Source organism: Amblyraja radiata, chromosome 15 (genome assembly GCF_010909765.2).
Source record: "Amblyraja radiata isolate CabotCenter1 chromosome 15, sAmbRad1.1.pri, whole genome shotgun sequence".
In the NCBI taxonomy this organism is placed as follows: Eukaryota; Metazoa; Chordata; class Chondrichthyes; order Rajiformes; family Rajidae; genus Amblyraja; species Amblyraja radiata.
This window is the reverse complement of record NC_045970.1, coordinates 37,300,403-37,366,330: the sequence shown is the minus strand read 5'-3', so window position 1 is coordinate 37,366,330 and position 65,928 is coordinate 37,300,403. Positions and strand designations below refer to the sequence as shown.

General features: G+C 44.2%; 1 protein-coding gene across 1 annotated transcript; it reads right to left on the bottom strand.

The window, feature by feature from the left end:
- Positions 1-6,375: 6,375 nt before the first annotated feature.
- Positions 6,376-53,017, bottom strand: got1 (glutamic-oxaloacetic transaminase 1). The gene is made up of 10 exons (XM_033034069.1): positions 52,999-53,017; positions 52,753-52,956; positions 43,539-43,720; positions 40,490-40,613; positions 38,086-38,198; positions 37,144-37,248; positions 32,947-33,097; positions 24,782-24,947; positions 19,231-19,373; positions 6,376-8,451 (listed from the first exon to the last, which is right to left on the bottom strand). The coding sequence occupies exons 2-10, from the start codon at positions 52,871-52,873 to the stop codon at positions 8,306-8,308; spliced, it is 1,251 nt and encodes a 416-aa protein (XP_032889960.1). The 5' UTR covers positions 52,874-52,956; positions 52,999-53,017; the 3' UTR covers positions 6,376-8,305.
- Positions 53,018-65,928: the final 12,911 nt, after the last annotated feature.

Sequence of the window (65,928 nt, the reverse complement as noted above, 5' to 3'; positions counted from 1 at the left end):
GACCTCCTCTTTATTCTAAGACTGTGGCCCCTGGTTCTGGACTCGCCCAACATTGGGGACATTTTTCCTGCATCTAGCTTGTCCAGTCCTTTTATAATTTTATATGTTTCTATAAGATCCCCCCCTCATCCTTCTAAATTCCAGTGAATACAAGCCTAGTCTTTTCAATCTTTCCTCATATGACAGTCCCGCCATCCCAGGGATCAATCTCGTGAACCTAAGCTGCACTGCCTCAATCACAAGGATGCTGCCTTACAGCAGCTGAGATCTAAACTACGGGTGCTATCTGTATGAAGTTTGAACATTCTCCCTGTGACCTTGTGGGTTTTCCCCAGGTGCTCCGATTTCCTTCCACACTTCAAAGACGTGCAAATACGTACAAAGACTGTGATCGCTGCTCGGAGCGGACTCGGTGAACCAAAGGGCCTGTTTCAGTGCTGTATCTCTAAAGTCTAAAGTCTGTGCTGTACTGTTTCATGTTCTAACATGATGGAATCATGTTATAATTGATTGCCCTGTAAAAGAGCATCAGAAGTTGAGGAAAAAGATTGACGTTTTGAATGAAGGAGTAAATTAACTGGAAAAAAGGTTATTTGGACATTCAGCTGAGCATATTTTCCTAGATTGTTCAATTCTTAATGTTCACATTGTGTGATGAAGCATGAAAATAATCTCCATGCGTTTATTCATTAATCTGCACATCCATGGTCTTTATAACTGATTTAACAGTGTCTGTACAATGTACTAGAGCAATAGTCATAGCAATACACAGTTAGCAAAGTTCCCAACTCCATGTAAAGAGTTACAGACAGATTACATCCTAATCCTTTTGGCCGTTAAAAAGAGCTTCCTTGAATGTTGAAACAAGCAACTGCAGTTGCTGGTTTGCACAAAAGGATAAATTGCTGAAGTAACTCAACGGGACAAGCAGCATCTCTGGAGAACGTGGCTAGGCGAAGTTTTGAGTCTGGACCCTTCTGATGAAATGTCACCTATCCACGTTCTCCAGAGATGCTGCTTGACCCGCTGAGTTACTACAGCACTTTGTGTCCTTTCCTTGAATGTTGTCTAGGTGACTAAATGCCATGCCAGCAACAGAGATTTTGGGGGAGGTGACTGAAAGCTTATACTACAAACATTCATTTATTATTGTAGGAGGAGAGCTAAGTAGGGCCCAGAGGTATTCAGCCTGAATGAAAAATTAAAGATGACAGTAAATATTTTCACATGAGCTGATGCATGCCCGCAACTATAAACAGTCGTGTATTTGATCCCTCACTGTACCACGACAAACTAAAGTTCTAATCCTACTAAGCAAGATTATGAAAATGAAGCCTTTTTGAGCTGTTACATGCTTTTACTTACAGATTTATTGTATATACACAATTATGCACAATAAATATTTTATAAACCCTTTATGCTTGCATGGAATTAATTTCATATCTGAGACAAAACTAACAGAAGGGTTACGTTAATTTGACGTCTATGTGGGGTTGGATATAACGTCTGAATTGAATCAGGGACGATAATTTCATATTTTAGTTTAACTTTCATAAAAGCATTGCAATCTGTGCCAGCTAATCTTTGGTGGTAATCAACAGCCTTGACTGGGGTTGTCTTGGCAGGGATTCCCAGCGGAGCTTTGTAAACAAGAACAATGATGGACTAATTGCCATTTGAAATGGCAAGGAAGAGATAAATCGTTATTTTCCCTTCCATCACAGTGAGGAGGTGCCTGGAGGAGAGACATTGTGATGGATGTTTATGTTAAATTTATGTCATTGTGTGTTTTGTTTGCTTTTTATTATTATGACTACATGGTAACGGCATTTTGCTCAAATTTTTTGAATGACAAATAAATTCAATTCAATTCTTAAGACTGACAGCTGCCTCTAAATCCCACCAGTTTCCCACCTGGAGATGCGGAACCGTAAATGCTAGCAGGATGGTATCGTTTTCACCTTCTTATTTTAAGCACATTGAAGAGTTGTGTGTGTGTGAGTGTGCACGGGTGCGGCTGGTAGAACTGCTACCTCAGAGTGCCAGAGACTCTGGTTCAATCCTGACCTCTGTGTGGAGTTTGCATGTTCTTCTTGTAACCATGTAGGTTTCCTCCAGGTGCCCCGGTTTCTTCTCACATCCCAAAGACGTGTAGGTTTGTAGGTTAATTAGCCTCTGTACATTGCCCCTAGTGTGAAGGGAGTGGATGGGGAAGTGGAATGATGACGTGTGTACGGGTGATCGATGGTCAGTGTGGAGAAGGTGGACCAAAGGGCCTGTTTCCCTGCTGGACCTCTAAACTAAACTAAAGTTTGCAATGCTAGTTGAGGGTGACTCTTTAAACTATCTTGAACTCCTTTGGTGGCTTTGGGGACCAGTGGAAAGGAAAAGTGATCCATTGTCTGAGAGTTGTAATAATTATGAATTCTTTGTAAACTATACAAGAACCATGTATTCAGTTTCATTATTTATAATGCACAGCTTTATGTATGTTTCAAGACCAAAAAAGTATGTTTCTGTTGATAGCTCTGAAAAGCATGGCCACTTCAGTGATCCAGATACCTTTCCTCTCCCAAAGTGCATGCATTGTCGAAGTTATTGAAAATTCACGCAGGGAATTAAAAAGATTGAAATGAGGAGTCATATTTCAAATAGTGCCAATCAAGAATGACCTTCATACTAACATTTTATAGTTTCTCAATGCTAAACAAAAGGTAATTTAATAATAAACTATGACCCACTTAATTGAATTAACAAGTCAGGAGAAATATTCATCCAACTGCCCTCTCGATCTTATACCACACAAGTTTAACGTCACGAAATACAATGACGTTATTAAGTCCTGCTATAACATAACAAAGTAGTTGAAGTCCTCTGGTGCTGATTTACAAAGCAAATAAAGTAACATTTGAATAAATTCAAGGGAATAAATCCCCTTAGGGGCGGCATGGTGGCGCAGCGGTTGAGTTGCTGCCTTGCAGCGCTTGAGACCTGGGTTCGATCCTGATGATGGGTGCTGTCTGTGCAGAGTTTGTATGCTCTCCCTGTGACCACGTGGGTCTTAGAAGAGACATAAAAGAGTCAGGAGACAGCAAGCGCTTGTAAATTATGATAGACACAAAGTACTGGAGGAACTCAGCAGGTCAGGCAGCCTCTCTGGAGAAAAAGGATGGTGACATTTCAGGTCGGAACCTTTCGTCACACTCTGAAGAAGTCCAAAGAAGGGTTCCGACCTGAAACGTCTATCTTCAGTATAAACCAGAATCTACAGTTCATTCTTACACACTTGTAGATTATGGTTATGGCTAGGATCAATGAGGGCTCTATATTGTATGCATATCATGTCTAATCAGTACAAGAGTGGGGGTACTCAGATGGACTAGAGCAAGAGAAGGCATGGAGATACAAGAGTAAAAATATGATTTACGCTGGGGAAAGCTTGCATTCAAGAGTGGGTACGGTACTTAATTTTAAAAAAAAATAGAGAGACAGCCCATGATATCAGCTTCGTGGAGACTGAAGGCTTGGGACTAGCGGTGTGCTGCAGGGATCAGTGATGGGCCCATTGTTGCTCCTCCTTTATGACAATACACAAAGCATGGTTAATACATTTCCAAATGCCACCAAAATAGGTGGTATTGTAGACAGTGAAGAAGGTTATCACCAGTTATAGTGGGATCTTGATCAGCTGGGTAACTGGGCCAAGGAGTGGTAGATGGCTTTCAATTCACATGGTGTGAGGCGTTGTGTTTTGGGAAGTCAAATGGGGAAGGTTCATAGGGACAAGCTTAGATAGACATCTTAGCTGGCATAGGCAAGTTTAGTTTAGTTTAATTTGTAGTTACTGCATCGACAGGGGCCCTTTGGCCAACCGAGTCCACGCCGACCAGCCAGCAACCACCTGTACTCTAGTTCTATCGTTAACACGAGAAGCCAATTAACCTACAAACCTGCAGAACATCCGGAGAAAACCTACTCAGTCACAGGGAGAATGTTCAAACTCCATACAGACAGCACACCTGGCCCAGATCAAACCCGGGTCTCTGGCGCTCTGTGCCGCTGCAAATTTGGACCAAAATTTGAGTTTGTTTACTCTGACTCACTGATAACTTTTGACTTGTGTAAAACACATCAGCCTGTGCTTTACTGGGTGCCCAAGCCATTAATGCCACAGTCCCCATCACCAGACCAAGTCAGAATTATCCGATGAGTTTCTTGAGGTTTTCTGAGTCCACTGAAACGTATTTCAGGCGTGGAGTGGATGGCTGATCGCAGGTCTGGCATCTTGACTGGATAGTTCCCAGATCCTGGTTGAAACCCTGGCTACAAGTGCAGGCAACTTGCTCAATCTTCTGGAGCAAAGAATGCCTTGATTTTTACAACAGCAGCTTTGAATTCGATATTAGGCTCGGCATCAAAGAAATGTGCATATCGCTCAAGAGAACTAGGCTTGCTTCCAGGTTGACAACAAAGGCTTAGTTGGAAGCATAAAGAGGAAGAATGTTTTAATTGACTGTTCATTTTATCAAGGCTTGAATTTCTCTACTCAATGAAGAACAGGTACACGATGGATGTAAGGACTGAATGTAACCCAAATGAGGGTTGAAGGAATTAGTGGAAAGGCAGGAGCTACGAATTACTCAGTGATTGAGAGACATAATCTAAAACAATTTTGTCTCAAAATCAGTAAGAAAGATGAATGTACGGTTTAACTTGAGAAATTGTTCCAAAAGCTGACTGGAAGGAGGAAAATAATTGTTGGCGTCACAGAGCAGACCATGACCAGATGGAAAACCAAGAGGTGAAATGGTGTATGGTAAAGAGGTGAGAGGGGCAAAGTTGAAATGAGATTTACGGGGCAATTTTGTTTTGTGGGTGCCTGAAACACGCTGCCGTGGGTGGTGGTGGAGGCAGGTACGATAGTAGCGTTCGGATAGGCACATGGATATTTGTAATTTGTCGGCACCAAAACATAGCGACACTTGTACTGCCTCGATGGTCTGCTACATGAATTTACCGGGTTGTCTGCAAAACAAACATTTCACTGAATCTAGGTACATGTGACAATAAAGTATCGGTGATATGGAGGGAATGGAGGAGTATGGGTTATGAACAGGCAGATAAGAGTTGGTCTTGACATCATGTTCAGCACGGATACTATGGTATCTGTCTGTTCACATGTTGTATGTTCTATGTAGTCCTCCCTTGTGGCATCCCCATCCTGCAGGACATGAGCACAAATGCAGTAGGAACTCCATTACCTCGATTCCCTCCAGGCACGGGCTTTGTCAAACACCAAACTTCCTTTCACTTCATCAGGACTCTGCTTGTTCTGAAGCACTGAGGCTTTCACAAGGCACTAGAACTTCGGGGGAAATTAGAACAGTACAAAACAGGCCCTTCACCCCAGTGTCTATGCCGAATATGATGCCAAGACAAATTCTTATCTGCCTGCAAGTGATCCATGATCCCTCCATTCCCTGCATATCCATGCGCCTATGCAAAAGCCTCTTAAATGCCATTATCTGATATGCCTCTACCATCTGAAATAGTGAGTTAAAGGAGTTCGGTTATTGTGTGTGTGTTTATATATATTTCTGTGTGTGTGTGTATATGCATGTGTGTGTGTGTATGTGTGTATACATATATGTGTGTGTGTGTATACATATATGTGTGTGTGTACACATAAATATATATATAAATATATTTTGTGTGCATATATATATATAGAGTATTGTTGTGAGGCAAATAAAACTTTTACACTACTCGTAATTTACTTTAACTTTATTTAAACTTTAAGCAACTCATTTCTGTAATAACTCTGTAGCGGCTTGAAAATATCGCTGATTCCGCAGGCCTCACCGGCCCGAGACCCCACACATGCGCACACTTCAAGTATGTATATGTGTATGTATATATGTGTATGTATACACAAATGTATGCGTGTATGTATGTGAAAACATTCAAGTGCAGAATATTGCCATTTACACACAGAAATCTTGTTCAAATACCATCAGAACCTTATGTTTCAGAGGAGCCACACAGGTGGGTGTGTCATGTTAAGATCCTAAGTAACTGTTACAACTGCTGTAATGTCTGGTGCATGGACTGCCAACACACTGTGCCTGACAGACACACACCCCAGTACCAAGGATTGATGAACCATCATCTGTCATCTCCGTCACTACAGTCAGAGTGAAACAGAAAAATAAACTTGTGGGCGATCCTGCGACATGCTTCACGAATGCAGCAGATTCTGGCCTCGTACAGCAATTAATTGCGCTGAAATACCACCACCGTCTCAGTAAACGAACCCGACCGGACTTTAGACTGCACGGAAACCGCGAGAATGAATGAAAAGAATGAACCATAAACTTTTTTAAATTATTTATTTTTATTTGATGTGACCTAATACATTAGATGTAAACTCCATTTAGCCAAGATTTGTACATCCCAAATATTTTGGGGTAATTCTTAATATATTATAAGCAGTTTATAGCAAGTGCATATACTGGATCTGTGCTAATTATTTGATCGATTAATAGCAATCATTCATCAATTACGTCAACAAATATGACAAGCAAGGTGTCAGGGTGCAACTGAACAGCCAAAATTAAGAGGTAGCTGAATTCTCTTCCTTCCTTTCTCCATAATCCCGACCTCTTCCCAAAACATTTTTTTTCTTTTTCCCCCCCCCCAAATTAATTTTGAAGGAATTATTATAAATTCCACTATTGATAATATTCCCTATGGAAACTGCCATTGTAAGTGACATATTGGTATAAAGTCAACTCTAATCTGGTTACATTCATTTGCTGGTTACATTTAATAACTCTACTGTCAGTCCATTGCCTTTTATTTTCTGCTAAGTAAAATAACTAATCAGTATGGTAATTGTTTTGAAAGTGCTTTACAGGAGAGGGTTTAAGACAATTAACATTGTGAATTGTAAGTACCATTCCCAGACTAAAGCTGTCTTGTATTCTCTGTAATTAATTTGTAACGGTTCAGGATTATCCGACTCAGATGTAACGCTATCTTCAACATCTTAATGCCCTCACTACATAACGGAAACAGCTTCAATCTAAATTAAAAACAAGTTAATCATTCTCGACCCATCTTTCAGTCACAATAGTTAAAACATTAGTCAGAACTGCATCAATCTAAGCCCTCAAGATGGCTGAATAATTATGGCAACTCAATCAAACAATAACCAAATAAAACCTGGATGGAATTAATTCTCTCCCTGAGGTGTTAATCTTATTTATTAAACTTTGCTTCTATGAGAGTATAAGAAACAATTCTATAAGAAACAATTTGAAGAAATGAGCGATTAGCCCATCAGACAATTTAACATTGGATGATGATGTGCAAAATAGTCACCTCACACAGGTCCTCACACAGGTCAAGTTTGCCATCTCTAAGATTGCGGCGTGCTCACTGACAACACACTTGGTCTGAGAACACTCATTCATGATAAAAAAAGACCGACAAGATAATGGATTAGAATTAATTCTACAGTTGCATCTTAAATGATTACATGCCGTTGAATATCCTAACACACAGCACCAGACGGAACTGGAAGACTGACACTAAAACCTAACTTAAAGCAGGTCATTTGCTTAAACTAAGTTCGCAGGAACAAAGTTGTGGGCTAAAACTTCATTCTCACCGGATTATCCCATTCAAACCTCCATTTCCCCCCATCTCATCATCACTCCTGTTATAAACTTGAAAGAGCATAACTCCAATTTAAAATGTTAAGAAATTAAAAGCCCATTAAAATGGTTTTCACGCATCTAATTTTTCGAAGGGTTTCCTTTGGTTACAGGAAAGTAAAATACATTGTGTTTTAAGGATTTTTTTTACATACAGAAAGGAAGATTTAACAAAAATGTGAAGCAATCTAGAGTAACTAACTTCAAAACATGGGGGGGGAAAACCACACACATTTCCAGATATTCACAATGTTTATGAACTCGCCAGCCATCAACTACCTTTCACATTAAAATCCTCGGATAACATTTGATGCTCAGTTACAGCTTTTTTTTTTAAACAACTTTAAAAATGAATGTCACAATAATTGTGAAGACAAAATCAAACATCAAGGCTGGATGCTGAACCGGGAACTAAGTTAAATGAGCGTTTCTCATTTCTTTCTCTAAACCATAATCTCAGAACTTCTCTGTTCCAATATATAAAATTATGTATTGGGAGTGCGAGAGTTTGCAACACCAAACAAAAACCACCCGCTATCACATACACACAGTCAAGTCGACAGATCACTTTGGAGGGGAGTTCTTGTTTACTGGCACTGGCTGCCTGTTGCTGCTTCTTTGATGGATTCTGCCACGTAATCCAAGTTAGAAGTGGTCAGGCCGCACATATTGATACGACCGTTGCCCAAAAGATAGATGTGTTTCTTCTTGACCATGTATTCAACCTGAGAAGCTGTGGGGGAGAAAAGAGAGAGAAATATCACAAATGGTCAGCAAGTTTACCTTTTTCTCTTGAGAGTTTGTCTTTAGTTTGCAGTGATGGGGTCAAGGAAAGAGCGTTCACGTCGCGGCCCTGTTTCCACCAATCTTTCCACCACCACGCACAAGAAGCACAAGAAGCGACAAGACAGACACCATTGTACGTAGATGCCGAGAAGTGTATTCAGCTCTAGCTGAACACTTCTAATCTTGCGTGTGGACTCGATAAGAAGAAGAAGTGATGATCAAAATAACTTTGATCAAACTTTTAGCTTTAGGTTAGTTGAGTTTAGAGATAAGGTGTACAAACAAGCCCTTCGGCCCACTGAGCCCTCGATCACCCATACACGAGTTCTATCCGACACACTAGAGACAGTTTGCAGAAGCCAATTAATCTACAAACCCAATCGCTTTTGGGATGTGGGAGGAAACCGGAGCACCCAGAGAAAACCCACGCGCTTATATGGAGAACATGCAAACTTCATACAGATGGCACTGGTAGTCAGAATCGAACCCTGGTCTCTGGCGCTGTAGAACCGCAGCTTCACCGCTGTGTCATCATGCCGCCTCTAACTTGGACAGATAAATTACCCAATTAATCTTTGATAAAGCAATTTTAAAGCATCTTTAATGTACTAGACTGTCAGTGCTAGTAATGCCTCAGACAGCCAGACAAGAAATGATGAGAGGTTAGGAATTGTAATATATTCGCTTCTTCCCCGTTGATATCAGACTGATGACTTCTAATACGCTAAGGATTTAGTCCTGATCTCCCTATCTACCTGGTTGCGACCCGAGCACTTTTTTCATTTAATTGCACTTTGTTGTTGGAACACCACATTCTGTACTTGGTTTCCTTTCTCTTTCGCACTACCTGTTGTACTCCTGAATGATATAATTGTGCTCACCTCTGTTTTTTTCCTGGATAGTACATGCTTCCACACTGTATCTTGATACATGTGACATTAATAAATATAATATCCATTTCCAAATGATAAATGAACTAGGCAGGATGCGGATGTGGAGGGGCGTCAAGAGTTGTGATTAGTCAGAGACACATGGAATTGTAGATGCTACAAAACACTAACTACTGGAAGAATTCAACGGGTCAGGCAGCATCTAGAGTGTGATGGACACTTGGCGTTTTGGGCCGGGTCCCTTCTTCAGAACTTTGATACACTAAACAGTTCAGATATGTTCATTCTGTTAGGAAAGATATTGTTAAGCTAGAAAGGGTGCAAAGAGGATTTACGAGGATGTTGCCAGGCCAAAAGGGGAGAGGTTGAGCAGGTTAGAACTTTATTCCTTGGAGGGCAGGAGGATGCAAGGTGATCTTATAGAGGTGTATAAGATCATGAGAGGAATAGATGGGGTAAATGCACAGTATTTTGCCCAGAGTAGAGGAATCAAGAACCAGAGGGCATAGGTTTAAGTTGAGAGGCAGAAAAGATTTAATAGGAATCTGAGGAGCAACTTTTTCTTTTACACAAAGGGTGGTAGGCTGATGGAACGAGCTGCCGGAGGACATAGTTGAGGCAGATACTATAACAACGTTTAGACAATTGGACTGGCACATGGATGGGATAGGTTTAGAGGGATATGGGTCAAAATGCAGGCAGATAGGGCAAGTGATGATGGGGCATGTTGGTCGGCATTGGCAAGTTGGGCCGAAGGGCCTGTTTCCACGCTGTATGACTGTATGACAAAGGCGCCTTTGATGGAAGATAGAAATGCAGAAAAATGTGAGGTCCTCAAATTTGGTTGAAAAAAAGTACAAAGGCGAGCTATTTTATTTAAAAGTCTTGAAGGGTCAACCATGGTCTGGCATTTACTATATACTTATGGTTATAAGTATATAGTAAATGCCAGACCATTCTGTACAGAGGGGTCTTGAGGTGAAATTCCATTAACTCTCTGAAAGTGCAACACAAGTAAACAAGATTGTACAGAAGGCATATAGTATACTTGCCTTGATCGATCTGGGCATTGAGTATAAAAGTTGGTTGGTCGTGTTGCAGCTCGATAAAACTTTGAGTAAGACACATTTGGAGTATTGTGTGCAATTCTGGATGCCTCAATACAGGAAGGATGTGGAGGCTTTAGAGAGGGTGCAGAACGGGTTCACCAGGATGTTGCCTGGATTAGAAGTAATAGCTATAAGCAAAAGTTGGACAAACCTGGATTATCTTCTCTAGACGTCTGAGGCTGAGAGGCAATGTGGTAGAAATATATAAAATTATGAGAGATCGACCGAGTAGATAGTCACAGTCATTTTCTCAGGGTGGAAATGCCAAATCCAGGACTAGAGGGCATAGCTTTGAGATGAGAATGGGAATAATTAAGGGAGATTTACAAGGAAAGTTTTTAAACAAAGAGAGTTGTAGGTGCCTGGAATGCACAGCCAAGGTGCTGGAGGCAGATACGTTAGTGCCATTTTAGGCGTTTAGATAGGCACTTGATCAGGCACATAAGGGGAGCATAGTGGTGCAGCTGATAGAGCTGAAGCCTGTCCCAACTCTCCCTATAGCTCGGGTCTAGTCCTGACAACATTCCTGTAAATTTTCTCTTTTCAGTTTAACAACATCCTTCCGAAAGCAATTGAATGACCAAAACGGAACACAATGCTCCAAATGCAGCCTCACCAACATCTTGTTCAGCTATAACATAACATCCCGACTTCAAAACTCAATACCCTGACGTATGAAGGCCAATGTACCAAAGGCCTTCTTGACTACCCTGTGACGCCACTTTCTGGCAGGTTATTTGTCAACGGTTGAATAGACGTTGTACATCTACCAGCTACCCTGGCCCTTCACGCAGCTACACCAAAAGCTGGCCCAACTCAGGCACTTTCTTTTTTTAATAGATACAGAGCCCACCGAGTCCGCACCAACCAGGTATCACCCCGTACACCAACACTATCCTAGGAAATACTTACAATTTTACTAAAGCAAATTAACCTACAACCCTACATGTCTTTGGAGTGTGGGAAGGAACTGGAGCACCTGGAGAAAACCACATGGTCACAGGGAGAACATACAAACTCTGTATTAACAGCACCCAACAGCACCAGCAAGGCTGCAACTCTACCGCGACACCACTGTGTCTCTCTCTCTCTTCCTGCCTCCCTCCCTCCCTCTCTCAGCAGACGAGGGTCCTCAAGTGGATTCTTTATCTGATACCAGTGGTCATTTTGCAAATAGAAAGAGATATCTCCTGGCAGCCGTCTAAAGACCCTGGTGGTATGTTGTGTGTTCATCTAATTGACTCCTTCAGGGCACCAAAACAGACGCACCCAACAGACTCTCAAATTGCATAAGTTCTCTCTTTCACTAAGCCAAACAGTCTGCTTCCCATTAATAAAAGTATGATGCAAAGATTTTTTTCTCCTCTCCTCTTTTCTTAAAATATAAACTTCTTCAGCCCTTTGTGAATCTGCAACTATCCAAAACAAAACACACACGCAGAACAGCTGGATAGCATTACTGCTTAAAATATTGTACGATATAACGATCGGCTGGACGAGGGAAAGCTTGTCAATTAGTGCAGTTGTTTTGAATTAAAAGATCTGTAAAGAGTGAAACCAAACTAGCGGGGACTGTGGTGAAGCTGGGAACACTAACAGAGACATCTACCCATCCACCAACACCTCACATTCTAGTTTTCACTGCGGTGACATATTCCAGAATGGGTCTGTGCCTCTTATTACAGGAATAAAATGGAAAACTTCCGAAGACATTAAATCATTTTATTCGAGGATGATCCAAAGGATGATTAATGGCTTCAGGCTAGCAACGAGGGGAAAAAAGGTGCAAGCAGTGTGTTAACTTTGAAAGAAGGCTGAGCACTCGTATGGTCGATATCTCATCACTAGGAAATGTGAAAACTTTTCAGTTGTAATGAGTCACCTCTGAACTGCAGTCCTCTATATAGTCAATTTACTGCATGGTAATATGCCGAAAAACATAAAGTGAGATGAATGATGACCACAGTGAACAAGGTTTTTGGCACTTTAATTGAGGTAGGTGTGCTGGCACCTCTGCTTTCAATAATACAGCAAGACCTGCAATAATTGCCCGAGCCAAGGAAGGATAAAACAGATGGAACGTCAATTCAATGCCTTGACTGAAAAACAGACCAATTCTAAACCGAGCAGGAACAGCAAACTGAATTCCCGCGACAAGGGAGGGCAGGAAGCAACTCACAACTAACGAAAACAAGGTAAGCATTACCCATCAACTTGAAGCCTGTGGTTTAGATAAGGCCCACCAATGGTATTTTTGGAAAATAAATAATTTAATTCAATTAGATGAACACACAACATACCACCAGGGTCTATAGACGGCTGCCAGGCAAAAACCACCTGTCCTGCACTTGAATGTGTTCAAAGGGAGCACAAGTCATGGAAATGGAACGCCCAGAGAATGGAGCTTTCCATCTGAATGTGATCCATCACTTACAATATAGAAACGTAGTGTTGTTCTCCAGTGTTAATGTGGGGAAACTAAATGTTCCGACATGTGCGGAATGGACACTGGGTCAGATGTGCGGCGGGCTCATTCTATCAAGACACCGACTGAAAATGTCTTGTCTCGTGACTCTGGAAGGGTCCCGAAATTTTTTTTTAAAAAACACACTACAGATGTTGGAAATCTGAAGCATCAGCGTGGGCAAATGATGGGGACTCCCTCCAGCATGGAATTCCAATCTTGCAGCGTTAACAGAAATACGCTGAAAATAGATTGTCCCCAAAGCAAGATATAGATACAAGGAACTGCAGATCCTGGTTTACCAAAAAAAAGACATCAGACAGCATCTCTGGAGAACATGGACAGGTGGCGTTACAGGTCACGACCCTTCTTCAGTCCTTTTGCTTCTGAAGAAGAGTCCTGACCCAAAATGTCACCTGTCCATGTTCTCCAGAGATGCTGCCTGAACTGCTGAGTTACTCCCCAACCAATTGTCTCTCTGAACGGTGCATAGATTTCAAGCTGATCTGAATCTTTTCCCTTTACAGTAAATGCTTCCAAAACATGCACAGCACAATGTCTCTAACAGAAGCTGTGCAGTGAATTTGAATGTAGCTCTCCTAGAAGATGCAGGTAATGGGGTCAATTCAGCTTTCTTGCCACAGGGATTCTTCAACCTAAACTCAAGAGTTGTGATCAACAGAACCCGTAAAGACCAATCTGCAAGCTCATCCATTTGCACCAATTCCATTCGCAACTCGCAAGCATCATACAAACATTAAACCAAGAACAACCAAGGACTGAAGAAGGGTCTCAACCTAAAACATCACCTATCCATGTTCTCCAGAGATACTGCCTGACCCACTGAGGGTCCGTAGGTGATAGAAATCAGAAGGCGTGCCAGACACCTTCTGCAGCGTGCTGCACAACAAGATTCACTTCTTTCCATTTTGGCCCCATGCAGGCAGTTCTCAGAAGTTTTGCCACTGCTGTTATCCTTCTTTCATCAAATCTTTTAACGGCTGAGCACCAAGACTCAATCTGCTCCATGGCATGTTGAATTAGAGGAGACCGTTGTGCTGTGAATATAACTTCTTACCTGTTTTTACAAGGAAACATGGGGAATGGACCCAAATCACTGATAAAGATAAGGTCCAATGGTGAATCTCATCCTCAAGAATTTTCCTCGGACCGAGCCTTGCGGCAAAGAGGATGAATATTGGCAATGGCTCCAACCCATCGTGCAGAGAATTGTGGACGCGGCCCAGACCATCACACATGCTGCCTCGGCAAGGCCACCAGCATAATCAAGGAAGTGTCGCACCTCGGCACTCTCTTTCTCCCATCAGGCAAAAGGTTCAGATGAGTGAAAACGCACACCTCCAGATTCAGACAGTTTCTTCCCAGCTGTTATCAGGCAACTGAACCATCCTACCAACAAAGGTACACAAAATTGCTGGGGAAACTCAGCGGGTGCAGCAGCATCTATGGAGCGAAGGAAATAGGCGACGTTTCGGGCCGAAACCCTTCTTCAGACTGATGGGGAGGTGGGAGAAAGAAGGAAAAGGGGAGGAGGGGGAGGAGCCCGAGGGCGGGCGGGCGGATGGGAGGGTGGGAGGAGACAGCTAGAGGGTTAAGGAAGGGGAGGAGACAGCAAGGGCTAGCAAAATTGGGAGAATTCAATGTTAATGCCATACGGACGCAAGGTCCCCAGACGGAATATGAGGTGCTGTTTCTCCAATTTCCGCTGTTGCTCACTCTGGCAATGGAGGAGACCCAGGACAGAGAGGTCGGATTGGGAATGGGAGGGGGAGTTGAAGTGCTGAGCCACCGGGAGTTCAGGTAGGTTATTGCGGACTGAGCGGAGGTGTTCGGCGAAACGATCGCCCAACCTACGCTTGGTCTCCCCGATGTAAATCAGCTGACATCTAGAGCAGCGGATGCAGTAGATGAGGTTGGAGGAGATACAGGTGAACCTTTGTCGCACCTGGAACGACTGCTTGGGTCCTTGAATGGAGTCGAGGGGGGAGGTGAAGGGACAGGTGTTGCATTTCTTGCGGTTGCAACGGAACCATCCTACCAACAACTCGTCCTGACTTCCTATCTACCTCATTGGAGACCCTCAGACTATCTTTGATCGGACTTTACTGGCTTTATCTTGCACTAAATGCTATTCACGATATTCTCTTCAACATGTATCTATCTGTACACAGTGGTTGGCTCGATCGTAATCATGTATTGTCTTTCAGCTGACTGGATAGCACGCAACGCAAGCTTTTCATTGTATCTCAGTACACGTGACAATAAACTAAACTCAAACCCTTGAAGCAACAGTGCATATTGGAAATGGCTGCAATTCTAGAGGCAAACAGGGTGAATGTTGCAAATGGTTCCAAGTCTTGAGGCAAACACAGTGAATATTGGTAATGGCTCATAAGTAAAATTCTAGCAAATAGAAAGATTGAAACAAAAAAAAACTGCATTCTTTAGAAATATCTAGAGAGAGCTCAGTGCTTGGAGACTCCTGCGAGACAGATGCTTTGGCAACCACATTATCGAAGGTCTTTGTAGGAACTCTTCTGGCTGCTCAGAGCTTTCAACACAATTAGACTGACAATAAACAGAGACGACCCCAGGCACATTCTATAATGGTTTGTGCAAACATTGCAGCTGCCGGCAATAAATGGTGCAATGAAAATCTGCAAAAAATTCCAAGCTATTTGCCAGGTGCACTAAAGGAAGAATGGACTAGTCTCGATATCCGTCACAGGAATTGGGAACAGCTGAAGATCCCAGAGCCTAAACTAGACCAGGCACTTGGCACTGGCCACAATCTAAAGCACCACATGTTAGAGAAGGCAAGGCAGCTTCCTTTACAACCTGCCCACAGCAAATTCCTACCACAAACCTAGAGGCATTGCCTTTGCTCCCTCCCAGAATTGCGATTTTAATACCTCGTTCCACAGTTATTTGTTACATGTTAAAACAAAAGGATTATATATTTGGAGGAAAAAAAACAAACCAAACATTTCTATTCTTTCACAATCTCAGCACATCCTAAGCAATATCAATTCAAGTGATGCCACAGGATTTTCTACAGCAACTTATGAAAACAGATGGAGCTTCAGGTTAATGTCTTAGTCATGTCAGAGCACATAGGCGCCATGGTAACATAGCGGTAAAGTTGCTGCCTTACAGCGCCAGAGACCTGGGTTCAAGTTCAAGTTCAAGTGAGTTTATTGTCATGTGTCCCTGTATAGGACAATGAAATTCTTGCTTTGCTTAAGCACACAGAAAATAGTAGGCATTTACTACAAAACAGATAAATGTGTCCATATACCATGATATAAATATATACACACATGAATAAATAAACTGGTAAAGTGCAAATAACAGAAAGTAGTTATTAATAATCAGAGTTTTGTCCGAGCCAGGTTTAATAGCCTGATGGCTGTTCGATCCTGACTATGGGTATTATCTGCACGTAGTTTGTATATTATCCCCGTGACCACATGGAGTTTCCCTGGTTTCCTCCCACACTCCATAGGACCACAGGTTTGTAGATTAATTGGCTTCCGTAAAAGTGTAAATGATCCCTAGAGTGTAGGATAGTGCTAAGTGAATGGGGATCACTGGTCGGCGCAGACTCCGTGGGCCAAAGGGCCTGTTTCTGCTCTGTTTCTCTGAACTAAACTAAACTAAACCAAACCTCCGTTAGTTTTTCGTTCTTGTACAGTGTTAGATTATCAGGTTGAATACTGGGCTATTCCAAAACCTTCAAATGTTAAACCTGCCTTTTTAATCTCCTAACATCTCCACTTATGGCTCAATGTCAATATTTATCTTATTACATTTATACGAAGCACCTATGTTAAAAGCCCTATTTAAAATTATTGGGGAATCCACATCTTCCCACACAGATTTATATTTATATTTATTATTGTTACATGTACTCTGAGATACAGTGGAATTTTTTGTTTGCATGCTATCCTTTTAATTTAGTTTATTGTCACATACGCCGAGATACAGTGAAAAGCTTTCTTGTTTCTATCCATTCATCTGATGACAAAGTGCAAAGAACATTAGATTTGTTCTGGTCTAGCTCTGCCCCATCCCATCCCCACTTCCTTCTCTCCCCTTCATTGCATTTTCCAGACATCAGCTCATTTGACAGCAAAACCACATCTTGGCTTTTTGGGAGAATGGGCAAGAGGCCTTACAAAATGAAGAGTGCAAAGTCATGGAGGCACAAGGAACTGCAAGGAATCTTGAGCAAAGCACAACGTGTAGGAGTAACTCAGTGGGTCAGGTTGCATCTTTGGAGAACATGGATAGGTGACATTTCAAGCCCAAAGAAGGGTCCTGACCCGAAATAGCACCTATCCATTCCCTCCACAGATGCTGCCCGACCTGCTGAGTTACTTCAGCACATTGTGTTTTAATGCAATGTCATTACTTGGTTGGAATAGTACCTAGTTGTGACCAGGTGCATGGATAGAAGAGGTTTAGAGGGATATGGGCCAAACAAGGGGAAATAGATTGTCAGCATGGACAAGTGGGTCGAAGAGCCATGTGACTCCATGACATCCTTCAAGCCAATCCATCCGTGTGTTAAAGTCGTTTTCACTGAAGTGGTTCCATGATAATCAACTCAGCAACTCCCTGAGGGTTGTGTCTCAATTCTAACCACTTTTTGGGGAAAGTAATTCGTTCTGAATTCTCTCTTGGATTGATCAGCGACTGCTTTATTTATAGTCTAACTTCTGGATCCTGCCTGCACCTCATTACCTAATTCATCTTTCCCAATCTTAAGGTCAGTGTTTTCCAAACATGTAATGGCTACCTGGAGAACTGGGTCAATGAGCTAATTTTTTCAGTCTCATTCAGACACTTGGGAATCAATGCGAATGAATGCATAATGCTGCAAACCAACTGGAATCCGGAGAGTACACTAGAAAATGAGAGCTTTATGCATTTAAAGTGTTAAGACTGCAGATTTCTCTAAACAAACATAAATTCACTTTGCCCAAAAATTGCTAATCAACAAAATCCATTTCGATATTTCGTAATGATATAGGACTGTAGTAAGGAAGACAAATGCAATGCTAGCATTTATTTTGAGAGAACTAGAATATAAAAACAGGGATGTAATGCTGAGGCATTATAGGGCACTGGTCACACCCCATTTGGAGTATTGTGAGCAGTTTTGGGCCCCATATACGAGGAAGGAGGATGTCCAGAGGAGGTTTACAAGAATGCGAATGATCCTGGGGATGATTGGATTAGTGTATGATGATCGTTTTGACGGCACTGGGCCTGTACTCATTGCTGGAGTTTAGAAGGATGAGCGGCAACCTCATTGAAACTTGCCAAATAGTGAAAGGCCTGGATAGAGTGGATGTGGAAAGGATGTTTCCACTAGTGGGAGAATCTAGGACCAGAGGATACAGGCCCAGAATTTCTTTATTCAGGTGGGTGGTGAATCTATGATTAATTGATTACCACAGATAGCTGAGGAGGCCAAATCACTGGATATATTAGTAAGGGCATCAAAAGTTATGGGGAGATGGCAGGAGAATGGGGTTAAGAGGGAACTATAGATCAGCCATGATTGAAAGGCGGAGTAGACTTGATGGGCCGATTGGCCTACTTCTGGCTCCAATTACATTGACATGAACTTTTGATCTTATGAGCCCATTGAGTCTGTACCAAATGAAAGAACATCATTACCCTACTAATCATCCTTGTAAACGGACCACCCCATGTTCCCATTAATTCCCACAGACTCTACCACTCTCCTTCTCACAGGGGGCAATTTTGAGTAGTCAACAAACCTATCGATTCACATGATTTTAGGATGCTGGGGTAAACCGGAGTATCTAGATGAAATGCGCACTGTCACAGGAGAACGTGCAAACTCCACACAAGCAGCACCCGTGGTCAGGATTGAAGCTGGTTCATTGGAGCTGTGTCGCAGCAGTTTTACACACTCATTAAAGGTTGAAGAGTTAATGGGAACCTGAGGGGCAACTTTTTTTAAATATAAAGGATGGTTGGTGTATGGAATGATCTGCTTGAGGAGGCAGTTGAGACAGGTACTATCACAACATTTAAGAAACATTTAGACAGGTACATGGATAGGATAGGTTTTGAAAGATATGGGCTAAACACAGAGAAGCAGGGCTAGTGTAGATTGGGCACATTGGTGTGGGCAAGTTGGGACGAAGGGCCAGTTTTCACGCTGTCTGGCTCAATGAGATGTGGTATGTGCTCTGGGTACATACGGTTCAGTCCCGTGAAGCTGAACATTCCGATCTGTTGGGTGATGTGATCCCAAGTGCCGGGAGTTCCCAGTTTCTCCAGTTTTTCCCTTAGCAGCGCTCTCATCAGCAATACGCGGTCAGCCATAGTCTTCACATTACTTGCCCTGGAGGAGGAAATGTCAACAAAGTAATGTACCAGAGTGAGTCAGTGGACATCACATCACTTTAGTTTAGGTTTAAGTTTAGAGATGCAGTCTTCGAGTGGAATGGCTCAATATCCTTGTTTTACCATATTTGATTGAAAGATACAGCATGGATACAGGTCCTTCAGCCCACTGACTCCACGCTGACCATCGATCACCCTTTCACACTACTTTTATATTTCTAGGACTAGAACTATATTACTAGAACTAGTTTTCTTACCCACTCTCTACACAGTAGAGGCAATTCACAGAGGCCAAATAACCTACAGGCCCACACATCTGTGGGAGGAAACCGGAGCACCCAGAGGAAACTCATGCAATTGCAGGGAGAACGCGCAAACTCCGTACAGACAGCGCCCAAGGTCAGGATATAACCCTGGTCTCTGGACCTATGAGGCAGCGGCTCTACCAGCTCTGTCACCCTGTTGGCCAATAATGAACCCAGATGATAATGACCTAGACGATAATGAATCTAGAGAAGGCCCAGGTTTGACATCAGAGATATGCAGAGTGAGCCCTGATGGAATTGCTGAAACCAATCTTGGTGTTCCTCACGCTGCAGAGATGACTATTGCCAGATATTTCCTGTGACTTTTAAATTGCTAGTTGCTCTTTTGTGCCTGCACCGTGCTGCCAGAGATGATGGAAGCAGATATGGTTGTGACTTTTAAGAGGCTTTTTGATTGGCACACATAGATATATGCAGGGCATGGAGGAATATGGATCACATGCAGGCAGAGAAGATTAGCTTAACTTGGCATCATGTTCGGGATAGAGTTTGTGGGACAAAGGACCTGCTTGTCTACTGCTCCAAGTACTAGGTTCTCTCAACACATCCACAGTAACCACTCTTTCTTGGAGAGGATCTACAATCTTTAGCATGCACACTACTTCCAATGAAAATAAACAGGGGGTACGGTGGCACAGCAGTAGAGTTGCCAGTCCCGGGTTTACCCTGACTATGGGTGCTGTCTGTACAGAGTTTACACATTCTCCCCGTGACCGTGTGAGTTTTCCCCAGGTGCTCCGGGTTTCCTCCCACACTCCAAAGACGTTTGGGTTTATTGGTCCATTGGCTTTGGTAAAAAATTGTAAATTGTTCTCAGTATGTGGAATATTCCTTTTGTGGGGGGGGGGGGGGCGGAGCAAGAAACAAAAAAAATCATTAGTCGGCGTGGATTCAGTGGGCCAAAAGGCCAGCTTCCGCGCTATATCTCTAAACTAAACTAAACTAAACTGCAGCAGTCCGTATTCATGAACTCTGCACTAGTTGGTATGTAAATAAATGATCATTTTGCTGCCTTGAACATGAAGAAACAAGCTTGACATCCCACAAGAGATCAACCCTAGGTTGTTAATGGAACTGCGGCACAGACACTTGGATGGAATAATGGCTCAAAGGGAAAGGCGGCTGGGATTGAAGCTGCTGCATGCACAGCGACAGGCTCAGACTAAATGGTAAAAGAATGGATTGGCAACGACATAAAGACAAAAAAAAGCACGATTTGTTTCGCAGGACGCGCCATAAGGTTCAATTTAAAATTAGGGACACAAAAGAACGTAGTTTATGCCATAAGTGCAGCGTTTTTCTCAGAGTGGAGATTACACATTAAAAGAAATAAAAACACCTGGTGGATATGAGCATTGCAAAATAAATTTAGTCAAGCTGGCGAACTGGCACAGACCGATAAAATGTTAATCAGACCTTAGCATGAAAGTCATCAACATTTTATAAAATCCACACGATAACACAGCAGCAAAGAAGTTTGGGCCAGCATGTGTGGTCCAATAACCCTTCAATTATATTTAGAAAAGACCTGCTTAGTTTTACTGAAAAAATACGTAAAGTGCTGGAGTAACTCAACAAGTCAGGCAGCATCTCTGGAGAACATGGATGGATGACTTTTTAGGGTGGGATCCTTCTTTAGACCAGGAGCCTTCTTCAGACCGTAACAGGTAACAGGTGTCCACCTATCTATGTTCTCCAGAGAGATGCTGCCTGACCCAGTTACTCCAGCGCTTTGTGACTTTTCATGTAAACCTGCAGTTCCTTGTAACTTATTAATTATCACACTCTTATTAAAGATCACTTGCCAGACCTTGTCGCGGTGGGCGGCGCGACTCTCGTCAGCAGCGGCCTCTGCAATCTGTCTGTGTTTTATTATTTTTTGTCTCGTTTTTATGTAGTTTTTGTTATTTTTTTTGTTGGGGTATGTGTGTGGGGGGGTGGGGGTAACTTTAAAATCTTTCTCCTGCACGGGAGACCCAACCTTTTCTTTGTCGGGTCTCCGTTGTCGTTGGGGCTGCAACGTGGAGCGGCCTCCAACAGGAACGACCTGGGGTTCCAGCTGCGGAGCTGCCGACTACTCACCGTCATGGGGCTGGCCGAGTCCGGAGCGGGTGGAGCTGTGGTGGAGCGCTGCTGCCACCCGACCTCCGGAGGTTCGGAGGCTGCAACTGCGAGTTTGGCGGACGGCGGCACCGGGAGCCCGCGGGTCCCTGCTGGGTGACCGCTTTTTGGGGCTTCCGCAACGGCGACTTCTCCCTCCCGAGTTGCGGGGTTGAAGAGCACCTGAGCGGGGCCTTACACCATCGCCCCGCGCGGCTTGGAATGGCCGCGGGACTTTGCGAGCGCCCGCCGGGGGCTCTAACACCAAGACCCGGGTTTTGGGACTACCATAATCAGTCTGAAGAATAGAACCGACCCAAAACATCGTCTGTCCATGTTTGTCAGAGATGATGCCTGACCCACTGAGTAATTCCAACACCTAGTGTCTTTTTTGGTAAACCAGCACCTGTGTCTACTTATTAAAGACTGGTTTAGGATTAGAGAATGCAGAAAGTGGGAAAGGTGCAGGATTTCTACAGAATTAAATGTTGGGCGTATGAAAGGAAATGATGAATAAAAACCTGCAGCATATACATTGGAAGGCATGTGATCTTCTGGAACTTGGCATTCAACTTGAACGCTCAAAATTTGCCCATTTGCTCTTTTCAGATTTCATGACTGCCACTCATAGCCCCGCCTTCATATACTTGAACCTCACCAGCTAGAATTTATTTCCTAAATCACCTCTCTACTGTATAAGAAGACACCCATTAACATCCACCTATTCAGTTTAGAGATACAGCATGGAAACAGGTGCATTGGCCCACCCAGTCCACGCCGACCAATGATCACCCATACACTTGTGCTATCCTACACACTAGGAGCAATTTACAGAAGCCAATTAGCCTACAAACCTGCACGTCGTTGGAATCCAGGAAGAAACCGGAGCACCCGGATGAGAGAGAAAAAAAAAACCACACACCTGTATAAAACAAGCTGCCGGAGGAGGTTGTTGGGGTAGGTACTAACAGAACATTTAAGAAACATTTAAATAGGTACATGAATAGGATGTGTGGAAGGATATAGGCCAAACGCAGGCAGGTGGGACGAGTGTACACGGGGCATGTTGGTCATGTGGGTAGGATGGCCCAAAGGGGCCTGTTTTCATGCTGTAATACAATGACTCTAGGTACAGTGTGGAAAGTTTATAGTAGGTGGATTCCACCATAAAGTGAATACGAGTGTTTATAATGACAACAATTACCACAAATGTCACCAGAAACTAATAAACATTAGGAAAGCAGGGAGTGTAAAAAGATGGTTGCCAGAGTGTTTATAATGTTACCGACACTTAGAACATAAAACAGCACAGGTACAGGCCCTTCAGCCCACAATGTCCGTGCCGAACATGATGCCAAGATAAAAGGGCCTGCAGTGCTGCGGCAAAACAGTTGCTGCCTTGCAGCGCCAGGGACCCTGGTTCGACCCTGACTATGGGTGCATTCTGTACGTAGTTAGTACGTTTTCCGTGTGACTGCGGGTTTTTTCCAGGTGCTCCTGTTTCCTCCCACACTCCAAAGACATGCAGGTTTGTAGGCTAAGCGGTTTCTGTAAATTACCCCGACAGTGTAGGATTCAAAACTGGGATAACATAGAATTAGTGCACAGGTGATCGTTGGTCGGTGCGGGCCCAGTGGGCCTGTTTCACGCTGTATCACAAGGAGTAGACGTAAGGAACTGCAGATGCTTATTTACAAAAAAAGACTCAACAGATCAGGTATATTCTTTAGATAATAAGTTTCAGGTTGGGACCCTTTTTTCCAAACAGTGATTGTAATGGGGGTAGAAAGCTAGAAGAGAGGTGGGGGCTGGACAAAGCCAGGTAAGTGATTGGTGGATACATATGAGGAAGGTTTGTTTCACTAAGGCTAGAAATGAAAAGAAAAAAGGTCAGTGAAATAAGGAGAGAAGTGGTATGAAATATGAAGCCAGAGGAAGGGAGATAGGTAGATGGGAGATAGGTAGAAGGGGACAGGAGAAATGGGGGCAGGATAGTGGTAGAAATGGGTGCGCATCCAGGAAGGACACAGGGAAGAGAGAGGTTAAAATCGGGGAGGGGCTGATTACCAAAAATTGGAGAACTCAATGTTCTTACCAAAACGTCACCAAGTGCTGGAGTAGGTCAGTGGGTCAGGCAGCAGGGTCCTGACCCGAAATGTCACCTATCCATGTTCTCCAGAGATTCTGCCTGACCTACTGAGTTACTCGAGCATTTGGTGTCATTTTGTGTAAACCAGTATCTGCAGTTCATTGTTTCAACGTTTCAATATTCAGACCATTTGGATTGAAAGCTACACAAGCGAATATGAGAAGCTATTCTTCCAGTTTGCGTGTGGCCTGACCAGGGGCGGAAAACCCAGGGGGGCCAGAGGGGACACGTCCCCCCCCCATGTTTTGAGTGGTGGGCGACATCCCCGCCAGGTTAACCTGCCTGGGCTTGCGGGAAATATGGCCAGCGCAGAGAAGCAGTGCTGGTATCCCGTCAGTCCAGACAGGGCTGTTAGTTAACCCGGTGAGACAGGCAGTTGAGCTGCATTTAGCGCTGGATTGAGCCTCCGAAGCCTTGTGTGTGTGTGTGTGTGTGTGTGTGTGTGTGTGTGTGTGTGTGTGTGTGTGTGTGTGTGTGTGTGTGTGTGTGTGTGTGTGTGTGTGTGTGTGTGTGTGTGTGTGTGTGTGAGTGTGTGCATGCGCACGCGGCCGCCAAAAAATTGTGTCCCCCGTCCCCTCCATGTTTTGATAGTGAGTTCCGTTGTTGGGCCTGACAATGGAGGAGGCCCAGGACAGAAAAGGTCGATGTGAGAATGGGAAGGGGAGCAAATGGGTAGCAACCGGGAAATTCATCAGGACAGAGAGGTCAGTTTTGGAATGGGAAGAGCGAGGAGTTAGAACTATTTAGGCAACTTAAAAAAAAAAAAATAGATGTCTACAAGCACAATGTCATTCCACTGCATGTTAGATTGTTCTATCACTGTCTTCTCACCATTCTGCAAAGAGAGCAGAGTCATTAAGTGTAGCGGCTACAATTCGAGCCCCTTGAGCGGGAGGGTTTGACCATACTGTCCGGGCTATCTTCTCCATCTGCGACCGAATCCTGTTCACGTTGTCGGTGTCCTTGGCCACGATGCACAGGTTTCCAACTCGCTCATCTGTGAACAAGGAGGGAGAAATTAAACGGGGCATTCTTAATTACATATGTAAATACAATGAACTGCAGAGGCTGGTCGACAAAAAAAACCTACTGGAGTAACAGCGGGTCGTGCGGCATCTATGGGGAACATGGTTAGGGTGGCAGAGTGGCTGCCTTGGAACACCAGACACCCGTGTTCGATTCTGACCAGGGGTGCTGTCTGTACGGAGTTTGTACGTTCTTCTTGTGATCATGTGGGTTTTCTCCAGATGCTCCGGTTTACTCCCACACGCCAGGTTTGTAGGTTAATTGGCTTCTGTTAATTGTCCCTAGTGTATAGGATAGTCCCTAGTGTACAAGGTGATCGCTTGTTGTCGTAGATTCAGTGAGCTGAAGGGCCTGTTTCCATGCTGTATCTTGACCGAATCTGTTCTCCCGAGATGCTTTCTGACCAGCTGAGCTCCAGCACATTGTCTTTTTTAGTTATAATTTTACTTAGGTCCAAGGAAAATTTCACCCAAAATTACAATCATGGCATCCAAAACCAAAACATAATTTCTCAGTGCAATGATGGGAAACCACCGAGCAGGAACAATGGTCATCAGCGCTGTGAAATCTGGTAGGCAAGTGGAGGAAACGGAGGAATATGAATCACATGCAGGCAGATGTGATTAATTTATATTTGCATTATGTTCGGCACAGATATTGTGGGCCCAAGGGCCCGGTCCTGTGCTGTACTGTTCTATGTTTAGGTTTATTACTTGGGCGGCACAGAACCACAGCGATAGAGTTCTACCTCACAGCGCCAGAGACCCGGGTTCATTCCTGACTACGGATGCTGTCTGTGTGGAGATTGTACGTTCTCCCTGAGACCACGTGGGTTTTCTCCGGGTGCTAATTCTTATTTAAAGATTTAGATCAGGGCGACACGGTGGCGCAGCGGTAGAGTTGCTGCCTTTCAGCGCCAGAGACCCGGGTTCAATCCTGACTAAGGGTGTTGTCAGTATGTTCTCGCTGTGACCGGGTGGAATTCTCCATGTGTTCTGGATTCTTCTCTCCCCCCCTCCTCAAATCCCAAAGACATGCAGATTTGTAGGTTAATTGGTTTCTGTAAATTGCCCCTAAAGGCCTGTTTCCATGCTGTATCCCTAAACTGAACTAACAAAAGATTAAAAAAGCTGTACAAAATAGAAGGACAACTGAGTAGGGTTCTATTCTAGTAGTTGAGTGTCAGGTATGAAAATAACATTAAATGAACTTATTCTAACTGGATGCAAAACACAAATATAACATAGAATCTTTAGCATTCAGATGCAATTTTTGAAAAAAATACTTGATATTTGCAGATCTTTTCCAGAAATATTGCATGTTTAATGTTTCCAGAAAATTAAAATCCAGAGCCAGAGGTCATTCAACCCATCAATCCCATTCCATTGATACAGCATGCACAATCTATCTATCACATGCTACCTCTCCCACAGCATTGGTTAACCACCGCAAATCTCTCTTCTCAACCAGCTCGCCCCTTCGCCCCCCCCCCCCCCCCCCCCCCCCCCCCCCCCCCGAACAACTGAATATTTAATCTTGCTCTCAATTGCCTTTTTAAGGGAGATAATTTCAAATCTAGTTTAGACATCAGTTGACCTCCAATCCGTTCATTCACTGTCTGATCTATTAATGGTACAATTGCACCATCAAATCGCTGAGAGGTTTCCTTTCAAAATTCAAAGAGCTAGACAAGGTACATCTTTACAGGACAGAAGATTCATCCGACATGTTCTGACTTTCTGTACAAGCAATTTAGTTCAACTCCATTTTATTTACTGCAAAATATGTTCGTATCTTATAACCACAACATTAGAAGTAGGTTCCCAACTTGGGGCTGACGACCAGCAGACAAAAGGTGGATATTATCTACAATTTAAGATGAATCAGATCTTGGCTAATGGACCTTGATTGGGAATTCTGTAAACTGTCCCATCTGAGTAACACAAATATCCAATGCCAACAGGCATTCGTTTTAAACCTTTACAAATTGGCTTGGATTTAAAATCTGAACTCCTATGTATATAAATCAGCAAGCCATTGTAAAGAAAATAGAGAAAAAAAGATTCTAGTTTCTTGAGTTTATTTGGTGCCATTTGAATTATCAAAATACTTCTTTTTTTTTAAAGTGGGAATTGTAGAGGTTTCTCAATGAAACTAATTAGAAACAAAAGATTTTTGCATTTCCAACACAATTCAATTGCAAACTTTCAGTATGGCAAATAATTATATTGCGGTGTCTGGGTATCTTTATGGCAATCCAGGCGATGTTGTTCTAGTTTAAAGTGAAGTAAGTTTGATGGAGTAAGTTTGACCAACGCCATCATTCGTATTCAAAAACTTAAATCAGTTTCATACCCAAGTTGTTGACTGGGAATGGAATTGGTCTTTTTTTCAATAAATAATTTCACGATTTTTAAGCTGCAGCCAAAATTCCAACCGAACTACATTTGATCAAGTTTGAAGTGCAGCCTTGGAATGACAAGCAGATGTAAAATTGCTCTGATTGCTGAAAAGAATAAGAACAGCTGCCCCTATTGAGAGCACACTTAAACTTTCTGTAGTGTACGATGCCATTCAAAAGTGGCCAACAACAGCAAATGGATATTTTGATCAGTACCAATGGTAGTTTAAAATTCCAACTCTGATTGTAAATGTTTCAGGTTTGCTCTGGACTGTGTCATACTCTAGGCTGGCACAAGACAAACATTCTAACTTGTGGTGCTTTACTATGGTAGGATTGTGTTGTCCACAAAATGGCTGCCGCAGTGTAATAAAAGCCAACCAAAAAGCAATAAAATGCCCAGCATAAGAAAAATCTTCTTTTCCTTTTTAAAAACAGAATGTCAATTCCAAAATTATCTAATTTTCATAATAAATTGTTCAATAGAGCAACCAATTAAACAGATGGGGACCACATATTGGTCCCCATGTTGATCTCCCATATTTGGTCTGTATATTTAGGTCAAGTAAAGTCGTCAAGTCAAGTTTATTTGTCACATACACATACGAGATGTGCAGTGAAATGAAAAGTGGCAATGCTCGCAGACTTTGTGCAAAAAGACAAACAAACAAACAACCAAACAAACTGCAAACAGAATGTAACAGAATCACATATTCTTTTTCATATTAAATATTGTGGGAAGAAGGAAAAAGGGTAGAAAAGAGCAATTAACAAAAAAAAACAGTAGAGTGGTACAGTAAGGTTAGTCCCTGGTGAGATAGGAGTTTATCCTTAACAAGAGTTATAAGCTTCGCACCATACTGTCGGGTTGTACCACAGTGAGGTTTGCGAACAGCTCTGCCCAAGACCACAAGAAATTGCAATGTTGTAGATGCATTACACGGACCAGCCTCCCCCCAACATTGACTCCATCTACACTTCTTGCTGCCTTGTAAAAGCAGCCAACATAATCAAAGACGTCCCACCCCGATCATTCCTTCTTCTCCTTACTCCCGTCTGGCAAAATGTACAGGAGCTTGAAAGCACGCACCACCAGATACAGGAACAGCTTCTTATTGTCCATTATAAGGCTTCTGAACAGACCTTCCTAAAGCTCGATTCACCTCTACCCCAATGAAGACATTGGATTTTGTCTAAGGAACTGATGCGCTACAATGAACTATAATGCTGAGAACTATATCTTGCACTCTGTATCCTCCCCTTTGCTCTGTATATTGTACTCAAGTTTGAAGTGATTGTATCTATGCATCGTATATCTGATCTATAGCGGATAACATGCAAAACAAAGCTTTACAAGCGTACCTCGGTACATGTGAAAATAATAAATCTAAACCCAACCTGTACTGGATTTTAAAAAAAATTTTAGACCTCAAAGATACAACACGGAAACAAGCTCTTTGGCCCACCACACCGACCACCCTGTACACTAGCACTATCCGACATACCACGGACAATTAACAAATTCTCCGAAGCAAATTAACCCACAAACGTTTACGATTTTGTATTGTGGGAGGAAGCCGGAGCACCCAGAGGAAACCCACTTTGTCACAGAGAGAACGTACAAACTCCACGCAGGCAGCACTCATAGTCAGGATCGAACCCGGGTCTCTAACACTGTAAGGCAGCAGCTCTCCCTCCACGTCACTGTGCCTACTTCTCAGCTCTCTGTTCACAGATCTAAACTGGATACCACTTAACCACCATCTCACTATTAAAGTTCTCCATCATCCCATCTAGGTAACCTCCACAGATCCATGAATATACCAAACATATATTCAGTCTTTCAATTCAAGCCTTTTGTTTTCCGTTGCCCAAACACAGGTAATGTTTCCGTCAGGTCTCCTGGTCCAAGGCTCTGGACATCATTCCCCAAAACTCTCCATATCTCCACCCCTCTAAAACCTCTGCTTTGTGAGCTTTGGCCATTTGCTGTCAGAATTCCTAATGTCTAAACTAAACTAAAGTGGCCAAGATCTATCATAACATCAATTTCAAACTATTAAACTGCAGGAATGATGGACAGAAGAATCCATTTTCACTATGGTGCCCGTTCACTTCTAATAAACCTATTCAGTGAATTTATGATTTCAAAATAGTTAACTATTAGTCACTCTTGGGTACTTGAGAAAAAGACTCTGATCCACTGAGTTCTTGACAAGATGACTCAAATTCTGTCAGGCCATTATGAACAGAGTCTAATTATTTGCTACACTGCAGGAGAGTGAGGAGGATACAAGTTTCTATGGAGATTACTTATATCATAATCTACATGAAGGTACCTCGCTTACCCCCACTTTGCCCACGAATCAAAAGCATGAGGTTGCACTAGCCTGGGAAAGTCTTCCAAGTGGGCACATCAACTGAACCCAAGTTCAAGTTTACATTTATTGTCACAACCAATTAAGGTGCAGTGAAATTTGAGTTACCATACAGCCATACTAAGTGAAAGTAACACAATACACACATAAAATAAAATTTAACATAAACATCCACCACAGTGGAATCAACATTCCTCACTGTGATGGAAGACAATAAAGTTCAGTCATCTTCCTCCTTTGTTCACCCGTGTCGGGGCCTTTGAACCCTCCGCAGTTCGCCGCTACAGACGGTCGGATGTTCAGGCCCTCTCGTCGGGATGATCGAAACTCCGACATCGGAACGGATCGGAACACTCCGAGGCATGGAGTTCTCGAGTCGGCCGCTTCTTACCGGAGACCGCAGCTTCACGGTGTTAAAAGTCCACAGGCCCCACGGTCGGAGCACTTCTTCTGGCGAACCTCGGCAAAGGATCGCAGCTCCGCGATGTTAAAGTCTGCGCCGTGCCTGCGGCTTGAAGCTCCAGGCCGGTCTCCAGGAAAGGCCACACCACTCCAGTTGTTAGATCGCGCAGGGGGGGCGGGGGGGGGGGGGGGGGGGGGGGGGGGGGGGCGCGGAGATGAGACACTGAGAAAGTCGCATCTCTGTCGAGGTAAGTGACTGAAAAAAAGTTTCCCCCAATTCTCCCCCCCCCCCCCCTCCACATAAATTAACCAAGAAACATTGAAACACACATTTAAAACATATGTAAAATAATAAAAACAGAGAAGGGACGTGACAGACTGCTGGCGAGGCAGTCATTGCTGGCGCCACCCGGTGGTTTTTTAACATAAATACATTAAAATAAAATTCAGATCAAAAATATATAATGTACAATTTAATTAAAAAGTGCTGGAGGAACTCTACGGATCAGGCATCTGTGGAGGGAAGTGGACATATAACCTTTTCAAACCGAAACATCGCCTGTCCATTCCCTCCATAAATATTGCCATACCCGTTATTCAACCAGCACTTTGTTTTTTTCGCTCAGGTTTCCATCATCTGTAGTTTCTTATGTTTCCATTCAATGCAGTTTATTCATTTTCAGCTATTTTACATTGAATTACAGCTATTTAAAATGTTTACTCTCAATAGAGTGGTCACCCAAATGAAAAATACTTACTTTGTTGTTAAACCTATTTTTAGCTGTCAGTAAAATTCAGTTGTGTCAGTGACATTTCGTTTGAAGGCACTGGCCCTGTATTCACTGGAGTTTGGAAGGATGGGGGGGGGGGGGGGGGTCTCATTGCATCCTACCAAATAATGAAAGGCTCCATAGAATGGATGTGGAGAGGATGTTTCCACTAGTGCGAGAGTCTAGGACCAATGACCATAGCCTCGGAATAAAACGACGTACCTTTAGAAAGGAGATGAGGAGGAATTTCTTTAGCCAAAAGGCGGTGGATCTAGGGAATTCATTGTCACCGATGGCTGTGGAGGGCAAGTCTTTGAGTATTTTTAAAGCGAAGATTGATAGTTTCTTGATTATTAAGGGCGTCAAAAGTTATGGAGAGAAGGCAGGGGAATGGAGTTGAGAAGGAAAAGTAGATCAGCCATGATGGAATTGCAGAACAGACTCGATGGGCTCAAAGGCCTAATTCTGCTCCTTATGTCTTATGGTCTTATGAAGGATATCTTTCATTGAATGAAAAACAAACAGATTATGTTCTATTCTAATGAATTATTGGATAGGTTCTTCAAACATTCTATGCTTGCGTTTGTGTATATTCAGGTTAGTGGAAACTTGGGAGCTTAAACTAACCAGACCAACTTCATGTGTATTTAGTCTACAGTTTCATGACTGCTTCCAAAGTAGAAACCCTGCACCATAATCTCAAGATCCAGTATGGAAATTACATTCTGATTAACACTGTCTCTCTGCGCGCCAACTTCTTTGAATGCGAGGGGCCCCCTCCATATTTCCCCAATTCCAGTAAAACTCAGTATATGATTTAGAGGCAAAATATTTCTTGAAAAGCAAGTCCTTAATGGCATGCAGTCTGATATACAATTACAAAACTACTTAGGATCAGGTTCAGAAACTGATTTATTTTAAAACCACATAAGTTCACCAGTTGCTCATTTAGAATCCAGCAGAACAAAACAAAACAAAGTGCTGGTGTAATTCAGCGGGCCAGGCAGCATCTCTGGAGAACATGTTCTCCAGGGACGCCGACTGACCCACTAAGTTACTTCAGCACTTTATGTCTTTTTTTGTAGACCAACATCTGCAGTTCTTTGTGTCTAAAACAAAACACAAACTTTTCTGATCATCATATGCCTTTTGAGCAGAACATTGATCTATTTTACGAAACTGACAGGTGCAAATTATTACATATTTATAGCGTTATGTACCTCACTGCACCCACAGTCACTGTTTGTCACCTTTCTGCATTCTTAGCAGCATTGCATTGAGTAGATGTTGAAGGGGCCATTCACACAGCAATGCTACTTATCAGAGAATTACAAGGAACCTCACATGCTGGAATCTTGCAAAGTGCTGGAGTGACTCATCGAGTCAGGCAGTATCTTTGGAGAACATGGATGGGCAACGTTTTGGGTCAGGATCCTTTCTTCAGACCTCAGAAGAGCAATAGGAATCACTGAGGGGGAGCAGTGGGAGAGGGTCTCGGAGAACGCCTGTCGGAATAGAGGAGAACTTCCTTTAGGTGGTTTTGCAGTGGAGAAACAAAGTGGAGACAAAGGGATCTGCTGATGCTGGGTCTGAATAAAAAAGTTCCAATCCAAAATGTCACCCCGACCTGCTGAGTTACTCCAGTAAATTGTGTTCTACATCGGAGTCTTACTTAACTCAGTAGAAACAAGGAATTGCCGATGCTGGTTTACCAAGAAAGGAGACAAAGTGCTGGAGTAACTCAGCAGGTCAGGCAGCATCTCTGGAGAACATGGAGAGGCGACATTTCGTGTCGGGGCTGAAGAAGGGTCACGACCCAAATCGTCACATATCCATGGTTCTCCAGGGATGCTGCTTGACCCGCTAGTTATTCCAGCACTTTGTGTCTCTACGCAGCTCTGGTGCTGTTCCAATCAACTAGAAAATGGAGCAACGTGACAATTTTGTCTACTTTCCTTTGGATTCAGAAATGGCCAAAAGATATCAAACATTTTATAATTTATAATAGCTGTTACTTACTGTATAATCCAAAATTCTTAGAAAAGGATTGGGCGCAGAAAAGCTCAAAACCTTGGCTTACAAAGTAACGAACAGCCCAAGCATCTTTATCCAAGTCTCCAGATGCAAAGCCCTGATAGGCTGAATCAAAGAACGGGAAGAGGGACTTTTTCTGCAAATGGAAGACGATACAGATGATGGAATACAGTACAGAAAGAAAGTGAAATATTCAACAGATTGCTTTGATTTTCTGCAAATGTTCTCTCTTTTAGACTTTAGCAATACAGTGTGGAAACAGGCCCTTTGGCCCACCGAGTCCACACAGGCTCGTGATCCCTGTACCCAAGCACAATTTGTACCGAAGCCAATTAAACTACAAATCTACATCTTTGGTGTGTGGGAGGAAACTGGAGCACCCGGAGAAAACTCATGTGGTCACAGGGAGAACATCCAAACTCCATTCAGACAGCACCCATAGTCAGGATCGAACACTGGCGCTGTAAGGCAGCAAATCCAACACTGCACCACTCTATCAGATTTCCCGGTGCCTTCAGCTGGCTAACCCATGCATATGGTTTGTACTTTTATTCCTAGTTCCAAAAGGGAAAGCAAAAGCACATCAAGTTATAAAAGGGTAGTTTATACAAACCATTAAATATTGTGGCAATGTAATGTAAGTGTAAACAGTCAAAGCTAACGTTTGTGCACCCATAGACAGATTTTGTGGAAGCAAAAGTTACATGTGAAGAATATTATACATTGTCAATTTTTAGTTTTAGAAATACAGCATGGAAACAGCTTCTTCAGCCCAATGAGTAACCTTGGCAACCTTCGCTCACCCGTTCACACTCGTTCCATTATTCTAGTGGGTAATTTACAGAGGCGAATTACCCACAAACCCACACATATTTAGAATGTGGAAGGAAACAGAAGCACCCAGAAGAAACCCACGCAGTTACAGGGAGAACGTGCAAACTCCACGCTGGCACCACTGGAGGTCAGGATAGAACTCGAGTCTTTGGCACTGCGACGCAGCAGCTCTACCAGCATCGCCTCTGTGCCATGCAAATTTCTGCCAATTTAAGAGGCAGCTTTTCGCTGGTGTCTCTCAGCTTCACAGCAGAGAAGTGAGAATCTATGTGAACTTCACATGTTCTTCCTTTGACTGTACAGATTCATTCCCCCACCCATCCCTGTGCTCCTGTTTTCTCTCACATCCTGAAGATGTGCTGATTGTTTGGCAAACTGGCTACCGCACATTGCTACAAATGTAGATCGATGGGGGGGGGGGGGGGGGATGGAGGGGGAATGGGAGTGGGAGGCATGGAGTGGTCATGGGAGAGAGAACAGGTTACATGAAGACTGGGAAACAGGATTGTTCTGAAGGCTGAATGGCCTATTTATATATTGTGTGGAAACTTGAAAATATGAAGAAATATTGGAAAATACAATGTGGGCGGCACAGTGGCGCAGCGGTAAAGCTGCTGCCTCACAGCGCCAGAGACCCAGGTTCGATCCCGACGATGGGTGCTGTCCGCACGGAGTTTGCACGTTCACCCTGTGACCGGATGGGTTTTCTCGGGTGCCCCAGTTTCCTCCCATAACTCCAAAGACGTGCGGGCAGCACGGTAGCGCAGCGGTAGAGTTGCTGCCTTACAGCGCCGAGGACTGGGTTCGATCCCGACTACCGGTGCTGTCTGTATAGAGTTTGTACGTTCTCGCCGTGACTGCGTGGGTTTTCTCCGAGATCTTCGGTTTCCTCCCACACTCCAAAGACGTACAGGTTTGGAGGTTAATTTGCTTGGTATAAGTGTAAATTTACACCGAGTCCAGTGTGCGTAGGATAGCGTTAATGTGCGGGGATCGCTGGTCAGCGTGGACTCGGTGGGCCGAAGGGCCTGTTTCTGCGCTGTATCTCTCAACTAAAATTGGTTTCTGCAAAATTGTCCCTCGTGTGTAGGATGCGAAAATGTGATAACATATAACCAGCATATGGGTGATTGTGGGTCGGGACAGACTCGGTGGGCAGAGGGGCCTGTTTCCACGCTGTACCTCTAAACTAATCTACAAATGTACCTACTCCACTCCTAAATCTTCAAATTCTCCACAACTCTCTTGGGGAGGGAATTCCAAAGCGGGAGATGTTTCTCTGCATTCCACTTCCAAATGGCCAACTCCTTCTTTTAAAATAATGACCATTGAGACAGCCCAAACTACTGAAAAAACATTCCCGAGTCTACACCGCCAAGCCCATAAGATTTTCACTACAATTTCAATCCACCTCAAGAGATTAAATGCACAGAATGTTTAAACTCTCCTCAAACAACATACCTGCCACCCCTGAATTGATCTGGTGAACATTCTCTGCAATCACTAAATTGCAGGCATATTTTTCATTTTATTTTCCCTCTGTAATTCAGACAACAAGAATGTACTTTTAAAGTTTCTGTTGCACTCAATTTACAGTGGGACACACTCAGCTTACTCTCACACGGGACCTATATTGTTGCAGCTTATTGACATAAAAAATCTCCCCAAACAATATTTAAAAGAAAAATGCCAACACACTTTATAAATATGTCTCCAGCTGTTAAGATAGTATGATGACTATTAGCTTTTAGAAATATTTATAGATTTTAGGAGAAATATTGTAGACATGAATTGATGCTTATTTGCAGATTTATGTTTATATTGCTGATTAGATGTATTAAAAGTGCAAAGTACCTAAATGAAGAAATTAACTGTGTTGTAAAGTCATACCGCACAGAAACAGGCCCTTGTCTTTTAAATATTGTTGTACTACCTGCCTCAACTATCTCCTCTGGAAGCTCATTCCATATACCTACCATTCTCCAAGTGGAAAAAAATCACCCCTCAAGTTCCTATTGAATCTTTCCCCTCTCACCTCAAACCTATGTCCCCTGGTGCTCGATTCCGCTGCTCTCTGTGCATTCAGTCACTCTATCCCCTCATGATTTTATACACCTCTATAAAATCACCCCTCATTCTCCTACCATCCCAAGGAATAAAGTCCCAGCCTGCCCAGCTTTTCCCTATAGCTCAGGCCCTCAAGTCCTGGCAACAACCTCTTAAATCTTCCCTACACTCTTTCCAACTTAGCAAACCAGCATCCACCAACACTCATATTCCCATCTCGCCCATCATACTAGTTTTGCTTTGAACTCAACACATAGGAAGGCAGGTCGAAAATTAATGCTGCAACTAGTTCAGTTGAGAGATACACCATGCCCTTCCGTCCACCTAGTCCTCGCTGACCAACAATCACCCCATACACAATTTCAATACTACACTCTAGGGACAATTAATCTACAATGTTGCACGTCTTTGGAATGTGGGAGGAAACCGGAGCACCCAGAGAAAAGCCACGCAATCTTAAGGAGAATGTACAAACTCAGTACAGACAGCGCCCAGAATCAGGATCGAACTGGGTCTCTGGCGTTGTAGAGCAGCAACTCTACCACTCTGCCATTGTGCCGCCCACCAAAGAAAAGCTTCAGTCTACACTCGTAACACCAAATAAACAGAAACTGTATCTGGCCTTTTAATCTCAAGCCCGTTCCAAAATTCTGTACTGTTAGCTGATCTATGATATAACTTCCTCTGTCCATGTCCCTTTATACCTTTGACTTTTGATAACACATCTCAGAGTTAAAATTAGCTTCTGACCCAGCAGCTAATACCATTTCTGGAAGAGCTCCACATCTCTTGCAGTTCTGTTTATAAAATGGTTCTTAACTTCTGAAAGACCTAGCAAAATTTTTTAAATTAAGACTCTGCCATTTGCCCTAGATTCCAGAGCAAATGGAAAAAATATCTGTCTACCTGAACAGTGACTAACATAACCATGCTGAGATTTTGCAGACTGCAGCATGACAATGCAAAAATGAAATTGAATTGGCATTGGTTCAAAGTAAGTTGAGTGTAAAAGTAAATTTAAAGTTGTCATAAAGTCAAACATGTCCAACACAAGCGCAATTGTGTAACCAAGGATACTGCTTAGTTTGCACTATGTTCTGGATAATATGAGACTTTGTCAATATATGATTTCCCAATTTTGTTTTTCATATTTTTGTCTACAAGCCAATCTGAAAATGACATTTGGAGAAAATCCTAAAAATGGCTTTGATGATGATTAAATTTCACACAGACATTTTTTGCCTGCCACCAAATGAAGTTTGAGGCCAGGTATTTTCACACCTTCATGACTTCAGCGATCTTCTTCCATTCCTCTGGAGTTGGGTCAGTACCGGTTGGATTGTGTGCGCACGCATGCAAGATCATAATCGAATATTCTGGAGCATTCTGAGAGCAAAGAGAGAAAAAAAACAACGCTTGAAATCAAAGTTTTGTACGTACAGATAAAATGCATGGCACATTCAGATTAAAATAAAACAGGTGCCCAATGGAATACTGAGTGAAATATAATAATTAATTAATTCACAATAGAACGTTACAGCATAGGAACAGGCCCTATAATGCTGTAACAGTGGATTGATTTTACACGCTGATATTTTTCTCTTTACACTACCGGTTGTATCTATGTCTAACTTGATTGTTCTCGTGTATGGTATAATTTGACAGCCGCAACGTCATTCACTATATCCCGGTACTTTTGACAATAATAAATTGGTTTCCCAGCCAATATTTATTTCTCAGCCAACGCCTTAACTGATTTTAATAAACAGAGAAAATTCTGGGCATATACATCAGGTTTGGCGGCATTTGTGGCAAAAGGGACATTTCAAGTCGATGCCTTTCATTAGACGAATGAAGCATAATCATCTTAAAATTTGGCACAAACCCACCTCTTAGTAAGGAGTGAGGCCGGCCCCGGGCCACCAAGAAGGAAGAGCCATTGCAGGCCTGGTTCGCCACTTTAAGCAGAAGACAAAACTGTTTGATGAACTTGTGGTAACTTTGTCGGCCCCAGAAACATGACAACTCTTGTGTACTGCCTAGGTGAGGTCTGCTGTACAATTCTATTGTGTTGTATGCAAAACAAAGCATTTCACTGTACCTAGCTACATGCGGCAATAACGCATCATTAAGCATAGTAAAGCAAAGTGAAATAGTCAAAAGATTTTCATTCTGCTAACTTTGGTAAAATAGCTGAAATAAAAGTGATGTTCCAAAGCACACCTCCATATCATCCAGAAGTCCTTGTAGATGTAGACCACGCTTGGCTGGGTCCCAGTAACGATAGCTGCGAATATCGGTGAAGCCAGCAGTACCAAACACTCCATTGTGGTTTCCTTTGTGGAAAAATATTACCAATGGAATTAATGGCTTGATTAACACCTTACAGCTTTGACATTTGAAAAAGCAGGAAGATCACCCCCGTAAGATGATGCTGGATGGTACATAAAATACAAAGATTATTATGGCCCTTGCTCCTCCTGCATTGTTAGCCTTCCTCATCAACAGACCAAAAGTAATCTTCCAGCCATTGATGTGACAATGAGTGGATGTGAAACCACTCCAATGGGTCTCAGTATAATGTCGGTAAAGTATGCCGTCACCATCAATGAAAGATACTTTCTCAACCACTAATGATACTGGAAGCTCCGTCCCACTGAACCAAGTCATTACATTGACCCAGACATGGTTGACTAAAATGCCAATTCTGAATAAGCATCCACTTCTCACTCAACGGGATAAAATGTACAGTTTTAGACACGCCACTCACAGATGAGAGGTTAGCATCAGAGAAAGCGATCCCAAATAAGTCAACAGATTCACCAATGTGAAATCCTGCACCTTGACATAATCTTCTCACATTATTCGGTTGCCTGTATTGGCCTCTAAAACTACAAAGACAACTCACTACTCTCAGTTTTGTAGACCTGGGCTAGTTTTCTCCCACATCCCAAAGGGGCGCAGGTTAGTACGTTAATTGCCTCTCGAGTGCAGATGAGCAGCAGAATCTGGGAAGGGTTAGTGGGAATACGATAGGATATGTATAAAATTAGATGCTTGATGATTGGTGTGGACCAAAGGGCCTTGTGTCAATGCTGTATCTCTTCAAATGCGAACAGACAGAGATTGCAGGGATCACAAACAGGGCTTCATAAACTCTTTCCCTTTGGTTGTCCCCACAGATGCTGAGGCAAATGAGATATAGTCCCATGGTATTCAATGATTACCATTACCTACAGATCCTCGTCAGGTCACAAGAAAATTCCTTTCCCGTGAACGGTTTTGGTTATAGTTTAGCTTGGAGGTATAGCATGGAAACAGGCCCTTTGGCCCTCTGAGCCCGCACCAACCAGTGATCACCGTACACTCACACTATCCTACACACTAGGGCTAATTTACAAATTTTACTAAAGCCGCAAACCTGTACGTATTTGGAATGTGGGAGGAAATGGAGCACCCGGAGAAAACCCACGCGGTCATCAAGAGAACATACGAACTCCATACAGACAGCACCCGTAGTCAGGATCTCAAACCCGGGTCTCTGGCGCTGTAAGGCAGCAACTCTATCGTTGTGCCACCGTGCTGCCACGTGTTTGTAACCCAGACATTTTACAAGTGAGAAATGGCGTAATGTAGTGAGTTCCTACACAGCAGAAGTTGCTTGCAGCTCTGCTGCAGCTGGTAAATCTGTCCCGCTGGTCTCCCAAAGGCTCATCCAAACTTGTGGGCTGTGCATAAGTAGGGCACTTGCAACTTGGAAAGGACCTGTAATCACAATGGGTAATGATGTGGTTTTTCCACTAGAGGGGGCATTTTATCCAATCCCGAGTGTACAGAGAGGTCATCAAACTGACTGATGATCTGGCGGCACAGTGGCACAGCTGTCGAGTTGCTACCTTGCAGCTCCAGAGACCCAGGTTCGATCCTGACCTCGTGTGCTGTCTGTACGGAGTTTGTACCGTTTCCGTGTAACCTGGGCGTTTTCTCTGGTTGCTCCAGTTTCCATCCGCACTCCAAAGACGCGCAGGTTTGTAGGTTAATTGGCTTCTGTAAAATGTCCCTGGTGTGTGGGATAGAACTAGCCCACAGTGTGATCATTGGTCTGAAGTGGGATTGATAGATCGCACTTTAGGCTGAAATGCTATTTTCTCTATTAAATGAGCACAAGGAAATGCGGATGTTAGAATCTTACAGTTCTCAGCGGGTCAGATAGCATCTCTGGAGGACATGGATAATACAACATTTCGGGTCTGAAGCAGGGTCCCGATCTGAAACGTTGCTTAGTCATATCCTCCAGAGAAACTGCCTGACCCATTGAGTTACTCCTGCACATTTTAATCTTCAATGTGAAAAGCGAAGCACTTAAATATATCTCTGTAAGGATGGCTCAGCTATGAGTGGGAACGGACACCCCTGTTCAACTGTCCAACAGTTCACTGAGGAAGGAGAGAAGAGAGACTGGCATTTGCTATGGGGGGGGGGGGGGGGGGGGGGGGGGGGGGGTGTTAAAAAAATGGTTCTACCTCTGACTAAAATTACGCATTCATCTGTTGTATCAATTTGACAGCGGTGCAAAGAATAAATAATAATAGAAAAACAAAGACTCAAAATGAGGACAAGGACATACCCCAGGTCGGTGCAGAGACATATACTGGTGTTGCTGAGTTATTAGTTCCATTGTACCATGCACGTAGAAATTCAGCTCCCAAACGAAGAGCACCAGTTCCTCCCAGACATTGTACGCCACCCTTCTGTTACAGAGAAGACACAGGTTAATCTCAGAGGCAAAAAGGTGAACCGTTTATAAAAAACAGGCTGGAAATAACCCGAGTATGTTTTCATAGCATTAAAACTGCACGGTAAGTCACACTAATGTGCAGATGTGCAATTCAATAAAAGGAAGATGTCACAGATCAGCATTATCAGGTTTCATCAGGTCAGTGGTTCTCTGTTGTAAGTTCTCGCAGCTGCCAGTAAGGCAGCTACTCTACCGCTGTGCTGCCGGCCTTGCCTGTGTTTTTATTTTGGCTTATAGGAGCTGGCTCAGGATTTGTATGCACCAAGGTGCATGAATTTATTGTACGGACTGGTGTCTTATCAGGTATACCTCTGGCGGTTTATTGCTGGGAGTGCCTGGCTGCAGCCAAGACAGGCCACCATGATCCTGTACACCAAGAACATGTCCACTTAGGGCATTGCTCACCAGCGCGCTCAGGTCCCTCCGAGCCCCTTGGCAGCATCTCCCACACCCTTTCCATCATTTCAATAGACACATTCCTCCATCACTGGAAGAATGCTGAGTTTGGCCTGCTGAGAGCTAGCTGCAGGGGTCGCACCTGCAAGGCAAAATACTGGCAGCAAAACAATACGTTTGAAAACTTAACCCGTACGTGTATGCAGGGAGACTTCAGAATATGATGCATTGCCTTTTGAAGCAAAAGAGAAGTTTTGTATTTTTACCACAAACAAAAAGCAGATTATTTCCCCCACTCTATTGGTACCAGCACATTTCCCATTTGCAAATCAGCCGAGTGATCTATAACACCAATACTATAATACTAACACAACTGCAATTTCACACTGTGCTCACTTGTTCAGCTGTTCGAATATACAAAATGTGTTGAAAATTCATCAGTTAAATGGTCATTTAACTTTAAATTCAATTACTTACCATCTTCTGGACAAGGTTACTGGTGTTTTGGTTTGAGAGAGACCATGCACAATTAAAAGTACTTTAAGCGATCCCTTCCCCAATGGTATTAGATGGTTTTCGGTTACAACCTTGAAATTGGATTATCCAATTGGGAACATTATCTTTTCCACCATCTCCCTCTCTCCACCAAAATACTCAAGGCAGTTATGCTATTTTGTTCCATATTTTCTTCATATATTAATTCTATATCACAACAAAACCATTCTGCGTCCTCTGCCCCAAATTGAAACCACTTTAGTCTGAAGGTGGTGAATCTGTGGAATTAATTGCCACAGACGGCTGTGGAGGCCAAGTCAATGGATATTTGACAGGAAATTTGGCGGAAATTGACAGATACATGATTAGTAAGGGTGCCAGGGGTTATGGGGTGAAGGCAGGACAGTGGGGTTGAGAGGCAAATATAGATCAGCCATGATTAAATGGCAGAGTAGACTTGATGGGCCAAGTGTCTTAATTCTGCTCGTAGAACTTATGAGTGTGAGATCGGTTTTCGGTGTTTCGGTGGGAAATGCAGGTTACTAACACGGTGGGTCTTGGACAATGCTGCTTTTCCCATTTCTCACTCGTAGTGTTAACTCTCAGATCAGTGTTAAAAACCGCTACCCAAGAATCAGAAATATCAGAATAGAATGCATTAGATCCACAACAGATTTATAAAACTATTCAACCTCATTAAAGATATTTTAAACTGGATCTAATTTAACTGAATGTATTAGAAAATATGCCATATCTTTGAAAAAGGCCAACCAAGTTAATAGAACTAGAAATACTGGAAATATGCACCAGTGAGACAGCAACAGCCCAAAGACAAAGCAAAGTTCATGTTTCCAGGTTTGATACTGTTACATTAAAAGAAGGAAATAGTTAGAAATCAAAGCTGGTATAAGATGCAGGAAAGATGAGGGGGGGGGGGGGGGCAGGGCCGGATTTAGATGAAGAGAGGCCCTAAGCTGTTCCACTGTGAGGCCCCCTCCGCGTTGGTTTTCAATGCTGGTGGCGAGGCAGCGACCGGACAGCCATGGCGGCCAAATCTCCCACAATTCAAAGCGAGGGAGAAAGTGCCCAGCGCCGACCAGTTGCCGTTGCAGTGCGCAGGGTGGCCGATGATGTGCTGGCCGTGGTTGTGCGCATGTGCAGGGGGGAGGACGTGCAGGCCGTAGCAATGCGCATGTGCAAGGCGGCCTGACATGCCGGGGGATGAGGAGCGAGCAGAGCCCGGCGGCCTGGACACGGATAGCGGGGGGAGATGGAGAGAGAGAGAGATAGAGAGGGGGGCCCGCCCAGAGTTGAACAGTAGGTGTCCTGCCTTGGCCGGATGCCCCCCTAGATTTCGAGGCCCTATGCTTCAGCCTATGAAACCTAGTGGTAAATCCGGCTCAGCGAGGCCCCCCCTAGACCTCGAGGCCCTAAGCTTAGTTTATAGGTAAATCCGGCCCTGGGGGGGTGCTGGAAAAGGGGCAGGGGTGTGGCACAGCCTGGCAAGTGGATACAGGGAGTGGGGAGTCAGTCACTGGGAGATGTGTGACCAAGGTGAAAAGGAGACAAAAGGGTTTCAGATAAGGAGAGAAGAGGAGTAATGAAATGTAAACATGGAGGGAGAGATATGGATGGAAGGCCACAGTGGGGAAGGGAAAGAGAGGGAATAGGACAATGGGGAACCCTGGGATGGGAGCTGAGTGTACAGAGAAGGGGATAGAATCCTAAGCCGCTGAGTTTATCTAACACTTTATGTCCTAAAATGTTCACTCTGTTTCTCTCTCAAGGGATGTTGCCTGCCTTGAGTATTCCCAGCATTTACCACTGTTGTTTCATTTTCCCATATCTGCAAATGACACTGCTTCTATTGCAAATCACTGGGACGATTTGACTAATCTTCCAATAAAAGCACTGATATGACCAAAAATATCCATTACTTACACCATTCCAAAACCTGTGAGCTAAATAGTTCAGATTGAGAACTTACCCTGTGGCCTGAAATAGCAGGGCTATCTGCTCCAAGAATTATTTCACAAGCACTCTGGGTGAATTCTGGAATACCCAAAATGGGTACATATTCATGATTAAGACTCTCATTATTGGCAAGGCATTTTTCCACCTTCCTCACAACAGGTAACACCCAGGGCTTCCCTTCATCAGTGCGATAAGCTGCAAGAGACAATCGGGGTGGAGGTGGGGAGGAAGAGAAAGAGTAAATGAGAAATAATTTCATTAAATGCACCAAAATCTATTGCATATATAATGCATTGTGACTGCATGTTAAACAGACCAGTCAATTCAAGGCAAATGTTTAGCACCACCAGATTAAAACGAACGTTTAAACAATCTAAATTACACATCTATCTCGTGAAAAGCCTTTACACAAGTCCAAATCTGTTGCTCACTGTGCAGAACGTAACTTCTGAAGAAAGGCCGAGGCGAGAAGTTCTAAGAAGCCAGAAGTAACAAGTCAATAAAGCTGTGGAATTATTTTTGAAAACTATTGTAATGATAGAACTTGGCACTTCATAAACTTTTCAAGACAAATATATTTTACGCTGCAGCTGTGTTTATGTAGAAGAAGTAACAATTAGCTGTTCTCGTTGAAAGGCTGTAAAGCTTCAGTTTGCAATGGGTGGCAGTACAATGTTAGTTTAATAGGGATATTCCAAATCTCAATAATTTAAAATCCCAATAAGAGTAGCACTGAGGCGCAGAAGTAGAGTTGTTGCCTTTCAGCTCCAGACCCCTGGATTCAAACCCAACTATGGGTGCCGTCTGTTCAGAGTTTGTATGTATTCCCTGTGACCGCGTGGGTTTTTTCTGAGTGCTCCGGTTTCCTCCCACACTCCAAAGATGCACAAGTTTGTCAGTTAATTGGCGATGGTGAAAATTGTAAATTGTCCCTAATGTGTAAAATAGTGTCAGTGTACAGGGTGATCACTGGTCGGCGCAGACTTGGTGGGCTGATATGTCTGTTTCCGTGCTATACCTCTAAAAGTCTAAAAACGTATGCAACCACCCCATGCTTTACAAAACATAGAAACTAGAATGGTGCAAAACAGGAACAGGCCCTTCAGTCCACGATGTTTGTGCTGAGCATGATGCCAAGTTAAACTAATTTCATCTGCCTGTACACAATCCATATCCCTCCATTCCCTGCACATCCATGTGCCTATTCAAATAGTCTATCACTCAGCCTTCCAACAACGAAGCTGCAGAGTCCTGGATTAAGCAACAATTCAAGATATTGGGGGACTAAGTGGTAAATCAGCAACAAAGGAATCCCTCCCAGGATTGGGAGCATGAACCATCATGTCAGAAGCCAATGGAGGATTCACGGATCTGGGGAAAAATCTCTCTCAGCACAAGAAAACAGGGAGAACCAGTAGCTTCAAGATTCAAATTTATTTGTCACATGCACCACAATTTACCATGCAGTGTTACAATTAAAAACGGACATAATACACAACATAATTCAACAGACATCCACCACAGCATTCTTCACTGTGGTGGAAGGCAATACAGTTCAGACAGTCCTCCTCCTCCCTTGTTCACCCGTGGTCGGAGCCCTGACTCTTCGTAGTCGCTGCTACTGACGGCCCGATGTTCAAGCTCTCTGGTCGGGATGGTCGGAATGCCGACGTCGGGACAGGTCGAGCACACCCCGCGGCCTGGAGCTCCCAAAATCGGCCACCTCCTTACCGGATATTTTAGGTTGCAGGCTGCAGGCCGTCGGTCGGAGCTCTTCTCCAGCGACCCCCGTCGAGGGATCGCCCACTCCATGATGGAAGATCCGCTCCACGCCTGCCGCCAGAAGCTCCACAGACCGAGGCTCCAAGATGTAGGCCACATGCCAGCGGTCGGAGTGCTTCTACAGCAACCCCCGGCAAGGGGACGCCCCGCTCCGCAATGTTAAAGTCACCCCTGCGCCGCCGAAGCTCTGAGCCCGACTCAGGGAAAGGTCAACTGTAAGGCTGCGAGGAGGGGGGCGAAGAAGCGACAAGGAAGAAAGTCGCATCTCCATCAAGGTAGGTGAAAACGGTTTCCCCCTATTCCCCCCCACAAGACATATAGAGAAACACTAAAACATACTTTTGGACATACTAACAAACAAAAAAAAGTATAAACAACGATCCCGCTGCAGGCGAGGCAGCCAACTCACAGCGCCACCGGTAACTGAAGTAACAGAAGACTTTGTAGGGCAGACGCCAGGAAAAGGCTGGTAAGTGGACAATGTAGAAATGAAGAACTGCAGATGCTGGTTTATACCAAAGATAGGCACAAAGTACTGGAGTAACTCAGTGTGTCAGGCAGCATCTCTGGAGAAAAAGGATGGGTGACCTGTCCGGTTGGGATCCTTTCCCAGCTCTTTACCTCACCCCACACCCTACCTTCAGTCTGTAGAAGAGACCCGATCCGAAACATCACCCATCCATTTCCCCCAGAGATGCTGCTTGACCCGCTGAGTTATTCCAGCACTTTGGTGTCTATCTTTGGTAAGTGAACTTTGTCAATGTGAAGTGAGTTTTTATTTACTATGTGAAAATGTTCCCTAACTTACAATGTAGCTGGTAAGAGCCAGCGTACTCCTGCACTGCCACACTGTGGGGTTGTGCTGCAATAGCAATCGGACTCAAGGTCAGGACGTAACCTTCCACGCGGATTCAGTGAATGGTGCCATCCAGTATCAGCAAAGCAAAACTTGCTTATACTTGCAACAATTAAATTTCCCCATTCCCAGAAGCACGTGAACAGCGAACTATTGCATGCACCAAACTGCCTTACCACATTTTGAAACTGAATTTTAAAGAAAGTTTACTGCAACAGAAAAATTAGGAAATCTTTTTCACAATCCCGTTACAACATAGCACAAAAGCAAATCTATACATTTAATATTTCTAATTTTGGGAGGGGTGCGGATATCTCAATAGCTCAAGGTCAGAAATAGGATGCAGAGGAGATTCACCAGCAGGGTGAACATTTAGTAAGAGCACCTCAGCAGAGAGATTATATTACAGCATTAGTAATCGCAGGGGCTGCAGTCAACACATATTAACATCCCATCGCGGAGTTAGAGAATTTGAATTATTTTTAAATGGAAAATGGAAACAAATTCTGGAGTCAGCAACTGCCCCAGGTAAGGCTGGTGCAACACCTCGAAGAGAAGGAAAAGGACACAAAGTGCTGCTCCAGGAAGCATCCCTGGAGAACATGGTACAAGTGATGTTTTGGGTCGGGACCCTTCAAACCTGCTACACCCCACCCCCTGCCCTGTCTGTCTTGTTAAGTGGCTTCAGCAGCAGTAGGACGCAAAAGTGCTGGAGTAACACAACGTGTCAGGAAGCATTTCTGATGAACCTAGATAGATGACGTTTTGGGTCAAGTCCTTTCTTCTGGCTACCCTTCAGAGAGTTCTTCAAAGTAGGCATACCTTGAGGAGGTTTCGCAATTGAGTTGTGAAAAGAAGTCTGAAGAAGGGCCTTGCCCCAAAGCATCACCTATCCACGTTCTCCAGAGCTGCTGCCTGACCCCGCTGAGTTATTCCAGCACATTGTGTCCTTTTCTGTATTAACCAGCATCTGCAGTTCTTTGTTTCTACATCTCAACATGGTAGATACAGGAGATGTGAATGGTTGACTTATAAACTGCAGTTTATCACACCATTTCATTGAACAGTTGCTCAATGAAATGGCATGATATGCCACAGTTGTATGAATCAATCATTCACATCTCCTGTGTATTGTGATCCTGCCTTTTTTCACCTTTCTTACACGAGAAGGCGTTTCATACACGGCGGTACCAAGCGCAGGGAACTGGGTCTATTGACATCCCTTTGCAACTGGGTCGACTTCTTCAACAGAACACAATCAGTACAAATTGGCAACAATATTTTCCTCCTCAATAACCACCTCAACACTGTGTACCCAGTCTATACCCGTGACTATATAGCCGGACAGTTCCAAATCTTCCTTAGAAAATTGAGGAGATTCGGTACATAGATACATAGACAATAGGTGCAGGAGTAGGCCATTCAGCCCTTCGAGCCAGCACCACAGTTCAATGTGATCATGGCTGATCATCCACAATCAGGACCCCTGTTTCAGCCTTCTCCCCATATCCCTTGACTCCCTATCTTTAATAGCTATATCTAAGTAGGTTGACGAATACTCTTTGAACTTTTACAGATGTATGGTAGAGAGCGTGTTGACTGGTTGCATCATGGCCTGGTTAAGCAACTCAAACGCTCAGGAAAGTAAGAGATTAGGGAGTGGTGGACACTGACCTCCCCACCCTTAAAGGGATGTATAGGACTAACTGTCTCAAACATGCTCCCAGCATCGAAGTTCCACACCACACTCGCCATGCTCTCACCTGCCACTGGGGAGGTGGTACAGGAGTCTGAAAACCGTGACCTCCAGGTTCAAGAATAGCTTCTTACCAACGACAACCAGGCTCTGGAATATTACAAAACACTAACCAATCTATGAACTGTCTTGGTTGCAACTTAGAGCTTTTTTTGCACTAGTATTGGGGTTATTAATTTATTTACTTTTTTTGTTTATTATGTTATCTATGAGTACTGTGTGTACAGGCGTGTTATGCTGCTGCAAGGCTTTAATTGTTCCATTGTCAGTACATAGGACAATTAAACAGTCTTATACTTCAAAGGCACGGAAGCATGGAATCATTGAAGAGCCAGCTGCCTGCAACGATGGCACAGGTACTAGTGAAAACTCAGACAACAGCAGACAAAATGTGTCGGCAGGAACTGTAGATGTTGGTTTACACCGAAGATACACAAAAATGCTGGAGTAAGTCAGCGGGACAACATAAGGAAGGAATAGATAGATGACATAAGAAAGGAATGGGTGACGTTTTGGGTCGAGACCCTCCTTCAGACAACAGCAGATGCTGGTTTCCCAAAAAAAGACACAAAATGCTAGAGTACCTCAGCAGGTTAGGCAGCATTTCAAGAGGACATGGATAGGTGATGTTTCGGGCTGGGACCCTTCATCAAGCAGGTACCAGAGATTGGTTTCTACTACGGACTGACTGGCCCTAGAAATGAGTATTGAACACTCAGAAGGTTCCTGAACTGCAACAGCCTAAAATGGCAGTGAGGATCCTACCGAGAACCCCATGCCTCAGCTATACTTATCTCTGCAATCTAAGATCAGATGACATCAGGAATGCCATTTGTATTTTAACAATTTGTGTGTTGAATCCCAGTCTGCAGTTCAGTCTGAAATTGCAACCACACACTACACTGCAAGATTTTAGTGAGGGAAGTCCTGTGGCCAGAAACCAAGAAGTATCTGAGATGGCGTAATCTGTATTTTACAATCATGGCAATATATTGCTAAACCTAACTGGTGTTCTAATGATTTAGGATCACAAGAACTGGCATGACCTATAACACTGCCCTCAATAGAACCTAGAGGATGTGATGCTGCCAAGTTTCAAAAGAATAGTTTAGTTTATTGTCATGTGAACAGAGGTACAGTGGAAAGCTATTTTGTTATGTGCTATCCAGTCAGCTGAAAGATTATACATGATTACAATCAAGCCGTCCACAGATATAAGACAAAGGGAATTCTGTTTATGTTCAGTAAAGTCCGATTAAAGATAGTACGAGGGCCTCCAATGAGGTAGATGGTAGGTCAGGACTGCTCTTTAGTCAGTGATACACAAGGAAGTACACTCCTTGTGATACACAAGGAAGTACACTCTACACAAACCAATTCACATCCCAGCATAGTTCAGTTAAAATTTATAAATACGCAGATGACACAACCATCATAGGTCTCATCTCGAACAATAATGAAACAGAATGCCGCACTCAAACACACAAAGCAGTCACTTGGTGCACAGATAATAACCTCTCACTTAACACATCAAAAACACACAAACTCATCATTGATTTCAGACGTAAGGCACAACCCAAGACCCCCCTACTCATCTCAGGCGAACCCATATCCACCACTGACTCATACAAATTTCTAGGCACTCACATAAGCAATAACCTCAAATGGAAACTCAATTCAAATCACATCTACAAAAAAGCCAACCAGAGACTCTTCTTCCTCCGCCAGCTCAAGAAGTTTAGAGTAAGGAAACACCTCCTAATCAAATTCTACACAGCCATCATCCAAAGCATGCTCACTTCATCAATTACAGTCTGGTTCAGCAGTTTAGACACTCACTCCAGTAATAAATTACAACGCATAGTTAACAAAGCATCCAAAATCATCAGCACTCCCCTTCCATCAATAGAATCACTCCATCACAAACGGTCTGTGTCAAGGGTGAAGAAAATCATCTCTGATCCCTCCCACCCAGCACACCACATCTTCCACCTGCTGCCATCAGGAAGGCGCTACAGCTCACTGTCCGCCAAGTCATCTCGATTTAAAAACAGTTTTTACCCACATGCAATCCGAATTCTGAACACACTATAACAGCACATATCCTCCCCATGCATGAACTGTATATTGTATGATGTTGTGTTTTATGTTATGTTTGATGGGAATCAGCCTACCTTGTAACATCCTGTACTGAACCTGAATTCCACCAGCTTGACTGTGTGGTCATTAAATAATCTAATAATAATAAATAATCTAATAATATTATGATGGATAGGAAAGAACTACAGATGCTGGTTTACATCAAAGATAGACATAAAACGTTGGAGTAACTCAGCGGGTAAGGTAGTATCTCTGGTGAAAAGGAATAGGTTACATTTCGGATCATGACCTTTCTTCAGACTGAGAGTCGAGGGGGAGGGAAACTAGAGGTATGAAAGGTACTGAGTAGTTTAGGTACTGAAATAGGATGGTTCAGTTGCCTGTTCAATATTGCCTGATTGCCTAATAGTCATATTTACCGTAAGTTAATGTTCAATGGGAAATCCTGCCAGACTGAGAAAACAAACACAAAATCAGCTCACGGAGTCCATCAAAATATCCTTATCACAAAAGAAAACTATGTGCTAACTCATTACATACACAATCTGACTTTTCAGCAACGACCACAAGGCATCAACATGTTATTTGTTGGTATGTATTTTTCTGATAAGATCAGCAGGAATATTCAATTTGGATAGCGTTTGCAACCTACGGCTCTCATGATACATACAAGGACAGCGGACTTGATCATGCAGAGGCCAAAACCCATTGTGGGAGGAAAAAAACTTACTGCTCTATGAAGCGAATAATCAGTTATAATCAACTTGCCCATGATGGCCCAACTTGCCCCATCTACACTAGTCCCACCATGTACTTGCCCAACGAGCAGAATTAGACTATTCCTACAATTCTGCCCCAACAGGCTGCTTTTAACTGTGCCCACATAAAACCTGACAATGGAAAATTGTCTCTGAAAGACACCACCAAGGTCAAGCAGGAGAAGAAATTATTATAATGGTGCAGTACACACAACTGGTCAAATACCACCATGGTACATAATTGCTCAGACTGAAGAAGGGTTCCGATCAGAAACATCTGTCCATTCCCTTCACAGATGCTTGCTGACCCGCTGAGTTCCTCGTGTCCACATTGTACACCTTTAGTAACAGTGAGATACCAACATCCATCATTCCCATGCGTGCAATGACTGCTTGGGTTTCCTTCCATGACCCATGGTAGGTTAACTGGACTCTGTAGGCTGTCCATCGTGTGCATGTGGGGGAATCATTTGGGGGGAAATGGTGGGAATGAGAGGAGAATTTAATGTGGGATTAGTGTGGCACCTGGTAATCAGTGTGGACCCAGAAGTTGCTATTTTCCTGCTGTATTGTTGTGAGATACTGTGAAGGTGACAAACGTACAATATTGTTTAAAAAAAATTCATCATGCTTATCGGAAAGCCCCAGTAGCTATTGAGAAGCTTCAACACACTGGTCTCCATAAATAATCAACATGAGAGTGCAGCAGAGCAAGTACGGCAGCTCAAGATATGTCTTAAGATAGACACAAAAGGCTGGAGTAACTCAGCGGGTCAGGCAGCATTCAGATTCAGATTTTATTGTCATTGTGCAGTGTACAAGTACAGACAACGAAATGCAGTTAGCATCTCACCCAGAAGTGCGAACACAGAATAATGGAACAGTAAAATATATATATGTATATACAGTAGCAGTAGTGCAATTTTCAGGGGGGGGGGGGGCTGGGGGGGGGGGGGGGAGAGATCAGTCACTGGGGGAAGGAGTCACAGAATAATGGAACAGTAAAATATATATATGTATATACAGTAGCAGTAGTGCAATATTCGTGGGGGAGGAGATCAGTAACTGGGGGAAGCATCTCTGGAGAAAAGGAATAGGTGATACTTCGGGTCAGAGACCCTCCTTCAGACTGAGATTCAGGTGAGAGGGAGCTGAGGGAAATGAAAAGGTTCAAATGAATGAAAGATATGCAAAAAGGCAAATCAATGCCAGCAGCGATGATCAAGGAAAGGCGGAGCCCACAATGGTCCACTGTTGGCTGTGGAGAAGGTGATAACAAGTTATACAAGACAGTGAAACTCAGCAGGACGACAGCAAAACTAGTACGGTGAATAGGGTAGGGGAGGGACGGTGATTGACGGGATGCAAGGGTTATGTCTGTTCATGCAGGTCGATTGTCGATCTACCACTCCTCTATAATGTTATACATCACAGCTATATTTACATGGTAACCTGAAACAATCACATCCCATTTTAGACGACCTTGCTAAAATTATTCAAGAACACAGCAGTGGATTGGGCCATCAAGGACTGGCAACACTGACATTTAAAAAGCATTTAACAGGCACATGAATCACTGGCAAATCTGCTCAATTAAATTCAATCTACATCTCATCTCAAAGGTTCAAGGCTCACCAGGTGCTCTCCTGCCTCCAAGGTTTTGAGATCACTGAGCTCCCAGCAGAGGGGGTTCAGGGGGTGACCCAGCACCCCAAGGAACGGGTTTAAGGATCATTCAGCTCCCCACAGAGGGGATCAGGGTTCACCCAGCACCCAAGGGGATTCAAGGGCCACCCAGCACCCAAGGGTGCTTATGGGTCACACAGCACCCAAGGGGATTCAGAGGTCGCACAGCAGCCAAGAGGATCAAGGTGCACACAGCACCCAAGGGGATTCAGAGGTCACTCAACACCCGGCTGGGTGGTTGACAAGTTGTCCCTCCCAGTACAAGTTGCCCGGGCCGCCGGTCTCTCACCTCCGACTCCCAGGTTGACCTTGTGCGGGCTCGGGTCCTCCTTGAAGTCGGACGTGAGCTTGAAGATGACGACGGGGGCGGCCAGCGGCACGGCGGCGAACAAGGATGCGGCGCAGGCCATGGCGATCGTGTGGCGGGTCTGGTTGCTGCCGAGTCCTGGCGGTTCGGGAGGAGCGAGGGCGATGAGGGGCGATGAGCAACGTCGGGGGGGCGATCAGCAACGTCGGGGGGGCGATGAGCAACGTCAGGCGGCGCCGGCTCTCGTTCCGCCTCGCGACAACCGCGGCGGCGCCTGTGACGTCATCCCCTCCCTGACTGATGGGCGCTGCGCCAATCAACCGTGGGAGGCGGCCCCACCCCCAGCCTCATTGGCTGAATCCGCACAGGGGGCGGGATCTCCCCGTGGAGGCAGGTGCGGCTGCGCATTGGCCGTCCCCGCGGAGCATTCTGGGCGTTGCTAGCTTGCCAAATCTACCCAGCAACAACTGGACTCCCTGTCTGGTCACAATCCAACAATATCAACTGGCCCACAAAATTGCTGGGGAAACTCAGCGGGTGCAGCAGCATCTATGGAGCGAAGGAAATAGGCGACGTTTCGGGCCGAAACCCTTCTTCAGACTGATGGGGGGTGGGGAGAAAGAAGGAAAAGGGGAGGAGGTGGAGGAGCCCGAGGGCGGGCGGATGGGAGGGTGGGAGGAGACAGCTAGAGGGTTAAGGAAGGGGAGGAGACAGCAAGGGCTAGCAAAATTGGGAGAATTCAATGTTAATGCCATACGGACTGCAATATCAACTGGCCTCCTCCCTATCTTGCTCTCAATACAACGACAACAACTGGCCTCCATACCTGCTCTCAATACAACAGCAACATCAACTGGCCTCCCTATCTGCTCTCAATACAACAACTGATCTCCCTATCTGCCCACCAGTGGCGGACTGGGTCTAAAAATATCGGTTGCCAGGAGAAAAAGGGGGCCCACTTCACCAGGGGCCCACTTGCCATTGGGCAAGCTGACACCCTGACCAGTCCGCCACTGCTGCCCACAATGCAACAACAACCCAGTGGTATGAATATTGATGTCTCTCACTTCAAGTAACCCTTGTGTGAGGAAAGAGTTAACAGACATGGTTGATTTAGACTAGGGATAGAAATATAACTTAGAAAGAAATAAGGTGTCAGCAGAAGCCAGACTGCTGGTAGAATAGAAAGTAACAATATAAAGAACAGAGAGAAATTCTAGATAATAGCAGCAAGTACAGATGGTGACATTTCAAGGATGAGAGTCAGAAGATAACCACAGTCAGACAAGAACATAACGATAACTGGGGGAAGGGGCATGGACTACTCTGTACTGCTCTTGCTTGATGAGATTCCATGAAAATGTACTCACACCCACTATGACAAGATGCCTAATTTAAATGCACATGCGATGCATGATAGGGGAGGTGCCTTTGACGTTGGGTGGGCGTTCCACGACGTTCTCGTGGGAATCTGGGCTTTATGTTATGATTGGAAGAAGCTCAATGGGGAGAGATGAGAATGTGATAATAATGAAAAGAAATGTATAAAGATAGAAGACATCCCGATCCTCGGTGTGCCTCTAGGGGACATCAGTGGAGAGGCACCTATTCTGCAGAATATGAAATTAATAAAAACACTTCTTTGTCTGAATTTGTCTCAAGAGCATTTGTGATTTTTGAATCTCACAACTTGGGGGCTCGTTTCCGAGATCCAATACTCTAGACAGCTGACGGGAGTAGACGGACGAAGGGAAGGTGCACCCTGCTGAGTTCAGCGGTCTCAGACTCCTTGCTTGCTGTCAGCTGTTTAAGCAGTAGTATCCGGACCAAACAGAGACTCGGCAAAGAAGTGGAAGTAGTTGGAGATCACGAAAAATCAATCGAGTGATTCTGTGCAGAGGCCCCGGTAAGAAACTTTGACTATTATAGTACTTCCTGGGCTATTGAGAATGATGAACACGGTACGATGAACACGGTATTAAGAATATAAGACCTTGTGGTTAACGCCCTGAAGGATTCAGGGTGCTGCAAGGCAAACCTGAAAGGGAGGGGAAAGGCTGTAGGCCAAATCCCCGCATTCTGCCCAATAGTCCATTGGGGGCAAATGCAGAGCCGCTGGGGGCAGGAATACCCAGGGAAGAGAGAATACAGGGGCCGGGGTAGATGTAGAGTAGAGCCGCTGGGGGCAGGAATACCCAGGGAAGAGAGAATACAGGGGCCGGGGTAGATGTAGAGCAGAGCCACTGGGGACAGGAATACCCAGGGAAGAGAGAATACAGGGGCCGGGGTAGATGTAGAGCAGAGCCACTGGGGACAGGAATACCCAGGGAGGAGAGAATTAGACCCCTGGGGGAGGTGCCTAGGAGAGGACCCCGAGGGGGAAGGGGGTTTGTTAATGTCCCCTTAACCAGTACCAAAGTGAGGAACTTCAGAAAGGAGATGAAAAGCCTCCTAGAGGATCCTTTAGGTCTGGCAGAGCAGTTAGATCAATTCCTTGGGCCAAACACTTATACATGGGAGGAGTTGATGGCCATTATGGGGAATCTCTTCACATCAGAGGAGAGGCAAATGATTAGGGCAGCAGCAATGAAAAAGTGGGAACAGGAGAACCCTCCAGGGCAGCAGAATGCAGCGGCAGCAGATAAATTCCCAGTACAAGAGCCAGATTGGGACAAGGGAACAGCAGCAGGAAGAAGGAATATGAAGGACCTGCGGGATATAATTATAAAAGGGATAAGAGAGGCAGTACCCAAAGGACAGAATTTCGAACGAGCATTTGAGAATGGACAGCAGAAAGATGAGGCCCCGACAGTGTTCCTTCAGAGACTCAGGAAGAACATGCAACAGTATTCTGGAATAGACCCGGACTCAGGGGCAGGACAACAATTGCTTAGGGCCAATTTCGTGACCAAATCCTGGCCTGATGTAAGGAAGAAATTAGAAAAGATGGATGACTGTAATGAGAAACCACTACCTTAGTTGCTTACAGAGGCCCAGAAAGTGTACGTGCGGAGAGATGAGATAAAACAGAAGGGGAAGGCAATGATTATGTTGCAGGCAGTAGAAAAACAGCAAATAAGGAACAGATAGAGACAGGAAAGTTCCTGAGACAGGATGATAAGGGAGTTAACCCGAAAGTAGCAGATAAGAAGACGGCAGAGGCCGCAAAAGCGGGATGTGATAGAAGACGGCAAAGGCCGGGGACAACAGTGCAGGCAGGGAGAAAATATAAATTGAATAATCTATTTGAAGTAAGAATGAAACGAAGTGATTTGTTTGAAAACCGGTTTGGAACAAATGGTTGAAATGAGCAAGTTGTAAAATTGAACACAGATGCCCCCATGGCGGAGGTGGGAATTCCCACTGTGTTTGGGCCATAGGGGATTGCGAACAAGCTGCAAAAATGAACTCTTTGTATCCTGGTAACCTGAAAAAGAGAAGTTGTAAAAATCGTTTCTTGATGTTCTTTTAGATTTCTCGTCAGTAAAGTTAACTGGAAATAAGTTAATTGATGAAACATGACCAGCTTTTATGTTGTTTTATGGTAGACATACAAGTTGAGAAACACAGAGAGAGAGAGAGAGAGAGAGAGAGAGAGAGAGAGAGAGAGAGAGAGAGAGAGAGAGAGAGAGAGAGAGAGAGAGAGAGAGAGAGAGACACAGACACAGTACGAGTAAGACAGTACCCCATTTCGACCGAGTGACGAAAAGGCTTACAACCAATCATTGAGAATTTATTAGAGGACGGGTTATTGGAACCATGTATGTCCCCCTACAATACTCCGATCCTACCAGTCCGAAAGACCGACAGGACGTTTAGACTCGTACAGGACTTGAGGGAACTGAACAAGGTGGTCCAAGCCCGACACCCGGTAGTGCCTAACCCTTACACCATCATGGGACGGATACCCCCAAGCCACAAATGGTTTAGTGTGGTAGATTTAAAGGATGCCTTCTGGAGCTGTCCGCTGGCAAAAGAGAGTAGAGACTTATTCGCCTTTGAGTGGGAAAACCTAAAAACCGGGCGAAAGCAACAATTCCGGTGGGCGGTGCTCCCTCAAGGTTTTCAGAATCACCAAATTTATTCGGCCAAATTTTAGAGCAGGTATTGGAGGATTTCCCAGGACACGGGGAAACGCAACTATTACAGTATGTGGATTACCTCCTTTTGTCAGGAGAGACAGAAGAGGAAGTAAGGGACGCCACAATAATCCTGTTAAACTTCTTGGGAAGGAAGGGGTTAAGAGTGTCTCGTAACAAGCTTCAATTTGTGAAACAAGAGGTAAAATATCTGGGACATCTGATAAGTGGAGGAAAGAGACGAATCAACCCTGAAAGGATAGCTGGGATCACGGGAGTACCAATACCAAAGAATAAGAAAGAGATCCGAAAATTCCTGGGATTGATAGGATACTGTCGACTGTGGATAGATGGATCCTCCAGGTGCATAGATGAAAAAAGACATAGTGGGTACGGTATAGTGAACGGGGAAACTATGGAGGAAATTGAAAGCGGCAGGCTGCCTGGTAGTTGGTCAGCTCAATCTTGTGAATTATATGCATTAATGAGAGCTTTAGAATTATTGGAGGGGAAGGAAGGGACAGTATATACCGATTCAAAATACGCTTTTGGAGTAGTACACACCTTTGGGAAGACCTGGAGAGAGCGAGGAATGATAACAACTCGAGGTAAAGAATTAGCGCATGAGCAATTGGTAGGACAGACACTGGAAGCCTTGCAAAAACCAGAACGAATAGCCATAGCATATGTGGCAGGGCATCAGAAGGGTAACACCCTGGAGGCCAGAGGAAATAGGGCAGTGGATGGGGTTGCAAAAAGAGCAGCCACAGAACAGATGGTAGAAATGAAGTCACTAATACCTTTAAGGGAACCAGAGGAAAATATACCTATCTTTAGTGAGAAAGAACAGGAAAACATGAAATAAATGCGGGCTCAGCGTACTTCAAATGGGAAATGGTGGACACCAAATGGAAAGCAGCTATTGAACAAAGAAATAATGAGGGAGTTATTAGGGAGATTACATGGACAAAGCCATTGGGGAACACAAGCCCTCTGTGACACCCTCCTCAGAACCTACGCTTGCTGTGGGATGTTTACCATGGCCAAACAGGTCATAAGGGGCTGTGTAATATGTCAGCGAATTAATAAGAAAATCATGAGAGCAGTCCCAGGAGGAGGACAACCATTAGCAGTTAGGCCCTTCCAAAGAATACAGATAGATTTTACCGAGCTGCCCCGGGTACGAACATGGAAGTACCTGTTAGTGGTAGTGGACCATTTCACGAGATGGGTAGAGGCATTCCCCACGGCAACTGCCACCTCACAGGCGGTAGCCAAGATATTATTAGAACAAATTATACCCAGATATGGGATTGTGGAAACAATAGACTCAGATAGAGGGACCCATTTTGCCTCCAAAACACATGAAATGATATGTGAAGCACTGGGAATAGAATGGAAATTGCATACACCATGGCATCCCCAGAGCTCAGGAAAGGTGGGAAGAATGAATGGCACCTTAAAGACCCAAATCACCAAGTTGATAGAGGAAACGGGACTCCCCTGGACTAAGTGCCTCCCGATAGCCCTGTTGAGAATCCGAACAGCACCTCGAAAAGACATAGGGATATCACCATATGAAATGTTATTCGGGCTCCCATACTTAGGGAAGATAGAAGGAGTCCCAACAATACAAGGGAACGATGTGTTCCTGAGGAACTATTTACCGGCAGTGTCCCAATCTCTTGCAGAACTAAAAATTAAAGGATTGCTGGCCCAGAGCCCACCACTGGACTTTCCGATTCACTCAGTCAAGGCTGGAGACTGGGTATTAATAAAAACGTGGAAAGAAGAAAAGCTGCAACCTAAGTGGACTGGACCCTACCTGGTGTTACTAATCACGGAGACAGCAGTACGAACAAAAGAGAAAGGGTGGACACACGCAAGTCGAGTTAAGGGTCCTGTGGAGGCCCCACCAGACGATATCAGCCCATGGACTGTGCGCAAAGGAAAAGAACCATTGACTTTAATATTTACCAAGAACCCGCAGGAAAAATGAAGATTTTGTGTTGGTGGATCGTGTGTTGGGTGGTTACCCAACTTGTAAGTAATGTAACATGCATAAAAATCACAATACCACAGAATAGAAGGTCCACCACCATCCCATTTAATGTATGTAAAGGAAAATGGTGGTGCGGCTATAGAATGTATGTATGCACCCATCCCTGTAAAGATTGGCACGCGGTGTTTACTTCATCAAAATATGGGTGGCATCGGACCACCTATCAAACTGATAGGTGGAGAGTATATCAAAACCCGAACGAGAAATTGCCAGGACGCATATATGTGAGCATACAGAGTGTCCAAATACAGGAAAGTGGTAGGTATTGGATATGTGCAGATACAACAGGGAAAGACGCATGTCTGAAGTTTGAGATAGAAGTAAAGTGAGATGGGAAGATGGTAATATACGAGGATAGGGGAGAGGTGTTCAAGATAGATGACAGTCAGAATAGGGATCCCGGGACAACACCAGCACCACCAGTAGTCAGCAATGTCACCAGGGAAAATGAGTCTAAGGATCTGAAGATAATGATAGTAGCAGGAGAAACAGGATTAAGGCAGTTATATAAGAAAGGAATACCAACAGGGGGGAAAGGAGCCAACACCTGGCTTGCCTGGATGATGTACACAGCCAGAAGTATGCAACGAACCAATTGTTACGCCTGCGCTGGAGCTAGGCCTCAGCTGGTCCTAGTACCATTTCCCCTGAATTGGGATAGAACACCTAGGGCTATGACATGTATACTACAGCTATTCACGAATCCCCTCTTACCAAAGAATGTGATATGCCAGAGTTATCATTACCTATTTCCGGCCAGCAACAACAATACAAAGGGCCGAAGGGAAGACCCTTGACCTCCTCCATTTACCATTCCTTTTGGGGAGGAGGGGTTTGAGTGCTATACAAGAAATAACCCAGAGGGACAGGACATGGGGGAGGTGCTCAACTGCAATAAGACGTATAATATAACGGCTGAGGAACAGGGGCCGCTGTTCAATAGCTCCTGGCTGAAAAAGCAGATAGTCAGTAGAGCCGATGTCTGGTGGTGGTGCGGGGAGAATACCCTGTGGCCCCGGTTACCAGGGTCATGGACGGGAACCTGTACCCTCATACAACTGATGATGCCCTTCACCATAGCAGTAGAACATGCTGTAGAACTCGATAAAGGAAGCCGACGACAAAAGAGAAAGCTGAGAGGATCATTCGACACACACATCTATATAGATGCGATAGGGGTACCCGATGAATTTAAAGCCAGAAATCAGATAGCTGCGGGCTTTGAGTCCATACTCTTCTGGTGGTCCACAATTAATAAAAATGTGGACTGGATCAACTACTTATACTACAATCAACAACGCTTTATAAATTACACTCGAGATGCAGTTGAAGGATTAGCGGAACAACTGACAGCTACCAGCCAAATGGCCTGGCAAAATCGCATGGCCTTGGACATGCTACTGGCTGAGAAGGGAGGGGTGTGTGTAATGTTTGGCGAACATTGTTGCACATACATCCCCAACAACACTGCTCCGGATGGGTCAGTGTCAAGAGCCCTAGCAGGTCTCACCTCTCTGTCTATCGAATTGGCTGAGAACTCTGGAGTAGACACCTCCTGGACCGGGTTTCTAGACTCCTGGTTTGGGAAATGGAAGCACATCTTTACATCAGCCCTAACATCAGTAATAGTCATGGCAGGGTTATTGTGTTTGTTCGGATGTTGTATCATTCCCTGCGTACGGGGATTGGCTCAGCGATGAGAGAAACAGCCCTGACGAAGAACAGTGCTGCCACCATAATGGCCTTCAGAACACAGTATGACCAACGCGAGGAGGATAGGGAGGTGATGAATCTTCTGCTAGCATTAGAAAAGGAGGAGATAGTATAAATCAAGGGTGCGTAGCAAAAAGAAAAAGGATGGATTGTGAGGAAAGAGTTAACAGACATGGTTGATTTAGACTAGGGATAGAAATATAACTTAGAAAGAAATAAGGTGTCAGCAGAAACCAGACTGCTGGTAGAATAGAAAGTAACAATATAAAGAACAGAGAGAAATTCTAGATAATAGCAGCAAGTACAGATGGTGACATTTCAAGGATGAGAGTCAGAAGATAACCACAGTCAGACAAGAACATAACGATAACTGGGGGAAGGGGCATGGACTACTCTGTACTGCTCTTGCTTGATGAGATTCCATGAAAATGTACTCACACCCACTATGACAAGATGCCTAATTTAAATGCACATGCGATGCATGATAGGGGAGGTGCCTTTGACGTTGGGTGGGCGTTCCACGACGTTCTCGTGGGAATCTGGGCTTTATGTTATGATTGGAAGAAGCTCAATGGGGAGAGATGAGAATGTGATAATAATGAAAAGAAATGTATAAAGATAGAAGACATCCCGATCCTCGGTGTGCCTCTAGGGGACATCAGTGGAGAGGCACCTATTCTGCAGAATATGAAATTAATAAAAACACTTCTTTGTCTGAATTTGTCTCAAGAGCATTTGTGATTTTTGAATCTCACAACTTGGGGGCTCGTTTCCGAGATCCAATACTCTAGACAGCTGACGGGAGTAGACGGACGAAGGGAAGGTGCACCCTGCTGAGTTCAGCGGTCTCAGACTCCTTGCTTGCTGTCAGCTGTTTAAGCAGTAGTATCCGGACCAAACAGAGACTCGGCAAAGAAGTGGAAGTAGTTGGAGATCACGAAAAATCAATCGAGTGATTCTGTGCAGAGGCCCCGGTAAGAAACTTTGACTATTATAGTACTTCCTGGGCTATTGAGAATGATGAACACGGTACGATGAACACGGTATTAAGAATATAAGACCTTGTGGTTAACGCCCTGAAGGATTCAGGGTGCTGCAAGGCAAACCTGAAAGGGAGGGGAAAGGCTGTAGGCCAAATCCCCGCATTCTGCCCAATAGTCCATTGGGGGCAAATGCAGAGCCGCTGGGGGCAGGAATACCCAGGGAAGAGAGAATACAGGGGCCGGGGTAGATGTAGAGTAGAGCCGCTGGGGGCAGGAATACCCAGGGAAGAGAGAATACAGGGGCCGGGGTAGATGTAGAGCAGAGCCACTGGGGACAGGAATACCCAGGGAAGAGAGAATACAGGGGCCGGGGTAGATGTAGAGCAGAGCCACTGGGGACAGGAATACCCAGGGAGGAGAGAATTAGACCCCTGGGGGAGGTGCCTAGGAGAGGACCCCGAGGGGGAAGGGGGTTTGTTAATGTCCCCTTAACCAGTACCAAAGTGAGGAACTTCAGAAAGGAGATGAAAAGCCTCCTAGAGGATCCTTTAGGTCTGGCAGAGCAGTTAGATCAATTCCTTGGGCCAAACACTTATACATGGGAGGAGTTGATGGCCATTATGGGGAATCTCTTCACATCAGAGGAGAGGCAAATGATTAGGGCAGCAGCAATGAAAAAGTGGGAACAGGAGAACCCTCCAGGGCAGCAGAATGCAGCGGCAGCAGATAAATTCCCAGTACAAGAGCCAGATTGGGACAAGGGAACAGCAGCAGGAAGAAGGAATATGAAGGACCTGCGGGATATAATTATAAAAGGGATAAGAGAGGCAGTACCCAAAGGACAGAATTTCGAACGAGCATTTGAGAATGGACAGCAGAAAGATGAGGCCCCGACAGTGTTCCTTCAGAGACTCAGGAAGAACATGCAACAGTATTCTGGAATAGACCCGGACTCAGGGGCAGGACAACAATTGCTTAGGGCCAATTTCGTGACCAAATCCTGGCCTGATGTAAGGAAGAAATTAGAAAAGATGGATGACTGTAATGAGAAACCACTACCTTAGTTGCTTACAGAGGCCCAGAAAGTGTACGTGCGGAGAGATGAGATAAAACAGAAGGGGAAGGCAATGATTATGTTGCAGGCAGTAGAAAAACAGCAAATAAGGAACAGATAGAGACAGGAAAGTTCCTGAGACAGGATGATAAGGGAGTTAACCCGAAAGTAGCAGATAAGAAGACGGCAGAGGCCGCAAAAGCGGGATGTGATAGAAGACGGCAAAGGCCGGGGACAACAGTGCAGGCAGGGAGAAAATATAAATTGAATAATCTATTTGAAGTAAGAATGAAACGAAGTGATTTGTTTGAAAACCGGTTTGGAACAAATGGTTGAAATGAGCAAGTTGTAAAATTGAACACAGATGCCCCCATGGCGGAGGTGGGAATTCCCACTGTGTTTGGGCCATAGGGGATTGCGAACAAGCTGCAAAAATGAACTCTTTGTATCCTGGTAACCTGAAAAAGAGAAGTTGTAAAAATCGTTTCTTGATGTTCTTTTAGATTTCTCGTCAGTAAAGTTAACTGGAAATAAGTTAATTGATGAAACATGACCAGCTTTTATGTTGTTTTATGGTAGACATACAAGTTGAGAAACACAGAGAGAGAGAGAGAGAGAGAGAGAGAGAGAGAGAGAGAGAGAGAGAGAGAGAGAGAGAGAGAGAGAGAGAGAGAGAGAGAGAGAGAGAGACACAGACACAGTACGAGTAAGACAGTACCCCATTTCGACCGAGTGACGAAAAGGCTTACAACCAATCATTGAGAATTTATTAGAGGACGGGTTATTGGAACCATGTATGTCCCCCTACAATACTCCGATCCTACCAGTCAGAAAGACCGACAGGACGTTTAGACTCGTACAGGACTTGAGGGAACTGAACAAGGTGGTCCAAGCCCGACACCCGGTAGTGCCTAACCCTTACACCATCATGGGACGGATACCCCCAAGCCACAAATGGTTTAGTGTGGTAGATTTAAAGGATGCCTTCTGGAGCTGTCCGCTGGCAAAAGAGAGTAGAGACTTATTCGCCTTTGAGTGGGAAAACCTAAAAACCGGGCGAAAGCAACAATTCCGGTGGGCGGTGCTCCCTCAAGGTTTTCAGAATCACCAAATTTATTCGGCCAAATTTTAGAGCAGGTATTGGAGGATTTCCCAGGACACGGGGAAACGCAACTATTACAGTATGTGGATTACCTCCTTTTGTCAGGAGAGACAGAAGAGGAAGTAAGGGACGCCACAATAATCCTGTTAAACTTCTTGGGAAGGAAGGGGTTAAGAGTGTCTCGTAACAAGCTTCAATTTGTGAAACAAGAGGTAAAATATCTGGGACATCTGATAAGTGGAGGAAAGAGACGAATCAACCCTGAAAGGATAGCTGGGATCACGGGAGTACCAATACCAAAGAATAAGAAAGAGATCCGAAAATTCCTGGGATTGATAGGATACTGTCGACTGTGGATAGATGGATCCTCCAGGTGCATAGATGAAAAAAGACATAGTGGGTACGGTATAGTGAACGGGGAAACTATGGAGGAAATTGAAAGCGGCAGGCTGCCTGGTAGTTGGTCAGCTCAATCTTGTGAATTATATGCATTAATGAGAGCTTTAGAATTATTGGAGGGGAAGGAAGGGACAGTATATACCGATTCAAAATACGCTTTTGGAGTAGTACACACCTTTGGGAAGACCTGGAGAGAGCGAGGAATGATAACAACTCGAGGTAAAGAATTAGCGCATGAGCAATTGGTAGGACAGACACTGGAAGCCTTGCAAAAACCAGAACGAATAGCCATAGCATATGTGGCAGGGCATCAGAAGGGTAACACCCTGGAGGCCAGAGGAAATAGGGCAGTGGATGGGGTTGCAAAAAGAGCAGCCACAGAACAGATGGTAGAAATGAAGTCACTAATACCTTTAAGGGAACCAGAGGAAAATATACCTATCTTTAGTGAGAAAGAACAGGAAAACATGAAATAAATGCGGGCTCAGCGTACTTCAAATGGGAAATGGTGGACACCAAATGGAAAGCAGCTATTGAACAAAGAAATAATGAGGGAGTTATTAGGGAGATTACATGGACAAAGCCATTGGGGAACACAAGCCCTCTGTGACACCCTCCTCAGAACCTACGCTTGCTGTGGGATGTTTACCATGGCCAAACAGGTCATAAGGGGCTGTGTAATATGTCAGCGAATTAATAAGAAAATCATGAGAGCAGTCCCAGGAGGAGGACAACCATTAGCAGTTAGGCCCTTCCAAAGAATACAGATAGATTTTACCGAGCTGCCCCGGGTACGAACATGGAAGTACCTGTTAGTGGTAGTGGACCATTTCACGAGATGGGTAGAGGCATTCCCCACGGCAACTGCCACCTCACAGGCGGTAGCCAAGATATTATTAGAACAAATTATACCCAGATATGGGATTGTGGAAACAATAGACTCAGATAGAGGGACCCATTTTGCCTCCAAAACACATGAAATGATATGTGAAGCACTGGGAATAGAATGGAAATTGCATACACCATGGCATCCCCAGAGCTCAGGAAAGGTGGGAAGAATGAATGGCACCTTAAAGACCCAAATCACCAAGTTGATAGAGGAAACGGGACTCCCCTGGACTAAGTGCCTCCCGATAGCCCTGTTGAGAATCCGAACAGCACCTCGAAAAGACATAGGGATATCACCATATGAAATGTTATTCGGGCTCCCATACTTAGGGAAGATAGAAGGAGTCCCAACAATACAAGGGAACGATGTGTTCCTGAGGAACTATTTACCGGCAGTGTCCCAATCTCTTGCAGAACTAAAAATTAAAGGATTGCTGGCCCAGAGCCCACCACTGGACTTTCCGATTCACTCAGTCAAGGCTGGAGACTGGGTATTAATAAAAACGTGGAAAGAAGAAAAGCTGCAACCTAAGTGGACTGGACCCTACCTGGTGTTACTAATCACGGAGACAGCAGTACGAACAAAAGAGAAAGGGTGGACACACGCAAGTCGAGTTAAGGGTCCTGTGGAGGCCCCACCAGACGATATCAGCCCATGGACTGTGCGCAAAGGAAAAGAACCATTGACTTTAATATTTACCAAGAACCCGCAGGAAAAATGAAGATTTTGTGTTGGTGGATCGTGTGTTGGGTGGTTACCCAACTTGTAAGTAATGTAACATGCATAAAAATCACAATACCACAGAATAGAAGGTCCACCACCATCCCATTTAATGTATGTAAAGGAAAATGGTGGTGCGGCTATAGAATGTATGTAT

Excerpts from the sequence above, each read along its gene's own strand:
- got1 (XM_033034069.1), bottom strand. The coding sequence starts at position 52,873 with ATGGCCTGCGCCGCATCCTTGTTCGCCGCCGTGCCGCTGGCCGCCCCC. Across the intron at positions 24,948-32,946 it reads TAAGAATTTTGGATTATACA|ATGAGCGAGTTGGAAACCTG; the intron begins GTAAGTAACAGC and ends CCTTGTTCACAG. Across the intron at positions 8,452-19,230 it reads CAGCTTCACGGGACTGAACC|CTTCTCAGGTTGAATACATG; the intron begins GTATGTACCCAG and ends TCTCCCCCACAG.